The sequence below is a fragment of the Taudactylus pleione genome, unplaced genomic scaffold (genome assembly GCF_031769625.1).
Source record: "Taudactylus pleione unplaced genomic scaffold, aTauple2 ptg000285l, whole genome shotgun sequence".
In the NCBI taxonomy this organism is placed as follows: Eukaryota; Metazoa; Chordata; class Amphibia; order Anura; family Myobatrachidae; genus Taudactylus; species Taudactylus pleione.
The window spans coordinates 1,962,663-2,025,000 of NW_028284687.1; the positions used below are offsets into that span (position 1 = coordinate 1,962,663).

Here is a 62,338-nt window from a genome sequence, read left to right on the forward strand (position 1 = left end):
TTAGTGATGTGTGACTGTTAGTGATGTGTGACTATTAGTGATGTGTGACTGTTAGTGATGTGTGACTTAGTGATGTGTAATGTATGACTATTAGTGATGTATGACTATTAGTGATGTGTAATGTATGACTGTTAGTGATGTGTGACTGTTAGTGATGTGTGACTGTTAGTGATGTGTGACTGTTAGTGATGTGTGACTGTCAGTGATGTATGACTATTAGTGATGTATGACTGTTAGTGATGTGTAATGTATGACTGTTAGTGATGTGTGACTGTTAGTGATGTGTAATGTATGACTATTAGTGATGTGTGACTGTTAGTGATGTGTAATGTATGACTATTAGTGATGTGTGACTGTCAGTGATGTATGACTATTAGTGATGTATGACTATTAGTGATGGATGACTGTTAGTGATGTGTGACTGTCAGTGATGTATGACTGTTAGTGATGTGTGACTGTTAGTGATGTGTGACTGTTAGTGATGTATGACTGTTAGTGATGTGTAATGTATGACTGTTAGTGATGGATGACTATTAGTGATGTGTGACTGTTAGTGATGTGTAATGTATGACTATTAGTGATGTGTGACTGTTAGTGATGTGTGACTATTAGTGATGTATGACTATTAGTGATGTATGACTGTTAGTGATGTGTGACTGTCAGTAATGTATGACTATTAGTGATGTATGACTGTTAGTGATGTGTAATGTATGACTGTTAGTGATGTGTGACTGTTAGTGATGTATGACTATTAGTGATGTATGACTGTTAGTGATGTGTGACTGTTAGTGATGTATGACTGTTAGTAATGTGTGACTATTAGTGATGTATGACTGTTAGTGATGTGTGACTGTTAGTGATGTGTAATGTATGACTATTAGTGATGTGTGACTGTTAGTGATGTGTAATGTATGACTATTAGTGATGTATGACTTAGTGATGTATGACTATTAGTGATGTATGACTGTTAGTGATGTGTGACTGATGTGTGACACTTAGTGATGTGTGACACTTAGTGATGGGTGACACTTAGTGATGGGTGACTGTTAGTGATGTGTAATGTATGACTGTTAGTGATGTGTGACTGTTAGTGATGGATGACTATTAGTGATGTATGACTGTTAGTGATGTGTGACTGTTAGTGATGTATGACTGTTAGTAATGTGTGACTATTAGTGATGTGTAATGTATGACTGTTAGTGATGGGTGACACTTAGTGATGTGTGACTGTTAGTGATGTGTAATGTATGACTGTCAGTGATGTGTGACTGTCAGTAATGTATGACTATTAGTGATGTATGACTGTTAGTGATGTGTAATGTATGACTGTTAGTGATGTGTGACTGTTAGTGATGTGTGACTGTTAGTGATGTGTGACTATTAGTGATGTGTGACTGTTAGTGATGTGTGACTTAGTGATGTGTAATGTATGACTATTAGTGATGTATGACTATTAGTGATGTGTAATGTATGACTATTAGTGATGTATGACTGTTAGTGATGTGTGACTGTTAGTGATGTGTAATGTATGACTATTAGTGATGTGTGACTGTTAGTGATGTGTAATGTATGACTGTTAGTGATGTGTGACTGTTAGTGATGGATGACTATTAGTGATGTATGACTGTTAGTGATGTGTGACTGTTAGTGATGTATGACTGTTAGTAATGTGTGACTATTAGTGATGTGTAATGTATGACTGTTAGTGATGGGTGACACTTGGTGATGTGTGACTGTTAGTGATGTGTAATGTATGACTGTTAGTGATGTGTGACTGTCAGTGATGTGTGACTGTTAGTGATGTGTGACTATTAGTGATGTATGACTGTTAGTGATGTGTAATGTATGACTGTTAGTGATGGATGACTATTAGTGATGTGTGACTGTTAGTGATGTGTAATGTATGACTATTAGTGATGTGTGACTGTTAGTGATGTGTGACTGTTAGTGATGTGTGACTGTCAGTAATGTATGACTATTAGTGATGTATGATGTATGACTGTTAGTGATGTATGACTATTAGTGATGTATGACTATTAGTGATGTATGACTGTTAGTGATGTGTGACTAGTGATGTGTGACTGTCAGTAATGTATGACTATTAGTGATGTATGATGTATGACTGTTAGTGATGTGTGACTGTTAGTGATGTGTAATGTGTGACTGTTAGTGATGTGTAATGTATGACTATTAGTGATGTATGACTATTAGTGATGTGTGACTTAGTGATGTGTAATGTATGACTATTAGTGATGTGTGACTATTAGTGATGTATGACTGTTAGTGATGTGTGACTAGTGATGTGTGACTGTTAGTGATGTGTGACTAGTGATGTGTGACTGTTAGTGATGTGTGACTGTCAGTAATGTATGACTATTAGTGATGTATGATGTATGACTGTTAGTGATGTGTAATGTATGACTGTTAGTGATGTGTGACTGTTAGTGATGTGTGACTGTTAGTGATGTGTAATGTATGACTATTAGTGATGTATGACTATTAGTGATGTGTGACGTGTAATGTATGACTATTAGTGATGTGTGACTATTAGTGATGTATGACTGTTAGTGATGTGTGACTAGTGATGTGTGACTGTTAGTGATGTGTGACTGTTAGTGATGTGTGACTGTCAGTAATGTATGACTATTAGTGATGTATGATGTATGACTGTTAGTGATGTGTAATGTATGACTGTTAGTGATGTGTGACTGTTAGTGATGTGTGACTATTAGTGATGTGTGACTGTTAGTGATGTGTGACTTAGTGATGTGTAATGTATGACTATTAGTGATGTATGACTATTAGTGATGTGTAATGTATGACTATTAGTGATGTATGACTGTTAGTGATGTGTGACTGTTAGTGATGTGTGACTATTAGTGATGTATGACTGTTAGTGATGTGTAATGTATGACTGTTAGTGATGTGTGACTGTTAGTGATGTGTAATGTATGACTATTAGTGATGTGTGACTGTTAGTGATGTGTAATGTATGACTATTAGTGATGTGTGACTGTCAGTGATGTATGACTATTAGTGATGTATGACTATTAGTGATGGATGACTGTTAGTGATGTGTGACTGTCAGTGATGTATGACTATTAGTGATGGATGACTGTTAGTGATGTGTGACTGTTAGTGATGTATGACTGTTAGTGATGTGTAATGTATGACTGTTAGTGATGGATGACTATTAGTGATGTGTGACTGTTAGTGATGTGTAATGTATGACTATTAGTGATGTGTGACTGTTAGTGATGTGTGACTATTAGTGATGTATGACTATTAGTGATGTATGACTGTTAGTGATGTGTGACTGTCAGTAATGTATGACTATTAGTGATGTATGACTGTTAGTGATGTGTAATGTATGACTGTTAGTGATGTGTGACTGTTAGTGATGTATGACTATTAGTGATGTATGACTGTTAGTGATGTGTGACTGTTAGTGATGTATGACTGTTAGTAATGTGTGACTATTAGTGATGTATGACTGTTAGTGATGTGTGACTGTTAGTGATGTGTAATGTATGACTATTAGTGATGTGTGACTGTTAGTGATGTGTAATGTATGACTATTAGTGATGTATGACTTAGTGATGTATGACTATTAGTGATGTATGACTGTTAGTGATGTGTGACTGATGTGTGACACTTAGTGATGTGTGACACTTAGTGATGGGTGACACTTAGTGATGGGTGACTGTTAGTGATGTGTAATGTATGACTGTTAGTGATGTGTGACTGTTAGTGATGGATGACTATTAGTGATGTATGACTGTTAGTGATGTGTGACTGTTAGTGATGTATGACTGTTAGTAATGTGTGACTATTAGTGATGTGTAATGTATGACTGTTAGTGATGGGTGACACTTAGTGATGTGTGACTGTTAGTGATGTGTAATGTATGACTGTCAGTGATGTGTGACTGTCAGTAATGTATGACTATTAGTGATGTATGACTGTTAGTGATGTGTAATGTATGACTGTTAGTGATGTGTGACTGTTAGTGATGTGTGACTGTTAGTGATGTGTGCCTATTAGTGATGTGTGACTGTTAGTGATGTGTGACTTAGTGATGTGTAATGTATGACTATTAGTGATGTATGACTATTAGTGATGTGTAATGTATGACTATTAGTGATGTATGACTGTTAGTGATGTGTGACTGTTAGTGATGTATGACTGTTAGTAATGTGTGACTATTAGTGATGTATGACTGTTAGTGATGTGTGACTGTTAGTGATGTGTAATGTATGACTATTAGTGATGTGTGACTGTTAGTGATGTGTAATGTATGACTATTAGTGATGTATGACTTAGTGATGTATGACTATTAGTGATGTGTGACTGTTAGTGATGTGTGACTGTTAGTGATGTGTGACACTTAGTGATGGGTGACACTTAGTGATGGGTGACTGTTAGTGATGTGTAATGTATGACTGTTAGTGATGTGTGACTGTTAGTGATGGATGACTATTAGTGATGTATGACTGTTAGTGATGTGTGACTGTTAGTGATGTATGACTGTTAGTAATGTGTGACTATTAGTGATGTGTAATGTATGACTGTTAGTGATGGGTGACACTTAGTGATGTGTGACTGTTAGTGATGTGTAATGTATGACTGTTAGTGATGTGTGACTGTCAGTGATGTGTGACTGTTAGTGATGTGTGACTATTAGTGATGTATGACTGTTAGTGATGTGTAATGTATGACTGTTAGTGATGGATGACTATTAGTGATGTGTGACTGTTAGTGATGTGTAATGTATGACTATTAGTGATGTGTGACTGTTAGTGATGTGTGACTGTTAGTGATGTGTGACTGTCAGTAATGTATGACTATTAGTGATGTATGATGTATGACTGTTAGTGATGTATGACTATTAGTGATGTATGACTATTAGTGATGTATGACTGTTAGTGATGTGTGACTAGTGATGTGTGACTGTCAGTAATGTATGACTATTAGTGATGTATGATGTATGACTGTTAGTGATGTGTGACTGTTAGTGATGTGTAATGTGTGACTGTTAGTGATGTGTAATGTATGACTATTAGTGATGTATGACTATTAGTGATGTGTGACTTAGTGATGTGTAATGTATGACTATTAGTGATGTGTGACTATTAGTGATGTATGACTGTTAGTGATGTGTGACTAGTGATGTGTGACTGTTAGTGATGTGTGACTAGTGATGTGTTACTGTTAGTGATGTGTGACTGTCAGTAATGTATGACTATTAGTGATGTATGATGTATGACTGTTAGTGATGTGTAATGTATGACTGTTAGTGATGTGTGACTGTTAGTGATGTGTAATGTATGACTATTAGTGATGTATGACTATTAGTGATGTGTGACGTGTAATGTATGACTATTAGTGATGTGTGACTATTAGTGATGTATGACTGTTAGTGATGTGTGACTGTTAGTGATGTGTGACTATTAGTGATGTGTGACTGTTAGTGATGTGTGACTTAGTGATGTGTAATGTATGACTATTAGTGATGTATGACTATTAGTGATGTGTAATGTATGACTATTAGTGATGTATGACTGTTAGTGATGTGTGACTGTTAGTGATGTGTGACTGTCAGTGATGTATGACTATTAGTGATGTATGACTGTTAGTGATGTGTAATGTATGACTGTTAGTGATGTGTGACTGTTAGTGATGTGTAATGTATGACTATTAGTGATGTATGACTATTAGTGATGTGTGACTGTTAGTGATGTGTAATGTATGACTATTAGTGATGTATGACTATTAGTGATGTGTGACTGTCAGTGATGTATGACTATTAGTGATGGATGACTGTTAGTGATGTGTGACTGTCAGTGATGTATGACTGTTAGTGATGTGTGACTGTTAGTGATGTGTGACTAGTGATGTGTGACTGTTAGTGATGTATGACTGTTAGTGATGTGTAATGTATGACTGTTAGTGATGGATGACTATTAGTGATGTGTGACTGTTAGTGATGTGTAATGTATGACTATTAGTGATGTGTGACTGTTAGTGATGTGTGACTATTAGTGATGTATGACTATTAGTGATGTATGACTGTTAGTGATGTGTGACTGTCAGTAATGTATGACTATTAGTGATGTATGACTGTTAGTGATGTGTAATGTATGACTGTTAGTGATGTGTGACTGTTAGTGATGTGTAATGTATGACTATTAGTGATGTATGACTGTTAGTGATGTACAGTATGACTGTTAGTGATGTGTGACTGTTAGTGATGTATGACTATTAGTGATGTGTGACTGTTAGTGATGTGTAATGTATGACTATTAGTGATGTGTGACTGTTAGTGATGTGTAATGTATGACTATTAGTGATGTATGACTGTTAGTGATGTACAGTATGACTGTTAGTGATGTGTGACTGTTAGTGATGTATGACTGTTAGTAATGTGTGACTATTAGTGATGTGTAATGTATGACTATTAGTGATGTGTGACTGTTAGTGATGTGTAATGTATGACTATTAGTGATGTGTGACTGTTAGTGATGTGTAATGTATGACTGTTAGTGATGTATGACTATTAGTGATGTATGACTGTTAGTGATGTATGACTGTTAGTGATGTACAGTATGACTGTTAGTGATGTGTGACTGTTAGTGATGTATGACTGTTAGTGATGTACAGTATGACTGTTAGTGATGTGTGACTGTTAGTGATGTATGACTGTTAGTAATGTGTGACTGTCAGTGATGTATGACTGTTAGTGATGTGTGACTGTCAGTGATGTATGACTGTTAGTGATGTATGACTGTTAGTGATGTGTGACTGTTAGTGATGTGTAATGTATGACTATTAGTGATGTATGACTGTTAGTGATGTACAGTATGACTGTTAGTGATGTGTGACTGTTAGTGATGTATGACTGTTAGTAATGTGTGACTATTAGTGATGTGTAATGTATGACTATTAGTGATGTGTGACTGTTAGTGATGTGTAATGTATGACTATTAGTGATGTGTGACTGTTAGTGATGTGTAATGTATGACTATTAGTGATGTATGACTTAGTGATGTATGACTATTAGTGATGTGTGACTGTTAGTGATGTGTGACTGTTAGTGATGTGTGACACTTAGTGATGGGTGACTGTTAGTGATGTGTAATGTATGACTGTTAGTGATGTGTGACTGTTAGTGATGGATGACTATTAGTGATGTATGACTGTTAGTGATGTGTGACTGTTAGTGATGTATGACTGTTAGTAATGTGTGACTATTAGTGATGTGTAATGTATGACTGTTAGTGATGGGTGACACTTAGTGATGTGTGACTGTTAGTGATGTGTAATGTATGACTGTTAGTGATGTGTGACTGTCAGTGATGTGTGACTGTTAGTGATGTGTGACTATTAGTGATGTATGACTGTTAGTGATGTGTAATGTATGACTGTTAGTGATGGATGACTATTAGTGATGTGTGACTGTTAGTGATGTGTAATGTATGACTATTAGTGATGTGTGACTGTTAGTGATGTGTGACTGTTAGTGATGTGTGACTGTCAGTAATGTATGACTATTAGTGATGTATGATGTATGACTGTTAGTGATGTATGACTATTAGTGATGTATGACTATTAGTGATGTATGACTGTTAGTGATGTGTGACTGTCAGTAATGTATGACTATTAGTGATGTATGATGTATGACTGTTAGTGATGTGTGACTGTTAGTGATGTGTAATGTGTGACTGTTAGTGATGTGTAATGTATGACTATTAGTGATGTATGACTATTAGTGATGTGTGACTTAGTGATGTGTAATGTATGACTATTAGTGATGTGTGACTATTAGTGATGTATGACTGTTAGTGATGTGTGACTAGTGATGTGTGACTGTTAGTGATGTGTGACTAGTGATGTGTGACTGTTAGTGATGTGTGACTGTCAGTAATGTATGACTATTAGTGATGTATGATGTATGACTGTTAGTGATGTGTGACTGTCAGTGATGTATGACTATTAGTGATGTATGACTGTTAGTGATGTGTAATGTATGACTATTAGAGATGTATGACTGTTAGTGATGTGTGACTATTAGTGATGTATGACTGTTAGTGATGTGTGACTGTTAGTGATGTGTAATGTATGACTATTAGTGATGTATGACTATTAGTGATGTATGACTGTTAGTGATGTGTGACTGTCAGTGATGTGTGACTGTCAGTGATGTATGACTATTAGTGATGTGTGACTGTTAGTGATGGATGACTGTTAGTGATGTGTGACTGTCAGTGATGTGTGACTGTCAGTGATGTATGACTGTTAGTGATGTGTGACTAGTGATGTGTGACTGTTAGTGATGGATGACTATTAGTGATGTGTAATGTATGACTATTAGTGATGTGTGACTGTTAGTGATGTGTGACTGTTAGTGATGTGTAATGTATGACTATTAGTGATGTATGACTGTTAGTGATGTGTGACTGTTAGTGATGTGTGACTGTCAGTGATGTATGACTATTAGTGATGTATGACTGTTAGTGATGTGTAATGTATGACTATTAGTGATGTATGACTGTTAGTGATGTGTGACTATTAGTGATGTATGACTGTTAGTGATGTGTGACTTAGTGATGTGTGACTGTTAGTGATGTGTAATGTATGACTATTAGTGATGTATGACTATTAGTGATGTATGACTGTTAGTGATGTGTGACTGTCAGTGATGTATGACTATTAGTGATGTGTGACTGTTAGTGATGTGTGACTGTCAGTGATGTGTGACTGTCAGTGATGTATGACTGTTAGTGATGTGTGACTAGTGATGTGTGACTGTTAGTGATGGATGACTATTAGTGATGTGTAATGTATGACTATTAGTGATGTGTGACTGTTAGTGATGTGTGACTGTTAGTGATGTATGACTGTTAGTAATGTGTGACTATTAGTGATGTGTGACTATTAGTGATGTGTGACTGTTAGTGATGTATGACTGTTAGTAATGTGTGACTATTAGTGATGTATGACTGTTAGTGATGTGTAATGTATGACTATTAGTGATGTGTGACTGTTAGTGATGTGTAATGTATGACTATTAGTGATGTGTGACTGTTAGTGATGTGTAATGTATGACTATTAGTGATGTATGACTGTTAGTGATGTACAGTATGACTGTTAGTGATGTGTGACTGTTAGTGATGTATGACTGTTAGTAATGTGTGACTATTAGTGATGTATGACTGTTAGTGATGTGTGACTTAGTGATGTGTGACTGTTAGTGATGTGTAATGTATGACTGTTAGTGATGTGTGACTGTTAGTGATGTGTAATGTATGACTATTAGTGATGTATGACTGTTAGTGATGTACAGTATGACTGTTAGTGATGTGTGACTGTTAGTGATGTGTAATGTATGACTATTAGTGATGTGTGACTGTTAGTGATGTGTAATGTATGACTATTAGTGATGTGTGACTGTTAGTGATGTATGACTATTAGTGATGTATGACTGTTAGTGATGTGTGACTGTTAGTGATGTATGACTGTTAGTAATGTGTGACTATTAGTGATGTATGACTGTTAGTGATGTGTGACTGTTAGTGATGTGTAATGTATGACTATTAGTGATGTATGACTTAGTGATGTATGACTATTAGTGATGTATGACTGTTAGTGATGTACAGTATGACTATTAGTGATGTGTGACTGTTAGTGATGTGTAATGTATGACTATTAGTGATGTGTGACTGTTAGTGATGTGTAATGTATGACTATTAGTGATGTATGACTGTTAGTGATGTATGACTGTTAGTGATGTGTAATGTATGACTATTAGTGATGTATGTGTTAGTGATGTGTGACTTAGTGATGGGTGACTGTTAGTGATGTGTGACTGTTAGTGATGTTTGACTGTTAATGATGGGTGACTGTTAGTGATGTGTGACTGTTAGTGATGTGTGACTGTTGGTGATGTGTGACTGCTAGTGATGTATGACTGTTAGTGATGTGTAATGTATGACTGTTAGTGATGTGTGACTGTTAGTGATGTGTAATGTATGACTATTAGTGATGTATGACTGTTAGTGATGTACAGTATGACTGTTAGTGATGTGTGACTGTTAGTGATGTGTAATGTATGACTATTAGTGATGTATGACTGTTAGTGATGTATGACTATTAGTGATGTATGACTGTTAGTGATGTACAGTATGACTGTTAGTGATGTGTGACTGTTAGTGATGTATGACTGTTAGTAATGTGTGACTATTAGTGATGTATGACTGTTAGTGATGTGTGACTTAGTGATGTGTGACTGTTAGTGATGTGTAATGTATGACTGTTAGTGATGTGTGACTGTTAGTGATGTGTAATGTATGACTATTAGTGATGTATGACTGTTAGTGATGTACAGTATGACTGTTAGTGATGTGTGACTGTTAGTGATGTGTAATGTATGACTATTAGTGATGTGTGACTGTTAGTGATGTGTAATGTATGACTATTAGTGATGTGTGACTGTTAGTGATGTGTGACTGTTAGTGATGTGTGACTGTTAGTGATGTGTGACTGTTAGTGATGTATGACTGTTAGTAATGTGTGACTATTAGTGATGTATGACTGTTAGTGATGTGTGACTGTTAGTGATGTGTAATGTATGACTATTAGTGATGTGTGACTGTTAGTGATGTGTAATGTATGACTATTAGTGATGTATGACTTAGTGATGTATGACTATTAGTGATGTATGACTGTTAGTGATGTGTGACTGATGTGTGACACTTAGTGATGTGTGACACTTAGTGATGGGTGACACTTAGTGATGGGTGACTGTTAGTGATGTGTAATGTATGACTGTTAGTGATGTGTGACTGTTAGTGATGGATGACTATTAGTGATGTATGACTGTTAGTGATGTGTGACTGTTAGTGATGTATGACTGTTAGTAATGTGTGACTATTAGTGATGTGTAATGTATGACTGTTAGTGATGGGTGACACTTAGTGATGTGTGACTGTTAGTGATGTGTAATGTATGACTGTCAGTGATGTGTGACTGTCAGTAATGTATGACTATTAGTGATGTATGACTGTTAGTGATGTGTAATGTATGACTGTTAGTGATGTGTGACTGTTAGTGATGTGTGACTGTTAGTGATGTGTGACTATTAGTGATGTGTGACTGTTAGTGATGTGTGACTTAGTGATGTGTAATGTATGACTATTAGTGATGTATGACTATTAGTGATGTGTAATGTATGACTATTAGTGATGTGTGACTGTTAGTGATGTATGACTGTTAGTAATGTGTGACTATTAGTGATGTATGACTGTTAGTGATGTGTGACTGTTAGTGATGTGTAATGTATGACTATTAGTGATGTGTGACTGTTAGTGATGTGTAATGTATGACTATTAGTGATGTATGACTTAGTGATGTATGACTATTAGTGATGTGTGACTGTTAGTGATGTGTGACTGTTAGTGATGTGTGACACTTAGTGATGGGTGACTGTTAGTGATGTGTAATGTATGACTGTTAGTGATGTGTGACTGTTAGTGATGGATGACTATTAGTGATGGATGACTATTAGTGATGTATGACTGTTAGTGATGTGTGACTGTTAGTGATGTATGACTGTTAGTAATGTGTGACTATTAGTGATGTGTAATGTATGACTGTTAGTGATGGGTGACACTTAGTGATGTGTGACTGTTAGTGATGTGTAATGTATGACTGTTAGTGATGTGTGACTGTCAGTGATGTGTGACTGTTAGTGATGTGTGACTATTAGTGATGTATGACTGTTAGTGATGTGTAATGTATGACTGTTAGTGATGGATGACTATTAGTGATGTGTGACTGTTAGTGATGTGTAATGTATGACTATTAGTGATGTGTGACTGTTAGTGATGTGTGACTGTTAGTGATGTGTGACTGTCAGTAATGTATGACTATTAGTGATGTATGATGTATGACTGTTAGTGATGTATGACTATTAGTGATGTATGACTATTAGTGATGTATGACTGTTAGTGATGTGTGACTAGTGATGTGTGACTGTCAGTAATGTATGACTATTAGTGATGTATGATGTATGACTGTTAGTGATGTGTGACTGTTAGTGATGTGTAATGTGTGACTGTTAGTGATGTGTAATGTATGACTATTAGTGATGTATGACTATTAGTGATGTGTGACTTAGTGATGTGTAATGTATGACTATTAGTGATGTGTGACTATTAGTGATGTATGACTGTTAGTGATGTGTGACTAGTGATGTGTGACTGTTAGTGATGTGTGACTAGTGATGTGTGACTGTTAGTGATGTGTGACTGTCAGTAATGTATGACTATTAGTGATGTATGATGTATGACTGTTAGTGATGTGTAATGTATGACTGTTAGTGATGTGTGACTGTTAGTGATGTGTGACTGTTAGTGATGTGTAATGTATGACTATTAGTGATGTATGACTATTAGTGATGTGTGACGTGTAATGTATGACTATTAGTGATGTGTGACTATTAGTGATGTATGACTGTTAGTGATGTGTGACTAGTGATGTGTGACTGTTAGTGATGTGTGACTAGTGATGTGTGACTGTTAGTGATGTGTGACTGTCAGTAATGTATGACTATTAGTGATGTATGATGTATGACTGTTAGTGATGTGTAATGTATGACTGTTAGTGATGTGTGACTGTTAGTGATGTGTGACTATTAGTGATGTGTGACTGTTAGTGATGTGTGACTTAGTGATGTGTAATGTATGACTATTAGTGATGTATGACTATTAGTGATGTGTAATGTATGACTGTTAGTGATGTGTGACTGTTAGTGATGTGTGACTGTTAGTGATGTGTGACTGTCAGTGATGTATGACTATTAGTGATGTATGACTGTTAGTGATGTGTAATGTATGACTGTTAGTGATGTGTGACTGTTAGTGATGTGTAATGTATGACTATTAGTGATGTGTGACTGTTAGTGATGTGTAATGTATGACTATTAGTGATGTGTGACTGTCAGTGATGTATGACTATTAGTGATGTATGACTATTAGTGATGGATGACTGTTAGTGATGTGTGACTGTCAGTGATGTATGACTGTTAGTGATGTGTGACTGTTAGTGATGTGTGACTAGTGATGTGTGACTGTTAGTGATGTATGACTGTTAGTGATGTGTAATGTATGACTGTTAGTGATGGATGACTATTAGTGATGTGTGACTGTTAGTGATGTGTAATGTATGACTATTAGTGATGTGTGACTGTTAGTGATGTGTGACTATTAGTGATGTATGACTATTAGTGATGTATGACTGTTAGTGATGTGTGACTGTCAGTAATGTATGACTATTAGTGATGTATGACTGTTAGTGATGTGTAATGTATGACTGTTAGTGATGTGTGACTGTTAGTGATGTATGACTATTAGTGATGTATGACTGTTAGTGATGTGTGACTGTTAGTGATGTATGACTGTTAGTAATGTGTGACTATTAGTGATGTATGACTGTTAGTGATGTGTGACTGTTAGTGATGTGTAATGTATGACTATTAGTGATGTGTGACTGTTAGTGATGTGTAATGTATGACTATTAGTGATGTATGACTTAGTGATGTATGACTATTAGTGATGTATGACTGTTAGTGATGTGTGACTGATGTGTGACACTTAGTGATGTGTGACACTTAGTGATGGGTGACACTTAGTGATGGGTGACTGTTAGTGATGTGTAATGTATGACTGTTAGTGATGTGTGACTGTTAGTGATGTATGACTGTTAGTGATGTGTGACTAGTGATGTGTGACTGTTAGTGATGTATGACTGTTAGTGATGTGTAATGTATGACTGTTAGTGATGTGTGACTGTTAGTGATGTGTGACTGTTAGTGATGTGTGACTATTAGTGATGTGTGACTGTTAGTGATGTGTGACTTAGTGATGTGTAATGTATGACTATTAGTGATGTATGACTATTAGTGATGTGTAATGTATGACTATTAGTGATGTATGACTGTTAGTGATGTGTGACTGTTAGTGATGTGTGACTGTTAGTGATGTGTAATGTATGACTATTAGTGATGTGTGACTGTTAGTGATGTGTAATGTATGACTGTTAGTGATGTGTGACTGTTAGTGATGGATGACTATTAGTGATGTATGACTGTTAGTGATGTGTGACTGTTAGTGATGTATGACTGTTAGTAATGTGTGACTATTAGTGATGTGTAATGTATGACTGTTAGTGATGGGTGACACTTGGTGATGTGTGACTGTTAGTGATGTGTAATGTATGACTGTTAGTGATGTGTGACTGTCAGTGATGTGTGACTGTTAGTGATGTGTGACTATTAGTGATGTATGACTGTTAGTGATGTGTAATGTATGACTGTTAGTGATGGATGACTATTAGTGATGTGTGACTGTTAGTGATGTGTAATGTATGACTATTAGTGATGTGTGACTGTTAGTGATGTGTGACTGTTAGTGATGTGTGACTGTCAGTAATGTATGACTATTAGTGATGTATGATGTATGACTGTTAGTGATGTATGACTATTAGTGATGTATGACTATTAGTGATGTATGACTGTTAGTGATGTGTGACTAGTGATGTGTGACTGTCAGTAATGTATGACTATTAGTGATGTATGATGTATGACTGTTAGTGATGTGTGACTGTTAGTGATGTGTAATGTGTGACTGTTAGTGATGTGTAATGTATGACTATTAGTGATGTATGACTATTAGTGATGTGTGACTTAGTGATGTGTAATGTATGACTATTAGTGATGTGTGACTATTAGTGATGTATGACTGTTAGTGATGTGTGACTAGTGATGTGTGACTGTTAGTGATGTGTGACTAGTGATGTGTGACTGTTAGTGATGTGTGACTGTCAGTAATGTATGACTATTAGTGATGTATGATGTATGACTGTTAGTGATGTGTAATGTATGACTGTTAGTGATGTGTGACTGTTAGTGATGTGTGACTGTTAGTGATGTGTAATGTATGACTATTAGTGATGTATGACTATTAGTGATGTGTGACGTGTAATGTATGACTATTAGTGATGTGTGACTATTAGTGATGTATGACTGTTAGTGATGTGTGACTAGTGATGTGTGACTGTTAGTGATGTGTGACTGTTAGTGATGTGTGACTGTCAGTAATGTATGACTATTAGTGATGTATGATGTATGACTGTTAGTGATGTGTAATGTATGACTGTTAGTGATGTGTGACTGTTAGTGATGTGTGACTATTAGTGATGTGTGACTGTTAGTGATGTGTGACTTAGTGATGTGTAATGTATGACTATTAGTGATGTATGACTATTAGTGATGTGTAATGTATGACTATTAGTGATGTATGACTGTTAGTGATGTGTGACTGTTAGTGATGTGTGACTATTAGTGATGTATGACTGTTAGTGATGTGTAATGTATGACTGTTAGTGATGTGTGACTGTTAGTGATGTGTAATGTATGACTATTAGTGATGTGTGACTGTTAGTGATGTGTAATGTATGACTATTAGTGATGTGTGACTGTCAGTGATGTATGACTATTAGTGATGTATGACTATTAGTGATGGATGACTGTTAGTGATGTGTGACTGTCAGTGATGTATGACTATTAGTGATGGATGACTGTTAGTGATGTGTGACTGTTAGTGATGTATGACTGTTAGTGATGTGTAATGTATGACTGTTAGTGATGGATGACTATTAGTGATGTGTGACTGTTAGTGATGTGTAATGTATGACTATTAGTGATGTGTGACTGTTAGTGATGTGTGACTATTAGTGATGTATGACTATTAGTGATGTATGACTGTTAGTGATGTGTGACTGTCAGTAATGTATGACTATTAGTGATGTATGACTGTTAGTGATGTGTAATGTATGACTGTTAGTGATGTGTGACTGTTAGTGATGTATGACTATTAGTGATGTATGACTGTTAGTGATGTGTGACTGTTAGTGATGTATGACTGTTAGTAATGTGTGACTATTAGTGATGTATGACTGTTAGTGATGTGTGACTGTTAGTGATGTGTAATGTATGACTATTAGTGATGTGTGACTGTTAGTGATGTGTAATGTATGACTATTAGTGATGTATGACTTAGTGATGTATGACTATTAGTGATGTATGACTGTTAGTGATGTGTGACTGATGTGTGACACTTAGTGATGTGTGACACTTAGTGATGGGTGACACTTAGTGATGGGTGACTGTTAGTGATGTGTAATGTATGACTGTTAGTGATGTGTGACTGTTAGTGATGGATGACTATTAGTGATGTATGACTGTTAGTGATGTGTGACTGTTAGTGATGTATGACTGTTAGTAATGTGTGACTATTAGTGATGTGTAATGTATGACTGTTAGTGATGGGTGACACTTAGTGATGTGTGACTGTTAGTGATGTGTAATGTATGACTGTCAGTGATGTGTGACTGTCAGTAATGTATGACTATTAGTGATGTATGACTGTTAGTGATGTGTAATGTATGACTGTTAGTGATGTGTGACTGTTAGTGATGTGTGACTGTTAGTGATGTGTGACTATTAGTGATGTGTGACTGTTAGTGATGTGTGACTTAGTGATGTGTAATGTATGACTATTAGTGATGTATGACTATTAGTGATGTGTAATGTATGACTATTAGTGATGTATGACTGTTAGTGATGTGTGACTGTTAGTGATGTATGACTGTTAGTAATGTGTGACTATTAGTGATGTATGACTGTTAGTGATGTGTGACTGTTAGTGATGTGTAATGTATGACTATTAGTGATGTGTGACTGTTAGTGATGTGTAATGTATGACTATTAGTGATGTATGACTTAGTGATGTATGACTATTAGTGATGTGTGACTGTTAGTGATGTGTGACTGTTAGTGATGTGTGACACTTAGTGATGGGTGACACTTAGTGATGGGTGACTGTTAGTGATGTGTAATGTATGACTGTTAGTGATGTGTGACTGTTAGTGATGGATGACTATTAGTGATGTATGACTGTTAGTGATGTGTGACTGTTAGTGATGTATGACTGTTAGTAATGTGTGACTATTAGTGATGTGTAATGTATGACTGTTAGTGATGGGTGACACTTAGTGATGTGTGACTGTTAGTGATGTGTAATGTATGACTGTTAGTGATGTGTGACTGTCAGTGATGTGTGACTGTTAGTGATGTGTGACTATTAGTGATGTATGACTGTTAGTGATGTGTAATGTATGACTGTTAGTGATGGATGACTATTAGTGATGTGTGACTGTTAGTGATGTGTAATGTATGACTATTAGTGATGTGTGACTGTTAGTGATGTGTGACTGTTAGTGATGTGTGACTGTCAGTAATGTATGACTATTAGTGATGTATGATGTATGACTGTTAGTGATGTATGACTATTAGTGATGTATGACTGTTAGTGATGTGTGACTAGTGATGTGTGACTGTCAGTAATGTATGACTATTAGTGATGTATGATGTATGACTGTTAGTGATGTGTGACTGTTAGTGATGTGTAATGTGTGACTGTTAGTGATGTGTAATGTATGACTATTAGTGATGTATGACTATTAGTGATGTGTGACTTAGTGATGTGTAATGTATGACTATTAGTGATGTGTGACTATTAGTGATGTATGACTGTTAGTGATGTGTGACTAGTGATGTGTGACTGTTAGTGATGTGTGACTAGTGATGTGTTACTGTTAGTGATGTGTGACTGTCAGTAATGTATGACTATTAGTGATGTATGATGTATGACTGTTAGTGATGTGTAATGTATGACTGTTAGTGATGTGTGACTGTTAGTGATGTGTAATGTATGACTATTAGTGATGTATGACTATTAGTGATGTGTGACGTGTAATGTATGACTATTAGTGATGTGTGACTATTAGTGATGTATGACTGTTAGTGATGTGTGACTGTTAGTGATGTGTGACTATTAGTGATGTGTGACTGTTAGTGATGTGTGACTTAGTGATGTGTAATGTATGACTATTAGTGATGTATGACTATTAGTGATGTGTAATGTATGACTATTAGTGATGTATGACTGTTAGTGATGTGTGACTGTTAGTGATGTGTGACTGTCAGTGATGTATGACTATTAGTGATGTATGACTGTTAGTGATGTGTAATGTATGACTGTTAGTGATGTGTGACTGTTAGTGATGTGTAATGTATGACTATTAGTGATGTATGACTATTAGTGATGTGTGACTGTTAGTGATGTGTAATGTATGACTATTAGTGATGTATGACTATTAGTGATGTGTGACTGTCAGTGATGTATGACTATTAGTGATGGATGACTGTTAGTGATGTGTGACTGTCAGTGATGTATGACTGTTAGTGATGTGTGACTGTTAGTGATGTGTGACTAGTGATGTGTGACTGTTAGTGATGTATGACTGTTAGTGATGTGTAATGTATGACTGTTAGTGATGGATGACTATTAGTGATGTGTGACTGTTAGTGATGTGTAATGTATGACTATTAGTGATGTGTGACTGTTAGTGATGTGTGACTATTAGTGATGTATGACTATTAGTGATGTATGACTGTTAGTGATGTGTGACTGTCAGTAATGTATGACTATTAGTGATGTATGACTGTTAGTGATGTGTAATGTATGACTGTTAGTGATGTGTGACTGTTAGTGATGTGTAATGTATGACTATTAGTGATGTATGACTGTTAGTGATGTACAGTATGACTGTTAGTGATGTGTGACTGTTAGTGATGTATGACTATTAGTGATGTGTGACTGTTAGTGATGTGTAATGTATGACTATTAGTGATGTGTGACTGTTAGTGATGTGTAATGTATGACTATTAGTGATGTATGACTGTTAGTGATGTACAGTATGACTGTTAGTGATGTGTGACTGTTAGTGATGTATGACTGTTAGTAATGTGTGACTATTAGTGATGTGTAATGTATGACTATTAGTGATGTGTGACTGTTAGTGATGTGTAATGTATGACTATTAGTGATGTGTGACTGTTAGTGATGTGTAATGTATGACTGTTAGTGATGTATGACTATTAGTGATGTATGACTGTTAGTGATGTATGACTGTTAGTGATGTACAGTATGACTGTTAGTGATGTGTGACTGTTAGTGATGTATGACTGTTAGTGATGTATGACTGTTAGTGATGTACAGTATGACTGTTAGTGATGTGTGACTGTTAGTGATGTATGACTGTTAGTAATGTGTGACTGTCAGTGATGTATGACTGTTAGTGATGTGTGACTGTCAGTGATGTATGACTGTTAGTGATGTATGACTGTTAGTGATGTGTGACTGTTAGTGATGTGTAATGTATGACTATTAGTGATGTATGACTGTTAGTGATGTGTGACTGTTAGTGATGTGTAATGTATGACTATTAGTGATGTGTGACTGTTAGTGATGTGTGACTATTTTTAGAAAGGAAACAAATTAAAAGTATTAATTTGTTGTACAGTGTTATTGGCCACTTCTGCCAGAGCATGAGTGCTATGTGTATACCAGTAGTAATACTATACAGACGTTTCATAAACTTGGCGATAGATGGTCTAAGTCCCTACTGGCTCTCCGGCGGTCTGATGATAGGACTCCTCCATAGTTGTCTTTTCCTTTTTGTTTGATGACCCCACTATGTTTGTTATGTGCTAATTTTGTTTTACATTCATATATACCGTGTTCCCTGTAATGGTTGGTCTGCACATTTCTTCTAAAATGCCCGTGCTCACTGACACGTACGTTATTACTGTGCGCCTTTGTTGCTTTATGTACTACTTTGTTCTTTTCTGCCTCTTTTTTGTCTTTGTTGTTACTGTTTTTTTTTTTTTTTAATCTGGTACAAAAAAAATGCAAAGTACTTGAGATACGCAATGCTGCTCATCATCACTAAAATACCCTTTTATGATATTTGGTGTAAACCCTAAAACAACTTAGCACCCACTTACCTGTTCCGTACGGGCACATGACCTATTTCCAGGTGTCTCCTGCTGGCCGCGTCTTCCTCACTCTCCAGCATGCTCTGTGCGCCCCCTAGGTGGCATTATCTAGGATTTATTGTTATTATGGCCAGCTGACCACTGTCGGCATTGCAGCACGAGTTTCAGACTTAGACTGACAATTTAAAGCTGCCAGAATATTAGGTCCCAAGTTTCAGCATGTCTATTAGTTCTGGATTGTTTGCCTGTACACCAGATCCTTGCCCTACTTCGCACCATGGCCTGTTGCCCGCGACCTTATTGCTCATACCTGTGTCTCTGGGGTGTGGATTAACAGATAGACAGTAAAAAGGTCTACAATGTCTAGAAAGACACCAGATGTTAGTCAATAGGGACAAAAGGTCAACACACTAAAGATTGACATGTAAGATTGTTGAACAGATACAAAGGGTCTAAAGGTTGTCACAAAAAAGGTCAGCTTTTTTTTAATTTTCTAGCCCTAATCTTCATCCTAACCATCCCCCTCCCAAAGGTGCCTAACGCTAACCGTTGGGGTAGGTGCCTGATTCTAACCTTCACTTCTAGTGCCTAACCGTAACCGTCGGGGTAAGTGCCTAACCCGAAAGAAAAAAACATGTCAACCTTTCACATGTCGACCTATACCGTGTTGACCTTTTGTCCCTGTCGACCCATTGACTGTCTAACATCTGGTGTCTATCTAGACATTGTCGACCTTTTTTTAACCTATCTATAGTCTGGCACCCTGCCTCTGGACTTGTGCCCCCTGTTCGTTGACAACATTTAACCTCGCTACAGATACTGATTCCTCCAGCCCACTCTTCCCAGCTAGTATAGGGGCAGTTACAGCACCATGACCTGTGGGCCACCGATTGTGAAGTCCACGCCACATTGCAGCCATCCTAGTTGAGGCCCAGGACATCTATCAGACCAGGAACCTCGACACTGCCAGCGCTAAACCTTTAATGATTGAAGAATCCAGACATTTGTAAGCTTGCAACATTAATGATTAAGGAGAGACTGTCCGATGGGGCCAATATCACCACATAAAGGTGAGTGTAACGATTAATCGATGTGTGAAATGTGTAAATCCCTGATGAATTCCATTCAGGCGTGAGTGCATCGCCTAATGTTCCCTCTGTTGTTACCAGGGCGCTGGGCGATCAGATTGATTTTATAATTTCTAGCGTAACCTAGTACAAGGAAGTTTTCCCATTGAGAATGGGAAATTGAGGGGGGGTATCAAGCTTGGCAGGAGATGAAGTGGAAACATTGAAGAAAGCATCCAATCAGCTTCTGTCATTTCAAAGATATATGTCACCCGCTGATTGGTCGCTTTGCGCAACTTCCCCAAGGCTTGGTACATCTCCCCCTCAAAACCAGTAAGGACACTATTTTCCAATTGCATGTCCTGATGAAACTCTATAGGTGTGCAAGGTAAATGCGCCATTATCTATTCCTTTATCAGAGTCTGCGTGAGGACGGGACAGATGACCACAGAATGTTCTCCTGATCCCTCAGATACTGTGACTCAAGGCCTCATCCCCTAGTGACAGGTCATCTCCAGTTGGGATGTCTCAGTGATGTAACCCACAGCTGATGTTTGAATTGTCCTGTCAGGGGTGCAGAGTATCTGACTTTGCCAAATGTGGGATTACTTAGCTCTGGCTTTCTTTGGCCAACTGGGCATACCAAAGTTCTCCAGCGACACCCAAGAGGTAGTGTTGGGCTTCGCCACAGAATGCCACATAGTTGCAGCTTCGGGTCTACCCACACAAGGTACAGCAGAGGACAGGATAGATAACAGAGACATCTGCAGTGTAAGTGAAGTGCAAGAAGCCTAGAGTCTGAGCTGAGGTTAATGTCATTGAAGACCAAACAAAGTTATGTAGTGTTCATTCTTGCACCGTTCACAGCCCGTGCAGTTCCTCTTTCCTGCCTGGGGTGGTGTTCTCTGCTCTGGTGCTTCTAGTGCACTCGGCTGATGCAACACACTTTTGAGATACAGACCAGAGTGTGCTAGAAGTACCAGAGAAGAAAGTGACACCCCAGGCAGGATAGAGGAACTGCACGGATTGTGACAGGTGCAGTTACAAGGCTAACTGGATTCAGTTATCCGAGAGTATGACAGCAGTGGACGTGTGACCAAATACACGCCTGTACATTATGAGATGTCTACACATAATAGCACTCATAAAAGGAACAGGGAGCCACCCATGCATGCTTACAAACAGTGAGCACAGAAATGACTGGTCCACAAGGGAAAAGAACAAAATTTTACAATGTCCGGCCCTTTGGAGTAACCTCTCTTCAACCATACGCCGTGAAAGAACATTCATCTCCTGGCTCTGAATGGTGGATGTGGTTTTACCATTGTGAAAGGGAAAAATTTGGTGGGAGCTCTATTGCAGATGCTGATTCTACTTACCCCTTGACAATTGTGTCCTATAATATCCTTTTGCTACAATGGGGCAGATTAAATCTGCCACAGGACTTACCACGGGGTTATAGCTCCCGTGTTAAGTGCCCAGAGCTGTTCACTTATTTCCCACAGTAAGCTATAGCTCCAGAGTTAACTGGTGGGAGCTATGCACATACGACTCACGTTAAGCCCTAGAAACACGAGTTATGGAGATTTCTGAACACAGCTCAGGAGGGTGCGACCCTCGGGTCTACTCGCGGGTTTACAGCAGGCAGTAAATGAATAACCTGGAGCTAAAACCCTGCAGGGATTCCTGTATCTAATTGAATTCCCCCCAATATATTTTATCCAACAGACATCGATATGGCTTTTGGGAATCTAGGGCAATAGCTGCTGAATTATTTAGTTTCTTTTACTTTGCACTTTCCAAAAAGTATATTTTTGTGCTCCCCATTACCTCTCGTTTTATTGTGGCACTACAAAGTCTCCGCATTTCCTCTCGTTTTGTTGTGGCACTACAAAGTCTCCGCATTTCCTCTCGTTTTGTTGTGGCACTACTTTGTTAGAGATCTGCCCTCAGATTTGTTTTACCTGTTCTAAAAATCGATTGCAGAATTTTAAAAACTTTTTGTGTGGTCCTTAACATTTATGATAAAATACTTCAAAACCTGGTCCCTATATATCTCCTTTCATTACCACACATCTCTTATACAAGTGTGTCAGTATGTAGACATGTGAGGAGAAGACAATGAGTGCTTGTGCGCTTTACTAGGTGATTTTGGAAAAATAAAAAATGTGACAACCATGCATATTTAAAAAAAACCTTTTACTCATCAATTATTAATTTGACAAATCTATAAATTTATAAAAAAAAAAATAAGCATACAGACTCCCGTGGTCCAGTGAACAAACATATACACAGTATTAGCAAACAGATTATAGATAGAAAAAAAAAAAAGATCTCAATCTTAAATGGGAATATAGCTTACCTATGGTCTAGTCCTGAGTCGCACACAAAAGCCTCTGCAAGTGCAGAAGCCCACAGCAGCCAGACCTGCTACTTTAAGCTAATCTGAGTATCCGTACTGCCTCATGCGTATAGCCGCACTACCCAGTGTTTTTCCAACAAAAGCCGCAACCGTCATTAGAATCGCCACTAACCCCCCTACCCCATGCTGGGTGCAGGATATCCGTCTGACACTGGCGCTCCTCTGTCATGGCACGCCTCATAATAGCACGGAGCTCTGGCTGCATGCCCACAACATACCCATGACACCTCCACGAAACGGATCTCTTGCATGTGTCCCACTGACTCCCAGAAATGTCCATACCACGGACAGGTATTACTGGCCATGCACGCAGCCTCCCTCCAAGTGCCCGAGCAGTTTCCTACAAATCGCCAGATGCGTCCACTTTTGGACTTGCGTGCAACTGAGGATCAGGCTTAATATGTCCCGTATATATCCTATCTTATTCATAAACAGATCCTAAGAAATCGTGGCCACTCACAACAGGGTGATCATTCAAACACATGCGACTAATCAGTCCGCCCAACTTTAGATGTCAATAATAATGGCCGTCAGACTGTCCGATATTACTCCCCCACACGGGGAGACAATCGATGAGAACTTGACACGAAGTAACTGGGCGACAGACACATCCAACGAGAACAAGTGAGGAAGGTCACGTCAATCTCACTGTGATGCCGAAATCATCCACAGTTCCTTCATTCTGGTACTGACCGGATACGTAAGAGAGTGATTATCCACAGTTCTTGAGAACATTTCTGGCAAAGTCCTGTTGTGTCATACAATTAAAAGTGTAACATTTGCCTCTTATCTATCAATTTAGAAAACAAAATATATCTATATATGGGAAGGATCAGCTACATGTTCAGTAATATTGTGAAATCTTACTGACATCTTGTCCTCATCCAATATGTCTAACACCTATGGGGACCATGGGCATCAAGGAATTACATCTGAATATATAATGAAATGGAATAAACTCATTGTTTGTGAATGGAAGACATATTCTTGCTCGTCGGCTCATCGGGTAAATGTCTTCTTTGTTCTGGCATTGGTGTTTCTGGTCTAGCGCTTGTTGACGGCACTGTTGGCTCGGCAGATGCTGACTGTCTTGAGTCATCTCGTTCTTCTCCTCTTCCTTCTGACAGAGGTCTGGAAATTTGTGGAGACATGGAACCGGGTATGGTCACCGACAAGTTTCCTCTGGTCCTTATGTCATCTGCTATAACTTGGAGATGTGTCGTGATGAGCTGGCAACTTGAAGCAACTTGTTGGAGGCTCGCTGACATTTGCTCTTGAGTGCGTGCCATTCTCATTTGGTATGAGGTCATCATATCTTGGCTTGCAGCTATGCGCTCCTGAGTTGCAGCTATGCGTTCAAAAAGCGCAATCAGGTTGTTATCACTTTCCATTCTTCTTTCCCTCCCCGCTGGCCTCTGTGCAGATAAACGATCAATCGATTCTGACATTTGGCTGGAAAGGCGATCAACGCTGACTGACATGTGGTTAGATAGATGGCCAACGGCGTCGGAAATTGCTTGTATGCTGGCCTCCGTTCTCTGCTTGTGAATTTCATGCCTCTTATCCATATCTCTCGTAAAATTGGTGATCACATCAAGTTGAGGAGGATCTTTTGGAAGATCTTCTACCGGCAAACTTGCTTGACGCGGATGAGTCGTACCTGTAGGTGAAACATGTCATGTAACACGACCATCTGAAGAAGAGGTTCTTACATATGAAGATTTGGAGAAAAAAAAAAGACTGCACCAACAGTGGAAATTTACACAGCGTTGTGTCCATTTTTTACCTAAACATTTTTTTAAAGATCTATTTTTTGGGGGGAGGTGGGGGATTTACAGTTAATTCTAGTATTACCTGTTTTGCTTGAACTCTGTGCTGGGGAAACTGCAGTGGTTGCAACTTCAGTCTCGGACGGATCTAAAGAAAAGAGTTTACAAATCTTAGCGATTTCCTACTGACATAAATGGTTCTATAAGAGTTAAGTGTTCATTCTAGCACCCTGCAATTGTCACAACCCGTGCAGTTCCTGTTTCCTGCCTGTGGTGTCCCCCTCTGCTCTGGTGCTTCTAGCACACTCAGTTGATGCAACAAGCTGCTGAGATACAGACAGGAGTGTGCTAGAAGCACCAGAGCATAGAGCGACACCCCAGGCAGCAAAAACGGGACTGCACCGCGTTGTGACAGGTGCAGGGTGCTAGAATGAACACCAAAGAGGTGTTCATTTTGTAGGTGAAAATGGTGCATTCTTCAGTAAAGATGGTCTAACTTCAGTTACATAAAATAAACAACAAATATATACATAGTGCAAAACATATTACTCAAGGAGGAAAGATGTAACTATGAAGGTCCCTTTAAATCCGGTGCGCACATTCCTCGATACAGCTGGGAAGTCGGTCGCACTAAGTCGCCATTTGGGGAGCATTGCATAAAAATGGAGGTGTGTTGCCTAAGTTTTGTGGCACTGGAGAAGCCAGCATCGGTCTTGTGTAACAAGTTTCCTACTGTGTTTATTAGTTTTTTATTGTATATAATTTAACAAAATTGAGGAAGTTTAGGAAGAAATCTTCAGTGAAGACAGCGCCATTTCCACCTACGAAAAACAAAATATTTTTTGCGCCAATTTATGATTAGTGGCCCTGATTCAGACCCGCTCGCTTCCGCAGGCAGCTCGCAGGGTCTGTGGGCGTTTTTTTTTTTGTGTGCGTGTGTCCAGGCTGCTCGCAAAGCTGTGGGTTTCCACCCACAGCTTGTGCGAGCGAGCTGGAGACCGTCGCGATTATCACGACCATCGGGCTTGCGACGAGACCCTTGGGTAGGGTCTCGGCTTACGCAAGCCCGAGTGGACTCCCTGCTCTAATAGAGCAGGAAGTCCACTAGTGATGTCAGTAGGGCCTCCCGGGAACGCCTGTGTTTGTGCAGACACCCCCCTACCCGCCTACAAAACTGGGCGAGCTGTCACTCACCATCGACAGCTGGGCACCGTCTTGTAGTGAGCCCCGCAGCGACTGAAGTTCAGTCGCTCGGTGGGGCTCGCGCATGCGCACACGCCGGACGCGGCACATGCGCAGTGGCCAAACATCGAGCCGCTTGCGAGCGCTCTGAATCAGGCCCAGAGTCCATTCTAGCACCTTGCACCTATCACAACCCGTGAAGTTCCTTTTTTCTGCTTGGCGGGGGGGGGGGGGTGTTCTCTGTTCTGGTGCTTCTGGCACACTCAGCTGATGCAACAAACTGCTGAGATACAGACCAGAGTGTGCTAGAAGCACCAGAGCAGAGAGCGACACACCAGGAGGAACTGCACGTGCTGTGACAGATGCAGGGTGCTAGAATGAACACTAATGAATCCAGGTGATTCTTCCGTGTAGGAGAATAGACTGCCGAGTACTCGCTGTTCATGGCCACAATTTTTTACCACTTTCTTCCTCTGGAAGGTTTTGGATTCCAAAAAGATCTTCAATGTTGAACGTTGTGGTGGATGTGCGCGCAATATCCAATGTGTCTGTAACTAAAAACAATAATTATGATGAGAATTTTTTTTTTTTTAGCTTCTTATAACATATTTATTTGGTTCAAAGTACATTTGCTCATTTTTATTACCCATCGGAGAAAACGCTTGAGTAGATGTATTTCCCGATCGTTCTACTTCTTCAACGTGTCTGATTGCTCTGCCACTTTCTAGAATATCATAATTAATATATTTACATATGCTAATTTCTTTGCAGTTTGAAACAATCTGGTTTAATATAAAATAAACAATAATATATTGATCTCACGTTCTTCTACGGCAGGCGCCTCTTCGTCGATGGGACGTCTTTTGGAAATTTCCTTTTCATCAGGGCCTATTTAAAACAACATTGATATTATAATATAATTGCATTGTTGATCTGTTGTGTTTTTTAAACTTGTCTTTTTTTTACCTTTTCTTTTCATCGGTTTCTTGGCTTCAGCTGACGGCACGTCACTACCCGAAGCTTGTTAAAAATCAAACAACATCATTATTATGTGCTAAAGTTACAGGGTTTTAATTTTTCATGCCAAACTCGCACCGCAAATTCCAGTTGCATTCCAATACCCTTGAACACCCCCCTCCTAATTAGGTACTTCTTATTTTTTGTTTAGCTTAATATGGCCAGTAATTACATGTTAGTTTTGGGTGTAAAAAATGCCTAAAATTACCCAAAAATCTACTTGTTAGTTTATGCACTCCAAATTGAATTGAATAATTATTTATTGAAACGAACACTAATTGCTTTTTTATTATTTTTCCATATTTTTAATAAAATGTAGTCGCCTCAAATTACCCCCAAATCATCTTTTTAATACTTTTTTTTGCAGTTTTCATTTTATTCATTTGTACTTAAAAGAAAAGTTTCCATTTAATAATTTTTTTACTGTTTTAAAAAAATCACCCATTTTAAAAACATCCAGTACTGTCGTTATGGCCTTTAAAGAGCCTTCTATATGGTCCTGCAATGGAAGCAGCCACTTTTTTGGGGTCCATTAAGGTTTGCACACTTTTTAATGCTCTTCTCCCAAGTCGAAATTTATAGAAAATGTGCACCTCATCACGAGTAGCGTGAATTGGCATTTCTAATTGGAATGCACGTTTCTCTGGAGAGAACATTAGTGCAAAGTGTGTGAGTTTCATGAAACAAACTCACACCTAATTGGATCGAGCCCATAGAATACATATTTTGTGTCTATATTCACTAATTTTATGTTCTCTAGCAGCTCTCTTAACAATAAAAAAAAATTAAAAACTATAAATTGCTAATAACAAAACTGCGATATACTTGAAAACCACTTCCCTTCTTACAAAGTGATTATACATCTTAATGAAATATGACATGAATGTTCCCAATGGATATAGGCATACAAGCTAAGAACATATTTATTAATTCATATACACTTCACTAAATATACCAACATGGCACAGATAGAGCCCAGATTGCCAAACCTCACGTTTTAAAATGGCTAAATTAAATTAAAAACATTCACAACATTAGTATTAATAGGCAACAGATCACGTTAGGGTAGATGTACTACTCCAAGGAGAGAGACAAAGTGAATAGAGAAAAAGTACCAACCAACCAGCTTCTGTCACTTTAAAGGCTGTTTTTTAAAAATGACAGAAGCTGATTGGTTGAGACTTTATCTTCGTCCACTCTATTTCTCCCCAAGGCTTAATACATAGATCCCATTAAATCCTCTGATTATTAGAACCTCAAGAAATACCACAGAAGAGATGTTTAAGTAGTAGTGTATTAATCCACCTTGTCCCAATTAAATCCAGAACAGAACGTCCCTTTATCCCGGTGATACAGCGACCGTTACATGTTCAAAGGTGCATTAGTGTCGTTGATGAAGAGTTACTACAGAGTTTGGTAAAGCAAATAACTCCTTTTTCAAAGTAATAATAGCGAAATCACAGACGGATATAGAAAGTGGAGGTAAGGTATACGATGCATAGTGCATTATTTAGTTGCAGTCCTGCTACAATGTTTTAAGCATCAACCGCTCAGATTCCTGTTCAGGTTGTTGTAACCAATTTACCAGAAGCTGTGTGAAATTCTTGGTCCTTACGCGTTTCTCCGCTATAACGCCATGGGTTTCATCAGAGGAATTACTTTGAGCCACAGAAGAGCTTCTACTGAAATCACCAATGTCCATTATAAAAAGGTCATCCAGGTGGACTAAAAGTGGTGGCTTTAATTTGCTGCCAATGAGGTTATTATTGTATGGAGATGAACAGTGGGGTGAGGTCGTAGAAGGTTTAAGAAAATAATATCATGATGAGGGTGATGGAGGCGCAGACTATCAGTTGGCAGAAGTGGGACACAAAGATGTGGAAAGGCAAAATAGAAAAAAAGTAAATATAAAAAATTTCAATTTGTGAATAAACGTGAGATGGTTCGAATACTGTGAACTATATTACAATAATGAAGGTGAGATTGGACAAGAAGGTGATTAAGAATTTTTTTTTTTTTAAGTTAACTATTGTAATGATATCTGGAAATATTCCAGAGATAATCTATATAGTAAATCTGTTCAGGTCTGTCCCGTCTCCAAAATGCACACGCACAACGGCTAACACTGCTAAGGAAACGGGGCAGACTCTAACCCAGCACCACCGGGAACACTGGAAGAAGGAGTGGGGGAAGGGGAGCAGAGAGAAGGGTGGGACAGAGCAGAGTGGGTCTACGTGCAGGCTAAAGGGACCCATATGCCGGGTCCCTTTAGCAGTTTACATTATATTGGTATAGAAATTGATTGTTTGGCAAGAAAGAAAGGATACCGTGGAGAACACATATCTACAGAAAAAAATAGAGAAAGGAGTGGCAATGTTTGCTGGGAGGAGGAAAAAGAGGATATTTATCGGGGAAAATGTCGACATTATTTTAAAAAGAAGTTACGTTTAGGAGAGAATGCTTAAGCTTCAGTTGATACGAGATAAGCTAGGCGGCAAGAGGTCAAGACAAGTCATTAAAAAGTTGTAGAGGTAGACTTATTCTTGACATTGGATCATAAGGAGCGAATGGCCTATCCATCGGATCAAGTGTAGAAGTAGAGGCTGTAAGACAGAGATTATGGCAACACCAAGGGTGAAAGCTTACAATGTGGGAGTAAATATGAAGACACTGAAGACTTTGGTCAAACAAAATAATAATAATAATTTGAAAGTGACATGTCAACAAGTCTACACAAGTGAAGGATTTATAGAGGATTTGCCTGGTACACCATGTCAAATATCTGTATAGGTTGTGAAAGTGAGAGGTGTTTTTTTTTTTTTTTTTTTTAAGTATAAAGTTGAAATTCTTATTTTGGGAGGAAGTGAAGAGGTTATGCTGATCGAAACGCGTTCATGGATCTTTCATATTTAAAAGCAATATTTATGGGGGGTTTCCCCCATAAAGTCGTGTAAATGTACAAGTACAGAAGATGACTGTAATGTCCAACCTAGAACGTAAAAATGCACATAAACAATGTTTGCATATATATATGTATATATAGCCTTAAATTATTTTTATACCTTGTTGACCTTTAAGAACATGCAACCTCTTCTCTAAGACATGCCCAATTGTTTCTGGAATAAATAAAATGTATGTTGCTGTGATGTATGTATATATAGTGGTGCTCACTCAGGTCAGGTTATGTCCTGATGACGAATTTGGATTAAAACTCGAAACGTTGACCTTGAGACCTTAGTATTTGTCTTATTGATAAGCCCGAAGAGTGACACTTTCTTTGCTACATATTATATATATATATATAAAGTGATAAATATTAATATTTAATGTCACAGCTTTGCTCTGCATACATTACCTACAATTTAATTTACTACATTATTTCATTTTTATTTTTTAACTGTATAATTTGTCGAACCAGTACAGGTTGAGTCTCCCATATCCAAAATGCTTGGGACCAGGGGTATTTTGGATATCGGAATATTCCGTATTTTGGAATATTTGCATACCATATTGAAATGTTTTAGAAATAGGGCCCACATCTAAACACAGAATTCATTTATGATTTATATACACCTTATTCACACAGCCTGCAGGTCATTTTATACAATATTTTCAATCATTTTTTGGCTCAAGCAAAGTTTGTGTACATACATGAAATTAATATATGTGTCATATACACCTTATACATTATAGGTCATTTTATACTTTATATTTAATAATTTTGTGACTTAAACAAAGCTTGTGTACATTGAACCATCAAAAATCAAAGTTTTCACTATCTCAGTCATGCTAAAAATATTCCGGATTTCGGAATATTTGGATATGGGAGACTCAACCTGTATTCTATATGTTCATGTCTGGCCTTAAATGTTTATTTCCTGGAATGATAACAACTACATTCTCTTGTATTTAATATCATTACTCTTTAATTTAAAATGATTTAATAATTACCTTGCATAGGCCTTGTCTTAGTATGAACTGCAACTCCACCTTCTTTTGCTTTTCTTTGACCTTATAAAAACACAATTTAATTTCCTAATTTAATTTTTTTTTTAAATCTACTAATAATGTTCTGTAATAAAATATCTTAACAATTCCCCGATACTGATACAGATGTGGACACACTCCTCATTTCATGGACACAAGGCCCCTTTATTTAAAAAAAATAAAATAAAAAGTGTTTAATATATTTAATAAGTGTTTAATAGTTTTGCAATGATAAATACCTTCAGAATATGAAGAATATGAAGTTCCTGCTCTCCCTGATGAGCACTGCAATCTTCCACTCCGTTGTTCTTCTTAAAAAAACATTTGAAACATTTTTTTATTATTGTATGTTATTTCTGATGGCATTATTACCTTCAGTACAGGTAAGATTCTCACATAGAATTTTGTGATTGTGTATTGCCAACAAAAAAATGCAAAGCATGTGCAATTTGATGCTTTTACTATTATTATTAATTATATATATATATATATATATATATATATATACATACAGTATATTTATATAGAAATTAGCAGTTTAAAGTAGATTGGAATAAATATTTAAAATATTAATAATAGAGAAACTGTAAAAGTAAGTTCTTACCTCCAATCACCACGGTGATGCTGGTGGATGCGGAGGTAGAAGGGAGATTGGATCCTTGGGTAGAAGTTAATTATAAAAAAATGTTAACCTTTTTTTTTCAGAAAGTGTAAATAAAAATCTATATAATTTTTGAATAATGCAGACATAATAATAACTACTCATTATGTAAAGGATATTTAATGTAATAAATATTTTGCAGATTTGTCATCGGAATTTCTTTACAATGTTGCTTTTTTTTTTTTTTTTTTTACACCCTTCACTACAGCAGTATTTAGGGATAGACATAATAGTGTTACTATACTACAGTTATGGGAATGTGCCCACCAAGCATAACAAACACATTGTGACTTGTTCTTAGCTCATACAGAGACCAAGTGGTTTGGGTGTTCTGTCAAGGACAGTTTGTGAGTCCAACTCATAATAGGTAAAAAAAAAAAAGTCGAGTTAACTATAGTAAAGGTGCAATATAGTTATAACAACACCCGTTGTTTAAAACTTCAACCACTTTAAGTAATGCAGATTTAAATAAAGATTTATATCAAAAGTGTCAAAAGTCATGGGATGGATGACTTTTGGCACTTTTCTGTAGGACCCCCTTTAGCCCGGCGAAGTGCAGCAACTTGACTAGGTATCGTTTCTACATCCAGAAGGAAGACCTCCGGAGAGTTGCTGTCCCATTCCATCTGGATAGCTTCCCGCAGCTCGCTGATATTTGTAGGTGCAGGGTCTTGGATGCAAATGGACCTCTCCACTATGTCCCATAAACGGTCGATTGGGTTCATATCAGGCAAACGTGGTGGCCACACCATTCATCAGCACTCTCCAGAATGCTCCTTGAACCAAATTTGGACAACTTGGGACTGATGACATGGTGCATTATCCTGCTGGAATATTCCAGCAGGATAATGGACTTCCATGAAGTCCATAAAGTGCTGCAAATGGTCATCAAGCAATGCAACGTAGCGGTTACCGGTCAATGACGTGTTCAGGCGAACCAGCCAACCCATGCTATGTGAACACGCCTCACACTATTATGGGACCACCACCAGACTGTACGGTGCCTTGTTGACAACTTGGGTCCATGGCCAAATGGGGTATGCGCCACACCCGAACCCTGCCATCAGCCTGAAAAAACTGGAACCGTGGACTCATCGGACCATGCCACATGTTGCCAGTCTACCAATGTCCAATTAGCGATGTCACAAGCCCAGGTGAGGCGCTGTGTCCAGTGTCATAGTGTTAATGGTCGCTCTGGTGGGTCTTCTGCTCCCACATCCCATAGAAGCTAAAGAACGCTGCACCGACCTAGATATGTGTCTGGTGCCTCCTGCGTTGAAAGTAGATGTGATCTGAGCCACTGTCGCTTGTCTGTTACAACGGACAATTCCGGTCAGACACCACTGGTCACGATCACTAAGCACCTGTGGTGGGCGACTGCGCTGTGCATAGTGGGTGGTAATGTCTTCCATGAGGTATTCCCGGTACACACGTGACACCGTAGACTGAGGAATGTTGAATGTCTGCACAACTTCGGAAATGGAATGTCCCATCCGTCGGGCACCCACTTGTCATGATCCGTTCATACTCAGATAATTCATGTCGCCTTACCATGGAGCATGAGATAAGGTATAATCAAATTTTAATATGAGTGATATTACCTTCTTTCTTTCTTTGTACTTCTTTGGGTGCTGCCCTCTTCCTCTGTAAATCAGACTGTCGAGTAGATGCACGTTCTATTTAAATATAAAGTATTAAAATATAATTAAGGCAAATACTGTTATATGTGTATATAATATGAAAAATACAGTAGGAGAGGGCGCTGAACTGATTATAAAGAAGAATACACCTTCGTTGATTAACCTCTGGTAATGATATATTATAAGTATAATTTCCGGGTTTAGGAATCTAATCTCCTCCCGCCATCCATGTGTCCCATGTCTGTACTAATTGGTTGTTTACATTCCGGAGCCTAGCAACCAGCTATACAGAGGTAATAGTATCTCCGTGTTCGGAACTCATATAAACGACCAATTAGTACAGACATGGGACACATGGACGGCGGGAGTAGATTAGATTCCTAAACCCGGAAACATCAGTATTTATGGACAGTAAGTGAACAAGTCCGTTTCTCACTTAACTTATATTGAGACCCCTCATAAAGATTGTGGAGCAGTAGAAGTGAGTTAGGGACAGTCCGTAATAGACGTTTATTGTAATCTTACTTAAAGTTGATTGGAGGAAATGACGCCACCCCTAGGGTGGGATTATAAGGCAGGTGCAGTCACGGAGGTATTAGCTTCAGGCTACACTACTTTTAATTCACAGTAAGTAACATGCTCCTTGATTCTCCATATGGATTATGGCTAATAATCATTCTGTATATGTACTTTGTTTTTAATGGCTGTAATTTTTAGGGATGTGCAGGCTTGGATTAGTTAGGATTTTTCCCGCCAAAAATCGGGTCTCAGAAAGAGGCAAAACGTCATCTTTCATGGACAAACATCATTATTCCTGGACAAAAGTCCATGAAAGATGATGTTTGTCCATGAAAGATGATGTTTTACCTCTTTCTGAGACCCGATTTTTGGCGGGAAAAATCTGAATTTGCCGGGAAAATTCGAACTAATCCGAGCCTGCACATCCTAGTAATTTTATATGTCAGTTAGCCAAATACAAGGGAAAACAAAAACATTCTTTTCTTTTTTTTCTTGTACTCTGTGATACTAAATGGAGTAATCAATCCCATTGAGGAAGTAGTATCTAATACAATTCCATATTGGTAATAAGCTTAAGACTCGTTAGTTTGAACTAATATACTCTGCTAATACACTTGGTTTATAGGGCTTTGTTATATGATCATTTTTGTGAGCAATAGAATTAAGTTCCTTTGGTCTGAATTGGCTTCCTGCTAATTAGCTTGGATTATATAATTATTATACTCTCTGAAGTAGTTACTTAATTGACTATCAGTATTAAGTTCCTTTGTTAAACCCTGTTTTTAAATTTTCATTCCGGATATGAGAAAGGGCCTATATATAGCCGTATTTTAGCTGTTGATTTTATATAGATTATTTGTTGTAGGTCATTTTTTCCGGGACTTCGCTTCCAGTTACAAACTGAAATCTGTGTTCCTATTCTACTACAAGAAGCGGATATACATCTGGTTTTAAACTGTGATCCATTTCAGTTCAATTGTACACTATAATTGTGGTATGTATTTTAAAGGTTTATATTTCAACAAATTATCTCTGTGAAAATGTTTATCTCGCACCGTTTGCTTAGGCACCCATTCTTTTATTAATAAGACATACCACTGAGGAAGTCCTTTTAAGGACGAAACGTGTTGGGTTACTACAGTAGTCCATCTGTTAAGAGGTCGGTGTCCGCCATTGTGAACCTTCCAACTATAGGGTTTAACAGTTGATGTAATAACCTACTTGACCACGGATTGATCACATTATCTGTTTTATGTAAGAAACACCTAAACAGTTGCTTTGTGAGTGAATAATTAAATTCTGAATAAATATTTTGGTGGCCTTGTGGCCTAATTTGTCTGGGAGCTTTTGGACAGAGAGAATCCGGGATTTGGGGAAAGTCCACTCCTTGCTTTGGATGAGATCAACTTCTAGTTCCCTAGTTTTTAACGAAGAACCACAAAAGATATCACTAGATTCCATCTCAATAAAGGACTTTGATTTACTTCAGGCTCCATCCAGGAATGATCCATCTTGAAAATAAGAACTTATAATAATAATTTAATTACAGATTTAACAAATACACCACATATGCAGCTTTATCATCTCACCTTGTGATGTTAGGTTGAACGATGTGTCCGCGACCCCTTCCCCTCCGGGAGTTAGATGCCACCGGATCTTTTCTTCCCACGTCTTGAAGATGAGCCGCAGTTCTCCCCCCGTGTCCTTGGCGTGCTTGTCGATCCGCCCCATCTTATTTTTCGTGATGCGCTTGCAGTCCCGATATCTTTTCTTGCAGATTTCTATGGACCGCGGCTGGACCCCCTGGGTGGAGACGGCGCTGGCTATTTCCTTCCAGATGGCGGTTTTGGCCTTGTGGGAGGTCTGCTGGGACAGACTGCCCAGCAGCACCTCGTAATTGTGCAGCACCCCTTCAACCAGGAGCTCGTTCTCTTCCTCTGAAAACCTCGGGGCTCTGGACGTGCTGCTGCCCTCCTCGGCCTCGCCATCGTCGCCGTCATCTTCGATCTCATGCAGGTTTAGTTTCCTGAATGTAGGGCCTCCTTAAAATACATCAATTAAAAAAAAACTATCGTAAATAATACCTTTTTAAATCATATACGCAATGAAATAAGTTTTTTCCTAAAATTACAAATACACCTGAAGGCAACTGTAGCCTCTATCGCATAGGTTCTCAAACTCGGTCCTCAGGACCCCAAACAGTGCATGTTTTCCAGGTCTCCTTACAGAATCACAAGTGAAATAATTAGCTCCACCTGTTGATCTTTTAAAATGTGTCAGTGAGTAATGAACACACCTGTGCACCTGCTGGGTGACCTGGAAAACGTGACCTGTGTGCGGTCCTAAGGGAACCACTCCTCTATCGGATGCCTTGGCCTTAGTAAGAGAGGGAGTTTTAGTACATGAGTTAAGTGCCATATCAATGTTATTTAGCCAAATGCTACTATAGGGAAGCGGTATGAAATACCCTAAGCCTAAGTTCCCCCCGGCTGTCCGTGCCCGCCACCCGAATTACCTTCGATTGGTATACCGGGCGTCGGGCTCCCGGCGTAGGTAAAATGACAGGCTTCGGGACTTCGACGCCTCTCATTAGACCCCTGCCAGGATTAGACAGTCGGGATGCCGACGGTCGGCATTTGGACCGTCGGCATCCCAACTGCCACCCTACTATAGTACAGATGTGTCCTCGCTCAACTAGCCTCAATACCAATGCCTGGTGTGAGTGAGCTGTCAGGTCCCGTGCAGAACTGCTTGCGTTGGGTGTCGTTTTTGCCGAAAATGCATCTAAGTCACAATGTGATGTGACTAGGACGCACCAGGAGACTGTGCTGACTAATTTGATATGTGACACTTGTAGTGTGCTACTGAGACTGTAAACGGAACTTGGTGTAGAAAAAAAAAAAGCTACGCCCGCTGCATCGTATCGCTGATTGAGAGTCAAATACAAATATACAAGTGTCACATATCAAAGTAATCAGCACAGTCTCCTGATGCGTCCTAGTCGCATCGCATTGACATTTAGACACATTCTTGGTACAAAAATACACAAAAGAGACGCCGGGCTCACGGAACCAGACGCCCCGAGAGGGGGCTGTTTGGCAGGACTGCAGCAAAGACGAGTGAGGACATTCTTCTCGATAAAAACATAGGCCAAGCCCGGACCTCTACTATCCCTAAGCTAGTGTAGGGTTCTAGGCCTTCTGCAGGAGGGAACGTAGGCCCTGCAGCCACTCGCTAAGGCGGAAAGTTCCCGATCAGACGCACTCTCCATCCCCCTACAGACAGCTCCCCCTGCCAAATGAAACCTAATTGCCAAACGTGGACAAAATACTAGACCCACTAAGCCACGTATATACCTGTACAAATCTGCAGAATTTCGACATGTGAACTATCGCCATTAAACGGAAGGAACAGAGGGTTTGGCTGTGGCACTAGGAGTTGTTTTAGGGTTAAGCTACCGGAGGGGAGATTAGGCACTAAGGGAATGGGAGGGTTAGGCCGTGGCAGGAGAAGGTTAGGCTATGGAAGGGGAGAGCTTGGCTACAGTAGGGGACGTTAGAGTTAGGCTACAGGAGGTGAGGGTTAAGCACTAGTGGGAGTTTTATGGTTAGGCTATGGAAAGGGAAAGTTAGGCTACGGGAGGAGAGGTTAGGATTAGGCTTAGGCACTAGAAGGGGGAAGTTTAGGGTTACGCTACGGGAGGGAGCTTATGGTAGGCTACGAGAGGTGAGGGATAAGACTAGGAGGAGAGGAGGTTAGGGTTAGGCTACGGGAGGGGAGAGATAGACACTAGGGGGAGGGAAGAGCAGGGCACTAGCGAGAGGGTTACGGTAAGGTTGCAAGAGAGGAGGGTTAGGCACTAGGGCGAGAGAAAAGGCTATAGGAAGGATAAGGTTAGGCTATAGGATGAAGTATAGGCACTAGGGGGAAGGATACGGTTAGGCTATAGGCTGGGGGTTATGCACTAGGGGATGTATAAGACTAGGCTATAGGCTGAGGGTTAGGCACTGGGGGATGTATAAGACTAGGCTATAGGAAGAGCGTTATGCACTAGGGGGAAGGATAAGGTTAGGCTATAAGCTGAAGGTTAGGCACTAGGGGAAAGGATAAGTTTAGGCTATAGGCTGGGGGTTATGCACTAGGGGTAGGTTATAGGAAGAGGATGAAGGTTAGGCACTAGGGGGATGGATAAGGTTAGGGTATAGGAAGAGTGTTAGGCACTAGGGGGAAGGATATGGGTAGGCTATAGGAAGTGGGTTATGCACTAGGGGGAAAGGCTATGGTTAGGCTATAGGAAGAGGGTTATGCACTAGGGGAAAGGATAAGGGTAGGCTATAGGAATAGGGTTAGGCACTAGGGGGAAGGATACGGTTAGGCTTTAGGAAGAAGGATAGGGTTGGGCACTAGGGGGGAAGGATAAGGTTAGGCTTTAGGAAGAAGGATAGGGTTGGGCACTAGGGGAAAGGATAAGGTTAGGCTATAGGAAAAGGTTTGGGCACTAGGGGGAAGAATAAGGTTAGGCAGTAGGAAGAGGGTTAGGCACTTGGGGGAAGGGTATGGTTAGGCTATATGCTGAAGTATAGGCACTAGGGGAAAGGATGAGGTTAGGCCGTAGGAATAGGGTTAGGCACTAGGGGGAAGGGTATGGTTAGGCTATAGGAAGAGGGTTATGCACTAGGGGGAAGGATAAGGTTAGGTTATAGGAAGAGGGTTAGGCACTAGAGGGAAGGATAAGGTTAGGCACTAGGGGGAAGGATAAGGTTAGGCTATAGGCTGAGGGTTAGGCACAAGGGGGAAGGATAAGGTTAGGCTATAGGAAGAGGGTTAGGTACTAGGGGGAAGGATAAAGTTAGGCTATAGGAAAAAGGTTAGGCACTAGAGGGAAGGGTATGGTTAGGCTATAGGAAGAGGGTTATGCACTAGGGGGAAGGATAAGGTCAGGCTATAGGAAGGTAAGGTACTAGGGGGAAGGATAAGGTTAGGCTATAGGAAGAGGGTTAGGCACTAGGGGGAAGGATAAGGTTAGGCTATAGGATGAGGGTTATGCACTAGGGGGAAGGATAAGGTTAGGCAATAGGATGAGGGTTATGCACTAGGGGGAAGGATAAGGTTAGGCTATAGGCTAAGGGTTAGGCACTAGGGGGAAGGATAAGGTTAGGCTATAGGCTGAGGGTTAGGCACTAGAGGGAAGAATAAGGTTAGGCTGTAGGAAGAGGGTTAGGCACTAGGGGGAAGGATAAGGTTAGGCTATAGAAAAAGGGTTAGGCACTAGGGGGAGGGATAAGATTAGGCTATAGGAAGAGGATTAGGGTTAGGCTCTAGGGGGATGGATAAGGTTAGGCTATAGAAGAAGGGTTAGGCACTAGGGGTAAGGATAGGCTACAGGATGAGGGTTAGGCACTAGGGGGAAGGATAAGGTTAGTCTATAGAAAGAGGGTTATGCACTAGGGGAAGGCTAAGGTTAGGCTATAGGTTGAGGGTTAGGCACTAGAGGGAAGGATAAGATTGGGCTATAGGCTGAGGGTTAGGCACTAAGGGAAGGATAAGGTTAGGCTATAGGCTGAGGGTTAGGCACTAGAGGGAAGGATAAGATTGGGCTATAGGCTGAGGGTTAGGCACTAAGGGAAGGATAAGGTTAGGCTATAGGCTGAGGGTTAGGCACTAGGGGGAAGGATATGGTTAGGCTATAGGATGAGGGTTAGGCACTAGGGGGAAGGATAAGGTTAGGCTATAGGTTGAGGTATAGGCACTAGGGGGAAGGATAAGGTTAGGCTATAGGTTGAGGTATAGGCACTAGGGGGAAGGATAAGGTTAGGCTATAAGCTGAAGGTTAGGCACTAGGGGAAAGGATAAGTTTAGGCTATAGGCTGGGGGTTATGCACTAGGGGTAGGTTATAGGAAGAGGGTGAAGGTTAGGCACTAGGGGGATGGATAAGGTTAGGATATAGGAAGAGTGTTAGGCACTAGGGGGAAGGGTATGGTTAGGCTATAGGAAGACGGTTATGCACTAGGGGGAAGGATAAGGGTAGGCTATAGGAATAGGGTTAGGCACTAGGGAGAAGGATAAGGTTAGGCTTTAGGAAGAAGGATAGGGTTGGGCACTAGGGGGGAAGGATAAGGTTAGGCTTTAGGAAGAAGGATAGGGTTGGGCACTAGGGGGAAGGATAAGGTTAGGCTATAGAAAAAGGGTTAGGCACTAGGGGGAGGGATAAGATTAGGCTATAGGAAGAGGATTAGGGTTAGGCTCTAGGGGGATGGATAAGGTTAGGCTATAGAAAAAGGGTTAGGCACTAGGGGGAAGGATAGGCTACAGGATGAGGGTTAGGCACTAGGGGGAAGGATAAGGTTAGTCTATAGAAAGAGGGTTATGCACTAGGGGAAGGCTAAGGTTAGGCTATAGGTTGAGGGTTAGGCACTAGAGGGAAGGATAAGATTGGGCTATAGGCTGAGGGTTAGGCACTAAGGGAAGGATAAGGTTAGGCTATAGGCGGAGGGTTAGGCACTAGAGGGAAGGATAAGGTTGGGCTATAGGCTGAGGGTTAGGCACTAGGGGGAAGGATAAGGTTAGGCTATAGGCTGAGGGTTATGCACTAGGGGGAAGGATATGGTTAGGCTATAGGATGAGGGTTAGGCACTAGGGGGAAGGATAAGGTTAGGCTATAGGTTGAGGTATAGGCACTAGGGGGAAGGATAAGGTTAGGCTATAAGCTGAAGGTTAGGCACTAGGGGAAAGGATAAGTTTAGGCTATAGGCTGGGGGTTATGCACTAGGGGTAGGTTATAGGAAGAGGGTGAAGGTTAGGCACTAGGGGGATGGATAAGGTTAGGATATAGGAAGTGTTAGGCACTAGGGGGAAGGGTATGGTTAGGCTATAGGAAGAGGGTTATGCACTAGGGGGAAGGATAAGGGTAGGCTATAGGAATAGGGTTAGGCACTAGGGGGAAGGATAAGGTTAGGCTTTAGGAAGAAGGATAGGGTTGGGCACTAGGGGGGAAGGATAAGGTTAGGCTTTAGGAAGAAGGATAGGGTTGGGCACTAGGGGGAAGGATAAGGTTAGGCTATAGGAAAAGGTTTGGGCACTAGGGGGAAGAATAAGGTTAGGCAGTAGGAAGAGGGTTAGGCACTTGGGGGAAGGGTATGGTTAGGCTATATGCTGAAGTATAGGCACTAGGGGAAAGGATAAGGTTAGGCAGTAGGAAGAGGTTTAGGCACTAGGGGGAAGGATATGGTTAGGCTATAGGAAGAGGGTTATGCACTAGGGGGAAGGTTAGGCACTAGGGGGAAGAATAAGATTAGGCTATAGGCTGAGGCTTAGGCACTAGGCGCAAGGATAAGGATAGGCTATAGGATGAGGGTTATGCACTAGGGGGAAGGATAAGGTTAGGCTATAGGAAGAGGGTTAGGCACTAGGGGGAAGGATAAGGTTAGGCAATAAAAAGAGGCTTAGGCACTAGGGGGAAGGATAAGGTTAGGCTATAGGAAGAGGGTTGAGCACTAGAGGGAAGGATATGGTTAGGCTGTAGGAAGAGGGTTAGGCACTAGAGGGAAGGATAAGGATAGGCTGTAGGAAGAGGGTTAGGCACTAGGGGGAAGGATAAGGTTAGGCTTAGGAAAAGGGTTGGGAACTAGGGGGAAGGATAAGGTTAGGCTCTAGGTGGATGGATATGGTTAGGCTATAGAAAAAGGGTTAGGTACAAGGGGGAAGGATAGGCTATAGGAATAGGGTTAGGCACTAGGGGGAAGGGTATGGTTAGGCTATAGGAAGAGGGTTAGGTACTAGGGGGAAGGATAAGGTTAGGCTATAGGCTGAGGGTTAGGCACTACAGGGAAGGATAAGGTTAGGCTATAGGCTGAGGGTTAGGCACTAGGGGGAAGGATAAGTTTAGGCTATAGGCTGAGGCTTAGGCGCTAGGGGGAATGATAATGTTAGGCTATAAAAAGAGGGATAGGCACTAGGGGGAAGGATAAGGTTAGGCTATAGGATGAGGGTTATGCACCAGGGGGAAGGATAAGGTTAGGATATAGGCTGAGGGTTAAGCACTAGGGGGAAGGATAAGGTTAGGCTATAGGCTGAGGGTTAGGCACTAGAGCAGGGGCCTTCAAACTTGGCCCTCCAGATGCTGTGGAACTACACATCCCAGCATGCACCGCACATAGTTTTAGCATGCTGTTATATCAAAAAGGTGGCAGTGCATGCTGGGATGTGTAGTTCCACAGCAGCTGGAGGGCCAAGTTTGAAGACCCCTGCACTAGAGGGAAGGATAAGGTTAGGCTGTAGGAAGAGGATTAGGCACTAGGGGGAAGGATAAGGTTAGGCTATAGGCTGAGGGTTAGGCACTAGGGGGAAGGGTAAGGTTAGGCTATAGGAAGAGGGTTAGGCACTAGGAGGAAGGAAAAGGTTAGGCTGTAGGAAGAGGGTTAGGCACTAGGGGCAGGGATAAGGTTAGGCTATAGAAAAAGGGTTAGGCACTAGGGGGAAGGATAGGCTATAGGATGAGGGTTAGGCACTAGAGAGAAGCATAAGGTTAGGTTAAAGGCTGAGGGTTAGGCACTAGGGGGAAGGATAAGGTTAGGCTATAGGCTGAGGGTTAGGCACTAGAGGGAAGGATAAGGTTAGGCTATAGGAAGAGGGTTAGGCACTAGGGGGAAAAATAAGGTTAGGCTATAAGCTGAGGGTTAGGCACTAGGGGTAAGGATAAGGTTAGGCTGTAGGAAGAGGATTAGGGTTAGGCACTAGGGGGAAGGATAAGGTTAGGCTTAGGAAAAGGGTTGGGCACTAGGGGGAAGGATAAGGTTAGGCTATAGAAAAAGAGTTAGGCACTAGGGGAAGGATAAGGTTAGGCTATAGGCTGAGGGTTAGGCACTAGAGGGAAAGATAAGGTTGGGCTATAGGCTAAGGGTAAGGCACTAGGGGGAAGGATAAGGTCGGGCTATAGGCTGAGGGTTATCCACTAGGGGGAAGGATAAGGTTAGGCTATAGGCTGAGGGTTAGGCACTAGGGGAAGCATAAGGTTAGGCTATAGGAGGAGGGTTAGGCACTAGGGGAAGCATAAGGTTAGGCTATAGGAGGAGGGTTAGGCACTAGGGGGAAGGATAAGGTTAGTCTATAGAAAGAGGGTTATGCACTAGGGGAAGGATAAGGTTGGGCTATAGGCTGAGGGTTAGGCACTAGGGGGAAGGATAAGGTTAGGCTATAGGCTGAGGGTTATGCACTAGGGGGAAGGATACAGTTAGGCTATAGGATGAGGGGTAGGCACTAGGGGGAAGGATAAGCTTAGGCAATAGAAAGAGTTGTGTACTAGGGGGAAGGATAAGGTTAGGCTATAGGAAGAGGGTTAGGCACTAGGGGGAAGGATAAGGTTAGGCTATAGGCTAAAGGTAATGCACTAGGGGGAAGAATAAGATTAGGCTATAGGCTGAGGCTTAGGCACTAGGGGGAACGTTAATGTTAGGCTATAGCAAGAGGGCTAGGCACTAGAGGGAAGGATAAGGTTAGGCTATATGGCTGAGGGTTAGGCACTAGGGGGAAGGATAAAGTTAGGCTATAGGAAGAGGGTTAGGCACTAGGGGGAAGGATAAGATCAGGCTATAGGCTGAAGTATAGGCACTAGGGAGAAGGATAGGGTTAGGCTATAGGCTGAGGCTTATGCACTAGAGGGAAGGATAAGGTTAGGCTGTAGGCTGAGGGTTTGGCACTAGGGGGTGGAGAAGGTTAGGCTATAGAAAAAGGGTTATGCACTAGGGTGAAGGAAAAGGTTAGGCTATAGTTTGAGAGTTAGGCTGTAGGGGGAGGGATAAGGTTAGGCTATAGAAAGAGGGTTAGACTCTAGAGGGAAGGATAAGGTTAAGCTATAGAAAGAGGGTTAGGCACTAGGGGGAGGATAAGATTAGGCTATAGGAAGAGGGTTAGGCACTAGGGGGAAGGATAAGGTTAGGCTTAGGAAAAGGGTTGTGCACTAGGGGGAATGATAAGTTTAGGCTATAGGCCGAGGGTTAGGCTCTAGGGGGGAAGGATAAGGTTAGGCTATAGAAAAAGTGTTAGGCACTAGGGCGAAGGATAAGCTTAGGCTATAGAAAGAGAGTTATGTACTAGGGGGAAGGATAAGGTTAGGCTATAGGCTGAGGGTTAGGCACTACGGGGAAAGATAATGTTAGGCTGTAGGCTGAGGGTTAGGCACTAGAGGGAAGGATAAGGTTAGGAACTAGGGGGAAGGATAATGTTAGGCTATAGGAAGAGGGTTAGGCACTAGGGAGAAGGATGTTAGGCTATAGGAAGAGGGTTAGGCACTAGGGAGAAGGATAAGGTTAGGCTATAGGCTGAGAGTTAGGCTCTAGGGGGAAGGATAAGGTTAGTCTATAGAAAGAGGGTTAGGCGCTAGGGGGAAGGATAAGGTTAGGTTATAGGAAGAGAGTTAGGCACTAGGGGGAAGGATAAGGTTAGGCTATAGGCTGGGGGTTATGCACTTGGGTAGGTTATAGGAAGAGGGTGAAGGTTAGGCATTAGGAGGATAGATAAGGTTAGGCTATAGGAAGAGGGTTAGGCACTAGGGGGAAGGATATGGTTAGGCTATAGGAAGAGGGTTAGGCACTAGGGGGAAGGATAAGGTTAGGCTATAGGCTGAGGGTTAGGCACTAGGGGGAAGGATAAGGGTAGGCTATAGGCTAAGGGTTAGGCACTATGGGGAAGGACAATGTTAGGATATAGGCTGAGGGTTAGGCTCTAGGGGGAAGGATAAGGTTAGGCTATAGGAAGAAGGCTAGGCCCTAGGGGGAAGGATAAGGTTAGGCTATAGGCTGAGGGTTAAACACTAGGGGGAAGGATAAGGTTTGGACATAGGCTGAGGGTTAGGCACTAGGGGGAAGGACAATGTTAGGCTATAGGCTGAGGGTTAGGCTCTAGGGGGATAAGGTTAGGCTACAGGAAGAGGGTTAGGAACTAGGGGGAAGGATAAGGTTAGTCTATAGAAAGAGGATGAGGGTTAAGCTATGAGAATGGAGTTTAGGGTTAGGCACTAGGGGAAGGGTTATGGGTTAGGGATATACTCACCACCACAAGCGTCGTAGGATCTGCCAGAAGTTATAAGGATGTCACCTCCAAACTTGGAGTACACCGCTGGAGCCTCCAGACCGGCTGCACCAGGTAAGCCACCACTAAACCACCAGGGACGTCTGTCCACATTCTAATGTCTACATTTCATCAGTGTCTACGCGACGAATGTCGACTTGATAAATGCTGACTTGCCAAGCAAACAGACATTATGATCATAACATTACGAATGTTGAGAACACATACCACGCCACATCTATGTAGATGGGTGGTAATATTATTTTAATATGCTAATATACTGTGCCACTGGAGCCTCGGTTTGCCCCCATACAGTAAATATACAGTTGGGCAAACTCTAAATTTAGGCCTATTATATTATTTACATTAATATCAACCGTCATACAGTATGTAGAGTACTGCTACAACCCTGTCTCCTAGAAATCTGGCGGCGACAATTACTTCTCTCCCGATTGATCTCTCTTGTTTATATGTGAGCCATTTCCCTCTCTCAGAACATGGAAAACTTTGTATCACCTGAATTATCCGAAGATTCCCCATGATTCCAGCGATTAGATGACATCTCGGCAGCGTGAAGCGACGGATGCATATAGAACCCAATGGTATTGTCTCCTTGGAAATCCGGAACCATGTTATCATCTTCTATTTTAAAATCTGGAAATAAATTTTTTGAAAATTTTTTTTTTTTTAGATTTTTTATTAAGTTTATTTTATTGTTTTGGCACTTTTATAACAATAACAGAGGAAAAAAAACAAAACAAAACAAACACATACCTCACTTATGTGAAATTTATATTTGTAATATTCAGAAGATCCAGGCGCTCAACTGGTATAATTTCTACACGCAAACTACGAATATTTTCTTGCAGTAATAAATGTACAAACAGCAGATCTGATTCTCTCGGTGGACGGATGAAATCACATTACCAAATACATGGCACAGACAACCAGATTGGGCGATTGCAGATACAGGTGAGTAAGATTTGCCAAGTTTATAAATTGCCGGCAAGTGTTATAGGACAGGAAGGCTCCTTAGCCAGTGGCGTTACGCAAACCACAAAGCCCATCCTGACGTACCCTCACACAAAAAAGACTAGAGTCACGGAAGCAGGGAAGACGTGGGCTAAATTAGCTACACAACTTATCAATGCATTTATACTACACACAGGTAGCAAAAGAGAACATAGTAGCAGCCTCTACAGGTCCCTCAGGTGAGCCTCAGGCAGCTCAGCCCCACACCCAGGGTACTCAGCATGAATTGAAGCAGCAGCCTCGGTCTAGACTGGTACTGAGAGGGCAAGAGAGCAGCAGGACAGTAGAGGAGACAAAGTAGGAAATAGCAGCAGAGACTGATGGTGGCACAGACAGGAGGAGAGAACAAGGACAGAATAGGACAGTGCAAAAGCAGGAAACAGATCAGAAGATGCACAGTGAGTGGAGAAGATAGGCAATGACGGGTGTGTGATTATAGTGTAGTGTGAGAAGGTGGTGACTGTATGAGGCGTGTAGTAAGTGAGATTTTAGAATGCAACGAGGAGACTGGTCGGGTCTCTGGGCTGGTAACACACAGTGACATGATGTGAGGGGGAGAGCAGGAGTATAATAGGGGCTGATGGCTCCTGATGTATGAGATACACCAGAGAGTGTGGGGAGGAGACTGGTCAGATCTCTGGGCTGGTAACACACAGTGACATGATGTGAGGGGGAGAGCAGGAGTATAATAGGGGCTGATGGCTCCTGATGTATGAGATACACCAGAGAGTGTGGGGAGGAGACTGGTCAGATCTCTGGGCTGGTAACACACAGTGACATGATGTGAGGGGGAGAGCAGGAGTATAATAGGGGCTGATGGCTCCTGATGTATGAGATACACCAGAGAGTGTGGGGAGGAGACTGGTCAGATCTCTGGGCTGGTAACACACAGTGACATGATGTGAGGGGGAGAGCAGGAGTATAATAGGGGCTGATGGCTCCTGATGTATGAGATACACCAGAGAGTGTGGGGATGAGACTGGTCAGATCTCTGGGCTGGTAACACACAGTGACATGATGTGAGGGGGAGAGCAGGAGTATAATAGGGGCTGATGGCTCCTGATGTATGAGATACACCAGAGAGTGTGTGGAGGAGACTGGTCAGATCTATGGGCTGATAACACACAGTGATATGATGTGAGGGGGAGAGCAGGAGTATAATAGGGACTGATGGCTCCTGACTCCCCTACTGGGCAGATACATCCTTATTAGTTTGTACAGACAGAGGAGGGTGTAGAATAAGAGATTGCTGTAGCATCTGAGCAAGGAGAATATGTGACTCTCTTCTGTAATATGTGTTTAATACCCACCTGTGCTGATATATGTAGGGATTTCCTCCTCCTTACAATGCTGATCACCCCTCACATACGTCTCTTCTTCTTCCTCCATATCTTCTATCTTAATATCGATCATACCTTCACCCTAAATAACCCACAAAACAATAAAACAACACTTTAACAATATCTGTTATCATTATGTTGTCAGTGTATAAGACACACAGAGCTTCTGTACAGATCATATAACGAAAGTGACTTTGGTATATTGGTGAGACCCAAAATCCCATCTACCTGATACTGTTGTGGATTCCTGTGATTGTCCTCTGTACAGTCCTGTGAATATAGAGAACGGTGACATCTCTCTGCTGTATTTCCGTTACTGGATTCATCTGTAGGGGACACACAGTGGCAGAGTACATTGTATATATGTGATTATCAGGTGAGCAACCAATAGCCAGATATGAAAAGCAGGAAATATTATGGATGAACATACATGGATCATTTATGGGAACACAAATGACATTAAGACCTGGGCACTATGAACTATGGCACCATTTATCCTTATATAGTGTTTTCCAGTGATTATCTGTAACACGATCATTCCCTATAGGAGACCCTCTTACAGAAGGTGGCAAAAATGAGACCCAGCTCTTAGACCCCACGAAACTGCCTGGGAACGAGATCTTGGACCTCCTCCGGATGATGAGGCCTGGGACGACATGAGAATGGGGTTAGCCAAAAGTTCTATTGCAACCAAAATTAAAGAGACTGCATGCAAAATATATTAAATCGGTGGTATTATACCCCTGAGAGACTTCATAAAATGTTCCCGTCTTCTTCGCCCGATTGTTGACGGGGTTGTGGCTGCATGGGTACTATGATCCATATTTGGTGGACCTGTCCAATTATTGTTCCCTTCTGGGACTCTGTTCATGGTCTCTTAAATTCCCTTCTGCAGACTCCGATCTCAAAAAGATCCATGGACATTCTTATGGTGTTACCCACCCACTGATTTTAGCAAATTTTCTAAGAAACTGGCTGCAGCGAAACCCCTTATCGCTTTAAACTGGAAAAAGACCTTCCCACCACTTCTCTCTGTACTTAAGAATCAGATTTGGCATATTGCAACCATGGAGGAGATAACTTACTACCTCCATGACCGAGGGCATCACTCAAGTTTGGGCCCCCTGGTTAATTGCTGAGCGCAGTCCCCCTTCCGCTAATTCTACAACATGGACGACGCTTGATGTTTTCCCTTCAGTCTGTATTTTTTTGTAATGCTTATTGTGTATTGACCTTTATGATGATGTGTCATGTTTTTTACCAGTTTCTTTTTCATTAAGTATTTGATCAGGTTTTTTTCCCTCTGCTTATTATTATTTTTAAAATTTGGTCTGTTTTGGACTCATGTTGCCCTTCTTTTCTGTATTATTTTGTATTTTGATTGACCATTTAAAATAAAGAATTATAAAAAAAAAAATGAGACCCAGTTCTACTACATCTAGGCATGGATGATGGTGGATCCCACATGCCTCCAGCGTTTCCACCGGTAACCGAATAAAGCAAGAGGAGAGAAGCTAAGCCTACCAGATGCAGAGGACAGGCCCAGGAGGTCTCAAGACCCTTGCCAGAAAGATGGCCCGCCACACAGCAACGATGAAAAAACACGACACATGGAACTTGCGATCTGCTCGAAGTCTAAAGGTGCGTACACACTACATGATATGCTCCCTGAGCGATATCGTGTAGTGTGTCCCCGGCAGGCTGTGCTCAATGTCGTTCATGAGCGACATTGAGCACAGCCTGCCTGAAATCATTAACGATATCGTTCAGCGCCGGGCTCTCTTCCCCCATTCCCCAACATGCAGCAACCTGACGACATCGTCAGGTTGGCCTGCATGTTAACCCGATGAACGATGATGACGAACGACACGCGGGAACGCGCGTCGTCGTTATCGTTCATCGTTTTGGAGTTAAAAATGGACGATAAAGTGGACGACTGAATGATAACGATATCGTTATCGTTCAGTCGTCCACTTTAACGATATCGTTATCGTTCAGTCGTCCACCCACCATAAGACCTTCACTAGTCTCTAGTATGGACTGCGAAGAAGCCCAGGAAGGAGAAGCTCCATAAATCTAGCAACTGCACCACTTCAGAATTCACTGCTCATCGAGGCAGCTCCCCAGTAACTGGTGCAGCTATCAACCATTCTCCGTGCCAGCAGTACTTGCTGGGCTACAAACCAAGCTGACCAGGGTGTACCCGTGGTTCCCAAACATACAAACAATGCGTGAGGCCGCCAGTCTTAACTTAAATACGGAACAGTAGCCAGTATGTGGAAACTGCAAAATATCAAGAGACCAAAAGCAGTGCTCCAGCGAAAAATGGCGGTTGAACCATAACAGGCTACAAAAGCCCAGAAAATTCCCGACTCAAAATAAGAAAAAACAGAATTTTGGTACTTACCGATAAATCCCTTTCTCCGATTCCATAGGGGACGATGAAGTATACACTGGGGTATAGACAGGTGATGAGTGGAGCCTGGCACTTTAAGAATTTAGCAGAATTAAAGTTGGCTCCTCCTCCTATATACGCCACTGGCATCACCAAGCCCGAGCGGAGAGAGGGAGAGTAGAGACAACAGAGGAAGAGAGACAAGGAGGAGGAGGAACCAACAGGAATAACGGTCCAAGGACCAAAAAGAAAACAAACACACTGCAGACAACCAAAATGCAGCCGCAACATACTAAGGAACAAGGCAGGAAAGACCAGAGCTGGGTGGGCGTCCAGTGACTCTCTGGAATCGGAGAAATGGATTTATCAGTAAGTACCAAAATCCTGTTTTCTCCTTCATCCATTAGGGGACACTGGAGTTACACTAGGGACGTCCCAAAGTTACCCTCCTGGGCGGGAGAGCACTAAGAAAACTGCTATATCCTGTGACCAAACCCTGCATCTGAGCCCACAAAGGTATCAAACTGGCAAAACTGGACAAACATATGAACCGTGGACTAAACGGCTGCACGACAAAGCTGAGAAGCAGAAGCCCGTCTGCGAGCAGCCCAAGATGTCCCAATCGAGCGCATGGAATGAGCCGAAATGGAATTAGGTAGTGGCTGAGAACTGGCCATGTAAGCCTGATGAACAGCCAGACGGATCCACCTGGCCAAGGTCTGCTTGTGAGCAGGACAACCCCATCTGTAGGCATCATAGAGCACAAACAGGGAATCCAACTTGTTGAGGGCTGCCATACGATCCACAAAGATACGGAGAGCCAAACCACATCAAGTGATGGATAAGAAGCACCGTCCGCCGAAGTATTTGAGGGCCACCTCTTCCAGTGGCTTAAACAAAGTCTATTGGAAGAAGGTCAACACTAGGGTTGCTATACCTGGAGAAGCCCTGAAAGAAAGTCTGAAGATCTGGAAGCAAGGCTAACCGACACTGAAAAAATGATTGACAAGGCCAACAACTGTACTTTCAGCGAGCCCAGACAGAGATTAGCATCCACACCCACCTGTAGAAATTAAAGAAGACGGGACAGCCGGACAGAAGTAGTGGAGAAACCACAGCATTCACACCAAGCAACATATGACTACTAAATGCGATGGTAGTGTGCCACTGACACCAGCTTCCGGGCCCGGAGCATGGTAGGAATAACAGTTTCAGAAATAACCTTGCACCTTAAAAAAGCGGTCTCAACAGCTACGCCGTAAAACGCAGATGCGGTAAGTCGGGATGCACGAACAGACTCTGCTGAAGATCCTGCCTCAACGGCAATGGGTCGTCCACGAGAAGCTGCAGAAAATCCGACTACCACACCCAGTGAGGCCAATCCAGAGCCACCAGGATTACCGTGGTGGACTCGCGCTTGATGTGTTTGAGCAGCTGCAGCAGAAGAAGGAAGGGTGGAAACAGGTACACCAGATGTTACAGCCAGAGCGTCCACCTCCTCTGGGTCCCGCGTCCTGGAGCAATACCTCAGCAGCTGGTGATTTTGTCTAAAGGCCAGAGACATGGCCTCTCGAGAGAGATCAGAAATATAATAGGGGTTGATGGCTCCTGATGTATGAAATACACCACAGAGTGTATGAAGGACACTGGTCGGATCTCTGGGCTGATAAAACACAGTGGCATGATGTGAGGTGGGAAGCAGGAGCCTAATAGGGGCTGATGGCTGCTGATGTATGAGATACACCAGAGTGTGGGGAGGAGACTGGTCAGATCTCTGGGCAGGTAACACACAGTGACATGATGTGAGGGGGAGAGCAGGAGAATAATAGGGGCTGATGGCTCCTGATGTATGAGATACACCAGAGAGTGTGGGGAAGAGACTGGTCAGATATCTGGGCTGGTAACACACAGTGACATGATGTGAGGGGGAGAGCAGGAGTATAATAGGGGCTGATGGCTCCTGATGTACGAGATACACCAGAGAGTGTGGGGAGGAGATTGATCAGATCTCTGGGCTGGTAACACACAGTGACATGATGTGAGGGGGATAGCAGGAGTATAATAGGGGCTGATGGCTCCTGATGTATGAGATACACCAGAGAGTGTGAGGAGGAGACTGGTCAGATCTCTGGGCTGGTAACACACAGTGACATGATGTGAGGGGGAGAGCAGGAGTATAATAGGGGCTGATGGCTCCTGATGTATGAGATACACCAGAGAGTGTGGGGAGGAGACTGGTCAGATCTCTGGGCTGGTAACACACGGTGACATGATGTGAGGAGGAGAGCAGGAGTACAATAGGGGCTGATGGCTCCTGACTCCCCCACTGGGCAGATACATTTCCCTCATCAGTTTGTACTGACAGAGGAGGGTGTAGGATAAGAGATTGCTGTAGTGACTGAGTAAGGAGAATATGTGACTTATGTAATAAGTGTTTATTACTCACCTGTGCTGATATCTGTAGGGATTTCCTCCTCCTTACACTGCTGATCACCCCTCACATACATCTCTTCGTCATCCTCTATAACCTCTATCTTGATATCAGTGAAACCTTCACTCTAAATAATACATAAAAAAATAAAATAACACTTTAACAATATCTGATAACATTAAATACCATTACACATAAAATATTGGTGTATGAGACACACACAACTTCTCCTACAGATCCAATAGTGACAGTCACTTTGCTATTTGTTAAGACCCTAAATCCCACCTACCTGATACACCTCTAAGATCCTATGATTCTCCTCTGTACAATCCTGGGAATAAAGAGGACGGGGACATCTCTCTGGGGTATTTCTGTTACTGGGTCCATCTGTAGGAGACACACAGATTGTACATTGTATATATGTGATTATCAGGTGATGTATGTATATAGTAGCCCCCATACCTGTTCTCCCCTGTACAATACATGACAGTCTCCTCTTACCTAGTGATGTGAGGGGCCGGTGATTCTCCATCATCACGTCCTTGTACAGACCCCTGTGTTCCTCTATATACTCCCCCTCCTGCATGGAGACATAGACAGTGACATCCTGACACCTTATAGGAACCTGACACACACAATGATACAGTCATCACCCAGACACATCCCCTGGTGTTACTGTATAATGTCCCAATCCCAGCAGTCACCTCTCCAGTCATCACCCAGACACATCCCCTGGTGTTACTGTATAATGTCCCCTTCCCAGCAGTCACCTCTCCAGTCATCACCCAGACACATCCCCCGGTGTTACTGTATAATGTCCCATTCTCAACAGTCACCTATTCAGTCATTACCCAGACACATCCCCTGGTGTTACTGTATAATGTCCCATTCCCAGCAGTCACCTCACCAGTCATCACCCAGACACATCCCCCGGTGTTACTGTATAATGTCCCATTCCCAGCAGTCACCTCTCCAGCCATCACCCAGACACATCCCCTGGTGTTACTGTATAATGTCCCATTCCCAGCAGTCACCTCTCCAGTCATCACCCAGACACCTCCCCTGGCGTTACTGTATAATGTCCCATTCCCAGCAGTCACCTCTCCAGTCACCACCCAGACCCATCCCCTGGTGTTACTGTATAATGTCCCATTCCCAGCAGTCACCTCTCCAGTCATCACCCAGACACATCCCCTAGTGTTACTGTATAATGTCCCATTCCCAGCAGTCACCTCTCCAGTCATCACCCAGACACATCCCATGGTGTTACTGTATAATGTCCCATTCCCAGCAGTCACCTCTCCAGTCATCACCCAGACACATCCCCCGGTGTTACTGTATAATGCCCCATTCCCAGCAGTCACCTCTCCAGTCATCACCCAGACACATCCCCTGGTGTTACTGTATAATGTCCCATTCCCAGCAGTCACCTCTCCAGTCATCATCCAGACACATCCCCTAGTGTTACTGTATAATGTCCTATTCCCAGCAGTCACCTCTCCAGTCATCACCCAGACACATCCCCCGGTGTTACTGTATATTGTCCCATTCCCAGCAGTCACCTCTCCAGTCATCACCCAGACACATCCCCTGGTGTTACTGTATAATGTCCTATTCCCAGCAGTCACCTCTCCATTCATCATCCAGACACATCCCCTGGTGTTACTGTATAATGTCCCATTCCCAGCAGTCACCTCTCCAGTCATCACCCAGACACATCCCCTGGTGTTACTGTATAATGTCCCATTCCCAGCAGTCACCTCTCCAGTCATCACCCAGACACATCCCCTGGTGTTACTGTATAATGTCCCATTCCCAGCAGCCACCTCTCCAGCCATCACCCAGACACATCCCCTGGTGTTACTGTATAATGTCCCATTCCCAGCAGTCACCTCTCCAGTCATCACCCAGACACATCCCCTGGTGTTACTGTATAATGTCCCATTCCCAGCAGTCACCTCTCCAGTCAGCAGCTGAATGATCTTGTTGGTGAGTTCCAGGATCTTCTGGTCATTGTCTCTCTCTAGTATCAGTAAGTGAGGTGGAGGCACCGTGATGGGGCTCTGGGTCTGATCAGTCCTCCTAACACACGGGGACGGCTGCTGGGTGCCTCAAACTCACCGGGTGTCTTCTTCACTACTGTGTAACCCTGTGTATTGGGAGAGACACAATATAAAATGGAAATAAATATTGTGAGTTGTTTTTATTAGTCAAATGTGGAAATTATACAGGGTGCTATTCTGGCCATTACCATACTGTATCCCAGTACACAGAGTGGCCGCCCATGGAAGATAGCAGGATATGGAGACGTTGTATATACTCTACAGCACAGCGCGTATAGCACACTAGGATTGGTCCAGTCATATCTAGTCCTGATTGGCTGGCTCAGTGCAGACTACTCCTCTCCCAGATCATAATGTCGACATTAGGGTTAGGCTGCGGTAGAGGAGAGTTAGGGATAAGGGTAGCGCACTCAGCACCGGAACTGTTTCATCAGATGCCTCCACTGGAACGCCACGTCAGCTGACCACAAGACACCATCAGAGCCGGTAACCAACGCAAGTTTTGTCATGTCGACAAATTCAAAACGAACCCGTAATATAGGAGTTAATACTTTATATAGTGTAATACGAGGTGTGGTGTATAGAAGGTGTGGCTATTATATAACGAGACTGATGCTATAATTTATGTTTAATTATATTAATTACATTTTAACTCCGTTCCCCTTCTATGTACTCCCCTTTTGCATTCTTATGGTGCATACACACGATCAGATTTTTCCTTCAGATATGAACGATAACGATTTAAAAATCGTTCAGTCGTTCATATCTGAAGGAAAATCGTTCATATCTGACATGCCTGAACGATGGACGATCAACGATGCGCGTTCCCGTTTGTCAGATAACGATATCTGACATCTGATGGGTTTGCAGTCAGACTTGGACGATTCCATTCATTTTAATGCAGTCAAAAATCGTTCAATCGTTCAAAACTTTGGTAAAATCGTTCAAATCGTTTAATCGTTCAATCGTTCATCTGACAAATCTGACAAGTCTAACAAATCTGACCGTGTGTACGCTCCATTATTGTCCATTAGTCAAAGTCTTGATGTAGCCCAGTCATTTTCTTCCTCAGTAACGGAAGCTAAACAGATTCCCTTGAGTACAAATGTGACTTTAGGGAAAAGTAAGAAGTCACTCGGTGCTAGGTCTGGCAAGTATGGAGGGTTCTCTACCGCTGCAATCTGTTTCTCAGCCAAACATTGCGTCACAGCGAGAGCTGTGTGAGCTGGTGCGTTGTCCTGATGGAGGATGAAACCATTTTTCCACAACTCCGGCCTCTTCCTTCTGATTCGGTCCCAAAACGTTGCTAGAAAATTTTTGGAGTAATGTTGATTCACCATTCAGATGCTGAGTCGACAGTCAATTCAAACATTTTTCTAAATTTTTTCCCCATTTTCATTTGTTTTTCATATGCAAGGCCTTCCGGGACGTTCATCATCACGTCCGTCACAAAACTTTTGTGCCTCTCAAACACGCGTGTACATGACATACAATCTGCCCTGTGAGCCTCGGTTAGCATATAGAAAGATTCGGTGGGTGTTTTGTTGAACCTGACTAGAGTTAACGCGTTGCTCTATTTTTGAACTAAGAGTTTTTACGACACACGGGAAAAACACAACTCCTTGTAACACCGTGTGATAGCAAACTATCTGCGCGAGAGGGGTGGAACTTGCAAAAACATTCTGGGATAGTCCATGGTCAACGTTCCACCATTCATCTTGAATTCAGGCTGTATGGTTTATTTTTTACAAATACAGTCTCATTATATAATAGCCACATCTCGTATATTGTAATAAGAAAGGTACCGTACCTGAGTACATGTAGAGTTGTAGTTTGTACTGTACGAGTTGTAGCAATTGTGCATAATGAAACTTGTAGTTTGTACTGTACGGAACAATGAGTTGTTCTAGGAATGATAATGGAATCTAAGATACACAATTACACACATGACAAAAGTACATATGTACATCTATAACACAGGATATAAATTAGGAGTAAAGGAAAATTGATGTATTGAACCACCCACACCGAGCGGCTTTATATTTAGCCGAGTAATGAGCGCGTCACGTCTGCTCGCAATCATTCCTAATACAAGGATCATGGTCTCTGTGACGTCTTATGTGTATCTATAAATCTTATATGTATATGGCTATCTGCTTGTACTGCATGAACGTATAGAAGAATGTATGAGTTGGGGATGCGAAGGCCGTGGGGTGGGGTACTGAGGTTGTGAGGTGGGAATCCTGTGGAGGTGATGGGGGTACTAAGACTATGAGGAGGCCATTATAGTGACTAGCTGGGTGCTGATGTGGACAGATACTATGCTGGGCACTGTGAGATGGGGATATGATGGGGTATTATGAGGTGGGGGCACTATGAGGACACATAGATGGGGGTATTGAGGTGGGGGCACTATGAGGGTACATAGATGGGGTATTATGAGGTGGGGGCACATAGATGGGGTATTGAGGTGGGGGCACTATGAGGACACAGATGGGGGCATTATAAGGTGGCGGCACTATGAGGACACAGAGGGGGTTACTATGAGGTGGGGGAACTGTGAGGACACATAGATGGGGGTATTATGAGGTGAATGGTGATATGAGGGGGGGCACTATGAGGACACAGAGGGGGGTATATGAGGTGGGGGCACTATGAGGACACAGAGGGGTATATGAGCTGGGGGCACTATGAGGACACATAGAGGGGGGTATATGAGGTGGGGGTACTATGAGGACACAGAGGGGGGTATATGAGGTGGGGGCACTATGAGGACACAGAGGGGGGTATTATGAGGTGGATGGGGATATGAGGGGGGGCACTATGAGGACAGAGGGGGTATATGAGGTGGGGGAACTGTGAGGACACATAGATGGGGTATTATGAGGTGGATGGGGATATGAGGGGGGCACTATGAGGACACAGAGGGGGGAATATGAGGTGGGGGCACTTTGAGGACACAGAGGGGGGTATATGAGGTGGGGGCACTATGAGGACACAAAGGGGGTATTATGAGGTGGGGGCAATATGAGGACACAGAGGGGAGTATATGAGGTGGGGGCACTATGAGGACACAGAGGGGGGTATTATAAGGTGGATGAGGACAGATAGAGGGGGGTATATGAGGTGGGGGCACTATTCAGGACACATAGAGGGGGCGTTGTCCTGATGGAGGATGAAACCATTTTTCTACAACTCCGGCCTCTTCCTTCTGATTTGTTCCCAAAAAGTTGCTAGAACATTTTTGGAGTAATGGATAGGGATATGAGGTGGGAGCACTATGAGGACACAGAGGGGGGTATATGAGGTGGGAGCTCTATGAGGACACATATATGGGGTATTATGAGGAGGGGGCACTATGAGTACACATAGAGGGTGGTACTATGAGGTGGGGGCACTAAGAGGGGGTATTATAAGGGGGAAGGGGTATGAGGGGGGTACTATGAGGTGGGGTACACACAAGGCCCGGATGGGGGCAGACAGGGGACCATGGAGCTGTGACACCGGCAGGCGGGAGATCTCTGTGTTATATCATCCTCATTATATCTCATCCTATATCTGTGTACTCACCGCACCGCCAGCACCGCTCCGCCGCTCTCCCGGGGGGTTACACACCTGACTTCCGGCCTGTGCGGTCCACGACCGATTTCCGGCCTGTGCGTTCCACGACCCACTTCCGGCTTGTGCGTTCCACCTCGCTTCCGGCCTGTGCGTTCCAACAGCCTCCTGTAGCCCAGCAGTGGTGCACCCTACACGCAGATGAGCCCAGTATGACTATAAAGACATTGTGTATGATATGAGGGATGATATATATATATATATATATATATATATATATATATATATATATCTCTATATATATCTATATATATAAATATCTATATATATATAGATATATCTATATATAGATATATATATATATATATATAGATATATATATATTGATAGATAGATCTTTATATATATATATATATATATATATATATATTTTGGTCTGTATTTTATGCTTGAAAAAAGCGCCGATTAAAGCGCTGAAACGTTGCAGAAATTACCTTCTACAGTTTGTCGTTTTTTCTACGGAGTGCCGCCCTGTGGTTGTTATGTTTGGTCCGTCCTTGTCCCAGAGGCTGACTGTGGAGAGCACCCGGCTCAGTATATTATGGAACCCATGAGTGCCGGAGGCCCGGACATATATATATATTTATATATATATATGGATATTTAGATATGTGTAGCTATTTTAGATAGATATATATAATATAGTTATTAGATATGAGATAGATATTAGGTGGATAGATATGAGATAGGTAGATGTGAGATAGATAGATATTAGATATGAGGTAGGTAGATTTGAGCTTGGTAGATATGAGATAGATGCATAGATAGATATAAGATAGGTAGATAGATATGAGCTAGGTATATAGATTGATATGAGATAGGTAGTCAGATAGATTGAGATAGAAAGATATGAGGTATATAGATATGAAATAGATAGATATGAGATAGGTAGATAGATGTGAGATAGATAGATATGAGATAGGTAGATAGATAGCTATGAGATAGATAGATAGATATGAGATAGGTAGATATGAAATAGAAATTAGATATGAGATAGGTAGTTATGAGATAGATACATATGAGATAGAGAGATATGAGATAGATAGATACATATGAGGTAGGTAGATATGAGAAAGATAGATATTAGATAGATAGATACATATGAGATAGGTAGATATGAAAAAGATAGACAGATAGATAGATATGAGATAGATAGATACATATGAGGTAGATATATATGAGATAGGAAGATATGAGATAGATAGATAAATATGAGATAGATAGACAGATAGATACATATGAGGTAGATAGATACATATGAGATAGGTGGATATGAGAAAGATAGATGATAGATAGATACATATGAGATAGATACATATGAGATAGAGATGAGATAGGTAGATATGAGATAGATAAATAGATATGAGATAGGTAGATATGAGATAGATAGGTAGATAGATATGAGATAGATAGGTAGATAGATACATATGAGATAGATAGATATGAAATAGGTAGATATGAGATAGATAGATATATAATAGATAGATATGAGATAGATAGATATGAGATAGATAGATAGATAAATATGAGATAGGTAGATATGAAAAAGATAGATATGAGATAGATAGACAGATTATTATTATTATTATTAGCATTTATTTATATGGCGCCACAAGTGTTCCGCAGCGCCTTACAAAGTACAAAAACAAATTGTATACAAGTGACTTACAGAACAATACAATACAGGACATGGATAATATATATTGCTACATTAGTGACCATATCACCCAGATAAGCAACAGAGCATAAGCAACCAAGTGTTAGGTGCCCTAGTGGTGAGTAAGAAGTAAATGACACTATAGTAAGGAGAAGCACAAGAGGGTAGATGGCCCTGCTCGTGAGAGCTTACATTCTAAAAAGGTGGGGGAAGACAAACTGGGTTGACACAGATGGGGTAGATGGGGACGAATGAGCATGTAGCAAGGAGTTAGAATGATAGCTGGAAGGCTTTGATGAAGTAGTGGGTCTTGAGAGCCCGTTTGAAGGATTGCAAACAGGTGGAGAGTCTGATGCGGAGTGGGAGAGAGTTCCAGAGGTGGGGAGCAGTGCGGGCAAAATCTTGGAGGCGGGAGTGGGAGGAAGTAATCAACTGGCATGAAAGGTGGCGTGCATTAGTTGAGCGAAGAGGGAGGAGAGGAGCGTGAAGGGAGATGAGATCAGAGATGTATATGGGAGAAGATTGGGTGAGGGCTTTGTGAGCGACCGTGAGAACCTTAAATTGGACTCTGAAAGGGAAGGGGAGCCAGTGTAGGGCTTGTAGGAGAGGGGAGGCAGATACAGAATGTTTGGAGAGGAAGATAAGCCGTGCAGCAGCATTGAGGACAGACTGGAGAGGAGAGAGATGGGATTTGGGGAGGCCAGATAGGAGGAGGTTACAATAGTCCAATCTGGAGATGACCAGTGAGTGTATGAGGGTTTTAGTAGCATCCTGGGTGAGATAGGGTCTGATCTTAGAAATATTTTTGAGATGGAAACGACAGGACTGTGAAAGGTTCTGGATATGTGGTTTGAAGGAGAGGGATGAGTCCAGGATAACTCCAAGACAGCGCACCTTGGGACTAGATGAGATAGTTATTCCATCAATTGATAAAGAAATAGTGGGAAGTGAGGTGATGTGGGAGGGTGGGAAGATGATTAGCTCTGTCTTAGACATATTAAGTTTAAGAAATCGCTGGGACATCCAGGAAGAGACAGCAGAGAGACAGTTGGAGATACGAGTCAGAAGAGAGGGGGAGAGAACAGGGGAGGAAAGGTAGATTTGAGTATCATCAGCATAGAGATGATAATGGAGGTCAAAAGAGCTGATGAGATAGATACAGATAGATAGATATGAGATAAATAGATAGATATGAGATAGGTAGATAGATATGAGATAGGTAGATACATAGATATGAGATAGATAGCTAGACAGATAGATATGAGAAAGATAGATATGAGATAGATAGGTAGATAGATAGATATGAGATAGGTAGAAATGAGAAAAATAGATATGAGATAGGTAGATATGAGATAGATAGATACATATGAGATAGGAAGATATGAGATAGGTAGATATGAAAAAGATAGATAGACAGATAGATAGATATGAGATAGATAGATACATATGAGGTAGATATATATGAGATAGATACATATGAGATAGGAAGATATGAGATAGATAAATATGAGATAGGTAGATATGAGATAGATAAATATGAGATAGGTAGATATGAGATAGATAGACAGATAGATAGATACATATGAGGTAGATATATATGAGATAGATACATATGAGATAGGTGGATATGAGAAAGATAGATGATAGATAGATACATATGAGATAGACAGATATATATGAGATAGATAGAGATGAGATAGATAGATAGATATGAGATAGGTAGATAGATATGAGATAGATACATATGAGATAGGTAGATATGAGATGGATAGACAGATATGAGATAGATATGAGATAGGTAGATATGAGATAGATAGGTAGATAGATATGAGATAGATAGATATAAGATAGATAGGTAGATAGATACATATGAGATAGATAGATATGAAATAGGTAGATATGAGATAGATAGATATATAATAGATAGATATGAGATAGATAGATAGATATGAGATAGATATTAGATAGATGGATAGATAGATATGAGATAGATAAATATGAGATAGGTAGATATGAAAAAGATAGATATGAGATAGATAGACAGATAGATAGATATGAGAAAGGTAGATAGATATGAGATAGGTAAATAGATATGAGATAGGTAGATACATAGATATGAGATAGATAGCTAGACAGATAGATATGAGATAGATATGAGATAGGTAGATAGATATGAGATAGGTAGATATGAGATAGATAGATATGAGATAGGTAGAAATGAGAAAGATAGATATGAGATAGGTAGATATGAGATAGATATGAGATAGGTAGATATGAGATAGGTAGAAATGAGAAAGATAGATATGAGATAGGTAGATATGAGATAGATAGATATGAGATAGATAGATAGATATGAGATAGGTAGATATGAGATAGATAGATATATATTAGATAGATAGATATGAGATAGATAGATAGATAAATAAATATGACATAGGTAGATATGAAAAAGATAGATAGACAGATAGATATGAGAGAGATAGATAGATAAGAGATATATAGATATGAGATAGGTA

At 41.2% G+C, this 62,338-nt stretch overlaps 1 protein-coding gene across 3 annotated transcripts; it reads right to left on the reverse strand.

The window, feature by feature from the left end:
• Positions 1-23,204: 23,204 nt before the first annotated feature.
• Positions 23,205-58,185, reverse strand: LOC148512052 (uncharacterized). 3 transcript variants are annotated; one of them, XM_088482337.1, is made up of 19 exons: positions 58,118-58,185; positions 54,443-54,633; positions 52,986-53,064; positions 52,774-52,871; positions 52,500-52,611; positions 47,887-47,984; positions 47,629-47,740; positions 45,803-45,940; positions 35,811-36,263; positions 33,664-33,738; positions 32,006-32,059; positions 31,641-31,712; positions 31,366-31,425; positions 27,364-27,417; positions 27,220-27,285; positions 27,044-27,121; positions 26,859-26,951; positions 25,301-25,363; positions 23,205-25,106 (listed from the first exon to the last, which is right to left on the reverse strand). In XM_088482337.1, the coding sequence occupies exons 3-19, from the start codon at positions 53,017-53,019 to the stop codon at positions 24,406-24,408; spliced, it is 2,361 nt and encodes a 786-aa protein (XP_088338463.1). In that variant the 5' UTR covers positions 53,020-53,064; positions 54,443-54,633; positions 58,118-58,185; the 3' UTR covers positions 23,205-24,405. The 3 variants fall into 3 exon arrangements, with proteins under 3 accessions (XP_088338463.1, XP_088338462.1, XP_088338461.1); XM_088482336.1 differs by lacking the exons at positions 54,443-54,633; positions 58,118-58,185 and having other exon boundaries at positions 31,641-31,709; positions 52,986-53,070; XM_088482335.1 differs by lacking the exons at positions 54,443-54,633; positions 58,118-58,185 and having other exon boundaries at positions 52,986-53,070.
• Between the last annotated feature and the right edge of the window lie 4,153 nt (positions 58,186-62,338).

Bases quoted from the DNA above. Each gene is read 5' to 3' on its own strand.
- LOC148512052 (XM_088482335.1), bottom strand. From the start codon at position 53,070: ATGCAGGAGGGGGAGTATATAGAGGAACACAGGGGTCTGTACAAGGAC. The intron at 52,612-52,773 runs GTAGGTGGGATT...TGTATTATTTAG, and splicing joins GGATCTTAGAGGTGTATCAG to AGTGAAGGTTTCACTGATAT. The intron at 27,122-27,219 runs GTGAGATCAATA...ATGATATTCTAG, and splicing joins GGCGCCTGCCGTAGAAGAAC to AAAGTGGCAGAGCAATCAGA.